This window comes from Harpia harpyja, chromosome 4 (genome assembly GCF_026419915.1).
Source record: "Harpia harpyja isolate bHarHar1 chromosome 4, bHarHar1 primary haplotype, whole genome shotgun sequence".
NCBI lineage: Eukaryota > Metazoa > Chordata > Aves > Accipitriformes > Accipitridae > Harpia > Harpia harpyja.
In genome coordinates, this window is record NC_068943.1 from 9,202,775 (window position 1) to 9,274,863 (window position 72,089).

Sequence of the window (72,089 nt, forward strand, 5' to 3'; positions counted from 1 at the left end):
GTATCCTTATATATAAGGCTGTTTATTTAGAAAGAGTCAGCTTAGTATTTAGGATTTTTAAGTAACTCCTCCCCTCCTCCAGTTTCCTCAGTGTTTGCTTAGCACTCATAAGCAATTCTGGGTGTTCAAAAACATATAGACAGAAATGGAAGGGGAAAGAAAGAGGAACATGCATTCAAAAGCATTCTTTCCTGGAGCTTCCATTACATCCCAATATTCTTCCAAAAGTTCTCATCCCAGACTGTTAGCCTCATGTTCATATCAAGGACGTTCTTAATCTCATATCTCTTTTTAGGCATGTAACTCTCCTTATTGGATCTGGACATCTTTTTTTTTAATTTGTTCTTTATAAAAATAAACAATTTTAACTAGAATGAAATCCAGATGTAACCATCAAATACGTGTGTTCTGAAGATGTTTGGAACTGGGGTTTAGTTCTAAAGTGTTCCTAACATTTTTCAGAAAGCACTTGTCTGACAGAAGAATGAGAACTGAAAACTGTACATAGAATAACTACTTAAATGACACCCTTATAAGGATTAGGACATAATAAAAGCTGGTGATTCTGTAAGATATTTATTGTTCTTGCAGGCACTGGGAAAGGTTACGTTTTAGGATAGAAGTATACCACTACTCAGAGCAAGCAATATCATTTGTTAGCAGAATGTTCTGTCCTTTTGTCCTGTACCTGACTGAATAATAATGCAGAGGGTATAAGGCTGAAATGTTTTGGATTATTAAAATCTCCTTTCCACTGAACAAAAATGTGATTGGCTGTCTAGTGAATTGGACTGTGAAGTAGTACATAATGATGGTTAGAGATTAAAAATCACCTGTGCAGACTCTGTTCAAGTGTTCTCATAATTATTTAAATATGAAGTATGAAGTAGAACGAAACACAAGGCAGTTCTAATTGACATGGATTTTAATAGGAACTTTGTGTTAGCAGGTGGATGAAATTTCATCCATAACCAACAGTGCAATTTGATAGGCATAAAATGGAGTCAGAACACACTGTACCTAGAGTTCAAAATTATATATTCTAGTCCTGTAATAAGAAAACCAAAGGAACTTTTTTTTTTTTTTTAATAGGAAAACTTCTGGCATTAAACAGTATTGCATTAACAATTCTAATTCTGTATTGCTCTTGAATACATGTTGCTACTGTATTGTGACTTGAAGAAGCTTCAGGCAATATTTTGTGAAGCAAATGGAATGGAACAGCACACATGGATGTTCATTTGCACATGCACCCAGAATAGTATATCTACTCACTAAAAACCATAATATGATTGCAGAACAATGCCCACGGTATAGTTACTTCTCTCCTTCGCACACAGCATTTTAGTTTATAGATTGATAGTATTTGTTTATATGATAGAATGTCATTAAAGTAAAAAAACAAAACAAAAAACCAAACCAAATCATATTCAAATTTTTTCATAAAAGGTACTAGGTTATCTGCAGAAGACAGTGACATGCTATGGCTTTTCTGCAATGATACAATATCATTATACATTATTCTTTTGCAATAGGCATCACTATAACTGCACAAATGATTTTTCTCTTGTAGTACCATTCACAAATATATACCCCTGTATGCTTCTGATTTGCTCAGGACTGTGAACAGATGGATTTCCAGTCCTGGCTGACAAAAGTCTGCTCCTTCCACTGGAGAAAGCTCTAAATATTTTGCATACCACTTTCACAGCATGAGAAGGTAAAGATTGCCATACTGATGCATTTGCTACATATTAAATACCCTGCTGACAAGTCTGGGATGACAGTGCTGGTTTTGAACCTCTCGTCATGTCTCTCTCCCATCTGGAAAACAATCTCTACATTATTCTATCTATCTTAACATTATTTTCTTTTTCTGCTCCATTTTGACAGCAGCAGGACATGCGCTAACTGAAAAGTTCCACTAAACATGTATGCATACAGAGGCATGAGGGAGATGATAAAATGTTGATGGATCATTACTTTTGTCATCTATCAGTTGCTCATGCAAAAAAAGCCTTCATATGCAGAGGATTGCTTTAAACTCTCTTGGCCAAATGCAAACTGATTTTCACAGGTCACCAAATGTCCCTGCCAAATTTCAGTTTTCTAGCAGTTACCACACAGCTCAGATGCTACAACACTTAGAAAGTAGGATGCAAGCATTGTGTTAAAATGCCAGTAATATATTTTCTTTACATTCTACAGATTTATAAATAGTTGAGTGATTTTTATTCAAACTTTCCAAGGATGTCAGTTGTGCCTGGTTAGATGACAAATTCAACACAAGTTGCTCTGAAAAAAACTTCAAATTTCTCAGCTCTTAAAGTAACCATTTAAACAAAAAGCTATTTGCATTGTTAAATGCGAGTAGAATTCTAGACTGCATATGCCAAAGGGTTTTTATTATTATTTCTGACTTGTGCAAATAGCAGCTGCCTGTTAGCGTAGCACAGAGCAGCCAGGCAGCAAACGTGGCTTGTATCAGCTGTAAGAAGCAGCTAATTACCTATATCAGCACTGCAGCGTTCAGTACTATTCCATGCACAATTACATTCCTCTATGATTACCAAAATGTCTGGAGGAACCCCCCCCAAAAAAACCCCCAACACACAAAACAATTATTTTCTTGAAATTGTCTGAATAAGTACCAAACATTGCTGTTTCTGCAGTAGAAACAAAATCAAAGGCCACATAATATTCAAGAGCACATAGTAGCAAGCCACTTCCAGAAATTGCAATTATTTCTAAGTAATGATGCATTTTTTCAGGAAATACATCTTAAATAGATACATCTTATGTGCATTTATTTAAGAGCATCCACCTTTGCCAAAACTGCCTCAGATACTTTTTGTTTTCCACTTTTAAAGTCCACATTGGGATTCCAGTACCTTTTCTCTTCTTATTTCGTACTGTACATATTAAAATAAAGATTAAGGTCAGAAATACTCAGTTACTGAGAAGTCCTTCTCCTTTCATAACTTTCAACCCTTAAAGATTTATTCTAATTGAAAGTTTCCAGTTTATGTAAAGAGGTGGAATTTGTTTGATATGTTCCAAATCATGTTTTGAAGTTTTCCAGCTCTTCACTCACATGCTCTCCGAGGGCTACCTGAAACATATGTGCACTCATAGCAATGAAGAACTTGATGCAGCATGAACAGGAAATTCCCTGGACATCTTGCCTGATCTGTAAGTTGGAGTACTAAAGAATCATTTGCATTGACCTTGCTGGCACTATTTGAGAGTTATGGTAAAACCGCATTAAATGTTAAAATGTTATACAAAGCAACCACAGGCTAGACAATTAAGCAAAGATACATGGTGATGGCAGGCTATCCACCCTTGGAAGAGAGACCCATAGACATTCTGCTTTATTATTTTTTTCAAAGATAAATAAGATTAATACTGGATGTGTAGCATACATCAGAGGATGAACCTGTTTTACTTCTGTCTGGTTTCTTTCCCAAATGGTAAGCACAATAAGAAAGAGGTATTTGTTTGCTAAATCATTTCAGCTGTGCTGAAGACATTTAATCTGAATATTGGCAGCAAAAGAAGAATGTCAAATTCACGTAGAAATGGGACATATTATTTTATTCAGTGATCACTGAAAAGAATATATCAGGTACCTCGCATCTTTTCTTAAAAACAATATTGTGCTTCACATTTTATTTGGTTTGTGACTCCAGTTAAGTGGTGACTAGAGAACTATTCAGTTAATTCTGAAGTAAATACTTAGTTTTGGTCTACTGAGCAATTCTCTAACCTCCAATGACTACATCCACCCATTGACTAGTTCTCTATTATCTTCAATGGAAATTCAAACAACTGGCTCAGCAAGACACCTAGACTGCAGAATTCTAAGTGTGTGGAGCTGACTCCTATTTCTGAATTACACTTGCAAAAGTCTTAATGTACAGCTGGCTCAGCATCTCTGGTCCAGAAGCAGTGATATTTTCTGTGATTTACCTTTATATTGGTAAAGCTGATTTCTTAGTCTTTATATAGGTGAATAATCCTTATGCTTCAGTATCCACTGCTGTTGAAGCTGATGGATAACACACAAAATGAAGATTATTGGCATGCATGAGAGTTTCAGCATCAGGCTTTATTTGCAAATTTCGATGAATCTGAGCCGTGGCAGAAATAAATTAATTCCTTATGATCCTGAATATTCCCCTTTATATATCTTAGCTTGCCTTCAGAAAGTCCATTAATCTTTCTTCCTGGATTATGATAGACTCATGATTTTCCCATGTAAACCCAAAGAGGTCACAATACTGGAAACTCTGATAGAAACAGGATGAGGACATACAAGATAGTGTAAGGATAAAAATAAAACAAGTTTTCCCATTGTAATGCTCAGAATGTTTACGTACTATTAAGTTTGATATTTATGAAAAAGGTAGAGCAATACTTGGTTGGAATAGACTGTCTTCAGATTTATGATGCTAAACATAAGCAACAGATGAAACTACAATGTCATGCAGTACAAACAGACATTGCAATTACTGTAAACAGCTCTTCTATACTTTTTTAAAAAAGTAGGTTGATTTTGACACATCTTTTTATATAGTGGCAACAACCATCAATGGCATCATAATGATGTCTCAAAAGAGATACTGTAATCTTTCTCCAGTCTTCTGTACACTAGACTATTAACAAAACTAATTGCTTAATTTTATTGTTCATACATTAACAATTAACCATTATTTAAACCTGAAAGCAAGACTTTGTGATATGAACAGCTTTGTCTGATGTGAACTATTGTTTTATTGTTTGTCTATGATTTCATTTTGCCTGCTTACCTTTCTAGGAGATATTTGAAATGGCTTTGTGGAACAAGCTTATTAAATATTATGAATTTCATTACACGTAGTGCTCCTGGTTGAACAGCAATTTTGCTCCTTCTTTCCAAAATCTGTGAACTTCTGCTAAAGTGAGAACACCTGCCGGTTTCACAGACGACTATTGTTAGCTTAGTTTTGCCCCGCCACTTAGTCAAATTGGTAATTGTTTTACTTTTCTAATGTGAAGCTACAGTAGTGTCAGGCTGAGTAATTTATCACTGTGTAACATTTTCTTCTTCACTTTCTCATGAAACACAGGGTAAGACAGGACTGTACAAAGCCCAGTGAATACACCATTAATTTTCAAGATCCATACATGAAGGTTAGAAACAAATGTTATGATAGCCTTTTGTTAATTGTTTTATCAGGAGCTTAGAATCTACCTATCACGAAAAAAATTCCACAGTCAAACAAAACCACCATTACTACATATTTTTATTGCATGTAAATTATTATTATCATTATTATACATAAATTATTATTATAATTATCGTGATCTATGACTGAAAAAAAGTATTCTATAGAATAGTTGAAATACATGCAATATAAATGCAGACATCCCAGTTCTACTAGCTTCATTTATGCTGCTGAATACACATCCAGGGAGCATCCTCTTGCTCCCAAGCTTAGTGCTGTAGAATGGCTCATGCCTGTATTTTTCCAGAGAGAAACCCAATGGCAGAGTAGCTGCATCTGCACTGCATAGAACTTGGCTTTAGGTCTCCTCTTGCCTCCATGTAGTGTCTTCGTAGCCCTATGACCTAATAACTGTTTTGCTTACATGAGCATAATGAGACTTTTTCCTAGTAAAACATTTCTCAAACAATGTGAAGAATATGCTTTAGTTAAGTGAAACAGTGTTTTTACAGCATTAAATTCAAGGTATATGTAGTGTGTCCTGTGGTATGACGTGAGAGCGTTATGGGGATGTTGCAGGGTGCACAATTTGCTAAGAGTGTAGGATTACCTACAGCAGGCAGAAGTCAGTATGATGTAGTCTTCCAGTTTTCCTTTCAGGAGTAGCCTCTGGTGTGAACTATCCAGCAGAATTGCATCCAGGTTTGTCTTAGAGGGAACTAGAAGTTTCTCTGAGAAGAAAGCTTGTGAGTAAATTAAAAATTAAGCAGTGTGGATAATCAAGAGACAAAGACCCAGGCGCCCTAATTTTCTTCACAGTCTATGCTGCAGTGTTGTCTCTCTTTAGGCTGAAAGGTTTGTACCACAATTCTTAACATAGCTGAGAGTTGGATAGAGCTGTGGCAATACATTTAGGGACAATGCAACCAAAGTAAAAAAGTTGTTAACAATTTTCATATACATTGTAAGTTTTCAGCCAAAGAAGATAATAATAAACTGCTCGCAATAAATACCAGGTTTAGATTAAAAAAAAAAAGTATTTGATTGAATAATTAAGTATTGAATTAGATTGGTTACATGTATAGTGTTCCAATAACATGCTTTAGGGAGTGGTCCCTGTTTCCCTTCTAGCAGACCCACAGAGGCCCATGTATTTATTTCTCTTATCTAGCATTCAGTAGTAGTCTAGATTTGTCCACATGACAGATGCACTGCTTTAGAGTACAATCTGTCTCAGTACTGCTAAGTTGTTTGTACCTATTCATCCACAGATCCATCAGGTGCACTACACACATTATAATTGTACCTGCTCACTGCATGACTATGGAATATTTCACCAAGGGCCTTAATGTTTTGTGGGAGGGAGAGGTTAATTTTATGTAGCAATTAAGGAGGCATTGAAATCCCTCAGTGGAAAGCTGTCCTGCAATGTCCTTTTAGGTGGATAGGAAGAATCAGGTAGTATTTACTTCATCCCTTCTCCCTAGGCTCAGTTTGGAGTAGCTCAAAGCACGTTACAACAGATGCTTTGCTCTCTTAGACCTCTGGAACCTTCTTTGAGCTGAAACATTTTGCACTACTTAAAGTTGTTTTTGGTTTTTTAAGTGACATTCTTCCTAATGTGGCCAAAGTAATCTTATTATTTTGGTTGTCTCACATACAACAATGTTTATGTTTGTAAGGCAAGATACAAATGTGCCAGCACACAAGCAAAAAAAGAGGCATATCCTGCAAGTATTTTTGCTGTTGGAGGGCCAGCTTGGCCTGAAAGAGGAAGACACTGGTTGTTGGAGAGGTTTCTGTAGGGAACGAACTTGTGAACCATAGTCATACAGGCTTGTTGTCTCTCTTCCCAAGAGAACTGCATTCCAGAAGGGGTCTCAGAAATGCCTGGAGATTGCAGAGAAGATGAATTGAGGACCGGTACACTGGAGCAAAACTGGGACTATTTCCAAGTGACACATTGCCTACATAGCTGCTGAATTTACATAATGGAGGTTTTTAAATACATCTTCAGTAAATACCTGTCAAGAGTGGTTTTATTAGAGTTGATCTTGACATAAAATTGTTGACCTCCTGTAATCCTATCCTGCCCTGTTTTTATGATCCTATGATTAAAAGTAGAAAGAACCTCAGGAGCAAGAAGCTTAAATTTTGATGGCAGCAGGTTTTTTTATACCCAACTAACCTCAAACATAAGGTAGCAGACCACTTTCAAAGCTTACCCAACATGCCAGTATATGTAGCCTTGAGCAAAATCAAGCTTTATGTGCATGATTTAATGTTTCTGAGTAAAACTTAGGTTTCTCAACTACTTCAGCATTTACAGGAGGCAGAACATTGACACTACTTTGGACATCAACTTTTAAATTCTGCTTAATTTGCACTTCAAACATAAAAGCTTGTTAACAACGTTGCCCCAGCTGTATAGCAATTGAAGGTTTTTGGGGAATATCCAGAGGAAGAACTTTAGGTACTCCAGCCTAATTTGTTTTAAGAAGGATTATGAGATGTGTTAATCAAGCTGGAAATGTACTCTCATTGCATTAAACATTTCTCTTTTATCAGAGGAACACTTGTACAAAGCTTTTGAAGGTAATATATAACAAGTGGACTTAAGTTACTAAATTAAATAGCTTTCTGAGTGTTCAGTCTGTTACAAATTTGTTTCAACTTGAAATATGAGGTCGTAATATAGAACTTTAAAGTCACAAGCAAGTGCTTTTAGGTTTAAGTTGGACCATCTTTAACAATAAATTTACCTCAATTCAAATATTTTCCATTACGTATAGTGCTCTGAGTAAACAATATCTAACATTTATAAATCTGAAAAACAACAGGTAGTATACTTGAACTTGCAAAGAATTTTGTTATGTCCGAACATATTCCTATGAAGTAAAAACTTAAAGATGTTCATGCTAAGAAAGGCTGAAAAAAAACTTCCACGGAAAATATCAGAAAGATAGGTTGATAGGAATCTTCTTCCTTTCTCCTAAACTGAGGAAGTATGAAAACACTGACTATGTGGCATATGGATATTAACTGAGAAATATCAACCTAAATCTTGACATGGCTTCAACACCTGCAGTTCTCTGATCTGTTTGAGACAAATGACATGCCTGTTGGAAGAATTTAAAATACTAGATTGTTAGAGGACTTTTGTAATTGCAGGGTTTGTGTTTTTACAAAGTGCTTCCCTTTTATTGAAAGAACACATTTGTGGAGTCTTCTGCTATGTTATGAGACAATTTTTAATCAAGCTACCAAATCAACTAATTTGCTCAGCATTCATGGTCTGGTAAAGTCATAGCAGCATATAGTATACAATCAACATCACTGTTACCTTGGACTGTCTGAGGAGTCTCAGCTCTCATGTCGATTCACTCAATGCCTTATACTTTCAGTGTATGATTGCCTTGCACAGAAGTTCCTTCTCCTCCTTTTAGATTGTGACATGCTATCAGTATGTTTAAATTTCAAACTAGAAAGAAAAGCAATCTTGAGCACTGAAAATCAGTTCACCCTTATCCTAGACTATAGATTCTGTTCTATCTTCTTCTGACCCTACTAATACTGAATGTTTTCTTTCTGCAGGAGTATAATTTCAAAGATAGAGTGAATTTATTTGCAAACATCCTTGCAAGTAGGGTGATTTTCCAGCAGGTGATACCCGAGGGCTAGCATTCAGGGATACCACAATATGAGCTTGCTCCCACTTAGGAAGCCCATCTCCAATGCTGCATATTGCTTTAGTCCCTTAAGTTGAGGGGCCCTGAAACATTAGTTACTGATATTCTTTCAGCTATTTCATGCTTCAATTGTTATTATTATTTATTTTCAGGACTGTTTATTCCAACAGAGCTGCTACAAAAAACAGGCTAAATACACTTCGATGATAAATGCAATGACTGGCATATAGCCAGGATAAATGGCAGCTTTTGAATTTCAATATAATTTCATATGCATCTTCACTGCCAAGGCTAAACTACTAATTAAGCAATAATCCCACAGCACTGTCAGGTGTACAAGGGAGTAGGAACTTCCTGGGCTCAACTTTCTTTAAGTAGATATCCTTATTCCTAAATTATGCAATGTCTCTATTGAGGTTATCACAAATCCGTTACAGGTTTTAATAAAGAATGTAATGAACTAGACAGCAGAGGTTCCTTTATTGCCTTGTCCTAAAAATCTTACTCACACTGAACTACAATTTGAAACCAAAAGTCCAGAACTTCTTGCTGAATGGCACTTTCCATTATTAGTGTCTATGCATTTTGCTATTCTTTCTCCTATATTCTTACAGAAATCAGACTTATTGTGGGACAAAAAGGCAAGTGAGAAGATTTTTAAAGGATCTTTTAATTCCTTCCAGTTGGGAAAGTTTTCTTGTCATCTCGGGGTTTTGTGTTTACTTGTTTTGATGATTCACTTGTAAAGGAGACGAGACTTAATCCTTGTGTGCTTTCATGGCTAGTCATAGAGTTCAGGTTCTTAGGGGAAAACACAAGAATGCACAGGCTAACATACTGAAGAATGTTCTACATGGAACTAAAAGTAGGTATGAAACTTTATGGTATGTTTGCCAGTAAAATATACATACAGTATAGTGAAGGCCAGAATTCTGCAGGTTTGGACCCAGAATTAGTCATTTAATCACAAGGGATTTCAGTTAGTATAAAATCAGGAGGTTTACAACTCCCCATAAATGTTTGAGCTATGTATCTTTAATACTTACGAAGAAAAAGTAAAAGGAATTCATATACTGAGTGCAAATACTGAGTGCTTTCTGTCCAAATGAATTTTTTCCTTTGGGCCCTATTCTATTCCTATTTGGGCCTGTGCAAATCTCCTGAAGTTCAACAAGGCCAAGTGCAAGGTCCTGCACATGGGTTGGGGCAATCCCAAGCACAAATACAGGCTGAGTGATGAGTGGATTGAGAGCAGCCCTGCGGAGAAGGACTTGGGGGTATTAGAGGACAAAAAAATGAATATGAGCCAGCGATGTGCACTTGCAGCCCAGAAAGCCAACTGTATCCTGGGCTGCATCAAAAGAAGTGTGGCCAGCAGGTCAAAGGAGGTGATTCTCCCCCTCTTCTCTGCCCTCGTGAGACCCCACCTGGAGTACTGTGTTCAGCTCTGGGGCCCCCAACAGAAGAAGGACATGGACCTGTTGGAGTGAGTCCAGAGGAGGGCCATGAAGATGATCAGGGAACTGGAGCACCTTTCCAATGAGGGCAGGCTGAGAGAGTTGGGGTTGTTCAGCCTGGAGAAGAGAAGGCTCCGGGGAGACCTTATAGCAGCCTTCCAGTACCTAAAGGGAGTCAACAAGAAAGCCGGAGATGGACTTTTTTACAAGGGCACATAGCAATAGAACAAGGGGTAATGGCTTTAAAGTGAAAGAAGGTAGATTTAGATTAGATGAAAGAAGAATTTCTTCACTGTGAGGGTGGTGAGACACTGGAACAGGTTGCCCAGAGAGGTTGTGGCTGCCCCATCCCTGGCAGTGTTCAAGGCCAGGTTGGATGGGGCTTTGAGCAACCTGGTCTAGTGGAAGGTGTCCCTGCCCGTGGCAGGGGGGTTGGAACTAGATGATCTTTAAGGTCTCTTCCAACCCAAACCATTCTGTGATTCTATGATTTAAGTCAATTCACCTCTTCACTGAAATTTGATGTGCCAAAGAGTGGTTTTATCAGACACATCTGAGCCACTGTTATATATGAAAGCAGCATGCATGTGAATATAGAAAGCAGAATGGACTCAAGACTTCTCATGAACATAGACAAAATAGAATTTTGCCATTCCATTATGTTATTGTGTTTGGGATAACAAACTAAAATTTATCATCAATACTTTTTAGACTGTAAGGGAAGGAGAAGGAGAAAGACTGAGATACTAAAAGGGGTTTGGGTGATATGCCTGGGGGGATGATCTTTCACTTATGCTTACAAGAGTTTTCTTCCCTCCAAGAGTCTACTCTGTCCCGTAGCTTTCCATCTCCTCTTAAGCTGTTGTCTATCTTGTTCCCTATCTTGTCTTTTTGTTACAACCCTTTTCATCTTCAGATGTTTCATTTGAGTACTACTAACATTTGAGTAGGAGGGAGAATACATTAAATGTTTCTAAAGAGCAGGATTATTGGGACTGGTGTCCCAGTAAGGGTGAAGAAAAGCTGAAGCACTGAATTTTTGTTTCTGTATTGAATTAGTTACTGTGAAAAATTCAGATTTTTTTTTCTAAATCTGAAAAAGAACAGTTACACATTTTTCACAGGATTTCTTTTCTAGTGAAAATGAAAAATAATTGCTTTCATCATAATCACTGGAACCAAAAATCATTGTTTCTTGATCTAGAAAATTTCCAGGATCAAAGAATTCATTTAATCTGAGATTCAGAATAAAAATATGTATTTATGACAAGTGCATTAGGCATTTCCATGGCTGACACACAGCCAACAGAAGAGTCAGCTGTAATTGCCATTTGGAGCAGTAAGGATAATTTTGAGATCTGCAGTTTATTTGAAAATTTTACTTGTTTCAGAGTAAGAAGAATAAACATGGGTTTAATATATTCTAAGCACAATTATACTTGTTCTTAGGACATCTAAAGAAGCTGATTATGATATATATTTAATTAGGACAAGGACATTTTACTTTCACTCTCTTTAAATTATATTTTTATTATTATTATAATAAAATAATGTAAAGAAAATAATTACATATTACTGTCATTACATAGAGAGAGAAGAGTACAGGCATAGTTACTGTAGAGTAGCTAGCATATTCCTTTGTAACTTTTTTTTTTTTGCTATACAGAATGGATTATTGTGCATTAGGTTAAGACACCCTCAGACTTAAATGTCATTATTGTGATCCTCAAAACTCTGTTCAGTTTCCATTTAAAGTTGAGTCAGCTTTCAACATAAAACTTCCACATCTGGGGAATCACAGATAGTTATGAGAGTTGACAGGTCCAAACTCAGCATTTATCTATCAGGTAAGACAAATCAAGGTCTTTGGGCTTGACTTTCTTTTATTTTTTTGGCTTTCTTTCATTTTCTTGGCTTGCTTTCTCCCCTTGCAGACACAATTACTGCTGAAGTGATCTGTTTGTAGAGAAAGTATTAGCAGACCTGTATGAAACTGGTTCTTGGTTTTTTTACAGACTTTATTAGAATTAATTTTTATCTCTTAAGTTAATGCTCAAGATTCTAGGTTCACAAACCAAGTGTCGTTTTTAGTTAAAGATTTAGAGACATAGAAAACTCCAAGAAAACTCAGTTCAAACTAGCATGTTTTGCCTGCTATTATAGGGAAGCCTTTAATCCCTACCCTGAAATTACTGTTTGGGAGGAATTTAAAGTTACTATATACCCAACCTTGAGAGCTTTGTCCACATCAGAATTTTTTCAGTGAGACCTGTCTCAAGTTTTAGATTTTTCAATTAAAAGGTACACCAATAGGAGTTTTCTTACAATTCTAGTAGTGATAAGCACAAAAATTTGGATTCAGCTGTGATGCAGTTCTTTTTTTATTTTTTATTTTGCATCTTTTTTATTTTGCATAAAGCTAGTCATTATATCACAAGTGGTTTTAAACCTGAAGTTTTACAGTCAACTGAATATCTGTAGTCTCTATGTCAAAACAATGTCAGAAGAAAAAATTAGTCACTCTATAGAGGCATTACATTTCTTCTTAGTTGTTAGAATTCCCAAAGCACAGGGAAATAAATTTTCTTTATCAGTTTTCAGTAATTTGGCATTGAGGAAGTTTAAAGTGTATGTTTTAGAAATATGCAATAGATTCACATGAAATGTGGTAGAAGATGACTGTAGTATAATATGGCACTGTTGACACATAGGGACTTGTCATGAAAAATCTGTTTTGGTTTGATAGCAGTCACAGCTCTAGCACTTATTAGTTGGTGGGGGTCCCCTCATACTACATAGTACTATATTTCCTGTTCTGGTGTATTGGGGTTGTAGTACTGGTGCTGGCATGTGTACCACCGCTTTCATTTGTGTTTAGCTCAAGAGGAAAATAATTCAGATGTTACTGAAATGACCCTTGGTAAAACCCATGTAGGGTAGGATCCCATGGTCAGCAGTGTAAAAGCTACTCTTGGTCAACAGCAAATACTGTTACAAATAAAATTTTGCCCTAATTTAACAATAGCAATGACTTTAGGTCATATTGTGTCATCCTTTTCTGTTTTCTTGCAGCCTTTCTTATGTACATTTTTATTTTAATCTATGCATTCCACCTCACAGTTTGAACAACCAATTTACAACTGTTTTCTGATGATTTATCTATAAAGAAGAGAAGCCAAATACAACTGGCATTTGAAGTTAACAGCCCTGTAGCTAGTGAACAACTTGTACCTCTAACAGTCTCTGGTCGATAAGTCCTCCATAAGTTGAAAGAATAAATTAAGTTACAAAAAGCTCTTTAAAAGTTTATTTTTGCCATCGACTGACAGATGCACAGAACCTCTAATCTTGTAAATTTATCTTATATGTCTACAAAATGCTGTAGCGTGTCTGATAGTTGCAAAGAGGATACAGGTCAAAGAATTCAAGGAGAAAATTGATCAAAACAGAATCTTAAAATCATCATTGAAAATAGTTAATAAACTGCCAGGGAAACCTGAAGGGAAACAAACCTACCAAACCAGAACAAAACAAAACACAGAGGCAGGGAGTAAAACTCAGAAGTACTTTTCTGCTTCGCAAATATATCTGTGGAAGCAGGTCACATAATATCAAGCTAGAAACAAATACTGATTGCTTCAGCTGTGGTTCTGTTTTTTTAATATAGATTTGTAAAAATGCTAAAAATTAGCGTAGCCACCTCCAGAAATAGCAGAAATAGTGTGAAAAAAACTGGGGGGGGGGAGACGGGAGACAAAGCAATGAAATCTAATCAGATCTTGCACTGGAGCTAGATTAAGCCCATATTTTGGTGTTGTGATGGTGCCAAATTCTGAAAATGACCAGTTAAACATGATTTCCTGCTGGATTTGGTGTTGCTTTATTTCTAGGGAATACCAGGCAATTACATCCTTTTAAGAAACTCTCCTAGCAAACGTCCATTTTGGAAAATTCATACTCTGCTATTATTCTGCTGTTATGTCAGAGTTGTAACCCTGCATTTAATAAAGAAAGAGACAAACATGGGGCAGAAACAGCTGCAACAGCTTCTGTGACTACTGAAACAAAAATAGCCTTAGAAGAAGAATGAGGGCTCTGAGGAGTTAGAATCACTACTTCATGTTAAGAATTGTTAAAGTAGGACCAGGGAAGAAGTCATAGGTATGACTGTCTCTTCATGATCCTGTGTCTGTTGAAAAGATACTAAACTCTTCTTTAATTTTTGTTTTTCCTCCTTGGAAGAGATAATACTTTATTCAGCTTGCTTTTACACTCTGACAGGGGAGGGTAAATAGGCTGAGATATTTGTTTAATCTAAAATTTTGACTTCAGGTTATTGTATAGCTCGTCCCAATCACACTATTGGGCAGAATTAATTTGAAACAATGTCATATCATCAAAGTTGAGCATCAGGCATCTCCTTACAACTGCATGGAACATTTCTTTGCTTCATGGAAAATAAGGATATACAATCTTTCTCTAGCCATAATCAGACCCTAAATGTTAGACATAAAAGAAAGAAAAAAATCATTACACAACAAATATAAACATAGTTTTAGCTACAGATGATGACTCCAAATATGCTTAATTGCTACAACTGTAATACCAATGAAGAAAGCAAGAGATTTATCTTTAAGCAGTACACAATACCACTGATTAGAATGAGAAAAAGAATATCAAGTGTCTTCTGAACAGAAGCTGGTGGGTTTTCTCAGAATAAGAAAATGAAGAAACAGTGACTGTACATTTTTAACAAATCCTTTTTCTAATCAAGAGAAAACAAACTCTAGGCTCAGGATAGCAATTTGACCCATAATCCATGGTTCCTTATTGTTAAAATACTGGCCTAAATTCACTGGTAAAGAGTGTGATCACAAATCTAATAACTTTGTCTTTACACTTGCTTATGAGAATTTCACGTTTGTTAAATTTGCACATCTTACAGTGACCTCTAGCTAGGAACAGTTATGCTATACCTTCAGATGGTAGGTAATACAGATTAATCTAGATGCTGGAGACTCTTTAGCACTTTCAACTACTGAAAAAGATGAAAATACAGAAAACAAAACAAAACAAACCCCACCAAAAAGCACCAAATTGACTTGAGTCTGCTCCTACATTAATGGAAATGTGTAGTATTATTGAAGTTCCTGGAATCTCACTTTTATAATGCTTTATTAACTGTGTGGGTAGTGTGATTGAGAGAAGAGTAGTCCACTAGCTAAGTCACAAACTTAAAATAATTACTGTTTCATGTTAAGATATTTTTAGGAAAGTATTGAAAAAAGATAGCCCTTATTCAGAGATATGTGCATTATCAGTTCTACACTGTTTGCTTGCTGACCCCAAGAAAACACAGCTGTCCCAAAAAGACAGGATGTCAACAGGCAAAATTAGTAAAAGTCAGTCCAGAATACCCAATCTCGTTTCTTCTCTGGCATGTATTCTAAAAACTGTAGTAAAAGCTCTGAGTTCAGTACATTGATTTTAACAGATGTTTCCTGATCAGTCTCAGGGACTCTTAATTTCTACCACAGACAGTTTAATTCACTTTTCTTTTGATACTGGTAGCCCAGAAATCTACTGTAAGACTATCCTAGGGCTTAGTGACTGAAAGGTACAAAACATAAAACCTCTTTTGTCTCTAGAATGGAATCCTTAAATTTACTAATAGTTCAGAGAATTTAGCTATTTACAACAACTGTTTTAGCATTCTGAAGGTTTTCAATATTCTTTGTTTTGATGATATTGACATTCTGTGAAATTACTATTTTCCTGATGTGTGGAGGTGTTTTGGTTTGGCTGGAGTTGCATAAAAGGCTCAGTTGTCTGAGCTTTGGCCTATGAATTTATTACCTGCCTTGTTCCTTTTGACACCTCTGGGTTTCATAGCCCAGTGGTAGAGGAAAATACTGCTGCAATACAAAAATATCACTTTCAACTGTATTTAAAGCTCATAGTCAAACTTTATGTGAGAAAAAGAATGATAATTGTGGAAATCTAGGCATGCTATATGAGGGTTTTTTTCTTTGTCTTTTGGCCATGTCTTTTATTTACTGTTACACAGCAGCCCAGTTTCACTAGAACTGAACACCTGCAACACTTCATTTAGCTTCTGACCTGACCTAGTGGCTGGCTCATGTGCTTGAGCACTGAAAGCACGTTTGAATCATGGCAGGCTGAGGTATGCCTGAACCTACTCAAGCTGTCTGCTTCGTAGGATATTATATAAAAAGAAAGCATCTCTATGCTTGCATGTTTAAGTGAAAGAGGCCTAGACTCCTGTCTGTTTTCTTGGTTTGCTTTTGGCATCTCAGTGGAGTCTGTATATGCAGCGTGTTTTTAGAGCATTGCTTGTCAACTGTGTCCCTCAGGACATTAAGATCTTGTCAGCCTATTTTCTAATTCCAGTGGGTCTTGTTTGGAGAGAAAATAACCTGACTGCTCAGGTCAGGGAAGTTATATCTATTGCTACAAAAGCTCTGGAGGAAAATTTCAGACCAAAAAAAGGAAGAACCTACTGATTTTAGGTAGCCACTTAACAGGTGTCTTCCCAATCACAAAAGTTGAACTGAAGTGGTTAAATACAACCAAGTTTTTTCTTTCAGTCTGGCCTAAATAATTTTAGTTAAAGACACTGTGGGGTTCCATTTTGGTCCCTCTCCAATCCCTTCTGCCGCAAACAGAAATGAACAGTGTCAAACATCATCAACAACCTGTTAAGACTGGATTATCATAACATCTGAGCGTTATACTTACTTTAATTAATGTACCACCCATTTTCAGCACTGCTGGGACTTTTCTGAAGGTATGGTCAGGGCTTCTATGTGTAACAATATATTAAGAGCTTAGTACACAATACCCTTATACTACTTTTAATGATAAATTTAAGAGGGAGCTGAATGACATCTCAGATGTCAAACACAGTTATAGCAAATAAACAATTAAAAAAATTAATGCATAATTGTCACAAACAGTTGTCATTGAACTGAACTCCATGGAGTTGCCTATATCGCCTGAAGTTCTACACTTTGAATGCTGTTTTTTAGCTGCTGTTGTGAAGTTGCATAACTGGAAAAATAATTATATTCATTTGCGTTATCGTTCATTTCTTTAAAGGTGCCCTATAATTAAATAATTGCCACTCTAAATGTTTCCATGGCTATTTTTGAAGTTACTTATTTTTAGCTTTGGCAGTAGAGTTCATTATCATAATATGAGCACTTCCCCAGCTTTAATTAATTCATCATTATGACATGTCTATGAGGTAATGTCCTTGCTTGACACACCATGAGGATGAGGCCAAATTTACAGTGCTTACTTATTGTGACAAATATACAAGTAGAAAACATGTTAGGATTGATAAAATCAATAATTTTGAACAACTGGAAATTGAAATCTGACAGGTATCTCAATTTACTGACATTAATAGTATGTGTAATTAAAATATCTTAGGTAATTTTTTTTTTAATTGTTCTGTAAGCCTCACTCTTTTCAGAAGTCAACCAGTGTAATCTTTTTACACATACAGGGTTGAGAAACATTTTCTCATATTTAAGATAGATTTTTTACTAATTTATTAATGCTATAACCCACATTACTTAAAGTTAAAGGTATAAAAATGGTATAAGGTAAATCATGTTATTTTCTATGCATCCTATATATCACATTATGATTTTAACTTTGGATAAAGTTATGTTTCTAGTATGGAACAGTTTTCCATGAAAATATAGTTAAACACCTCAAAAAATAGCAGGGTGGTTGTTTTCCTGCATGGTAATTTTGATTTATAACCAGTAGCATTGTTAATTTTCATTAATACCAATTACAACTGAAAAGTAAATATACTCAGCAAATTTTATATAGTGTTAATCATTAATTCAACCCACACACTAAGACTTAACTAATTACAACACATCTTTCCAAAGGCATTGTATGAATTTGATCATGAAAATAATTTTATAGACCTTCAAGACCTAGCACTTAAAAAGTGAAGCCTGACAAATCTTGCAGTTTGGATCTGTTAGTGAAATCTGCCTCTGGTCAAAGCTAGAGAAGAGTAGTTGTCAGTACTATGATATCTGACAAATGAAAGCAGAATAATATCTCTTAGCTACCAATCACCAACAGCAAACCGACACAAACAAGTTACTATATGGCCTATTTTCTCTCTTGGCTGCTTTCAGAGAATATGTATCTGAAATTGCAGTACAGCACCAGTCCTAAAAGTTAAGTTGTCTTAGAATTCATGAAAAACTATGGAATGGTATAATGTTTTTGTCAGACAATCATTAAATGCTATATTAGCTGAAATTATAAGTATTTTAGAGGCTTTGAACAACAACATTTTTCTTTCAAATTTGCTCTCCTTAGAAGAAATCTAGTTTGTATTTAGGTAGAGAGGTCAAGACAGAATAACTAGCAGAAGGTCCCTCTTGAGAGAAAACTCTCTAGTTCATTTTTTGTGTGTACTAAGCAATATATATATATTTATTATATATAGATGAAATTTCATCATGATGAAATGCAGGTTTATACAAGTAATTTTGTTCTTATAAAGTTAGAAATATTTAAGTGCTTGGGAATTAGGCAGAAAAGTTGATTAGGTTCTTAATTTTGAGTTCTGTCAACTACTTTAAAAATATTTTGTCTGAGTGGTTTTTTTGTTTTGTTTTTAAGATTAATTTATTATCCAAAACAGTTCTCTGAAGAATCTAACAAGATGTGAAATAAGCTACATAACTGTGTCCCTGTCTACTGGCACTGTTATGTTAGGTTAGGCTGAAATAATCAGCTGCAGATGCAAATGGCTTAAAAACTCATTTAGCCAGAAAGGCAGGGCAAGAATGTGTCTGTGCTTATGAGACTTCATGTGCATTCACAATTTTGTATTAAACAAGCATCAGATAAAATACATAAAGAGCACAAGATGCTCAGGTCTCAGCTGTTCTGGGTGAGCCCCCTAAGTACTAGTTTGCCAAGATGATACTCTTGTTGAGTGAATCTTGAATTCTATTATGCATAGTAACAAAGGCAGAGGAAGTGTGGAGAAGATTGCTATTTGGAGTAGCCTGCATCTCTCTTTTCTCTCACTGTTGTGGTTTAACCCTAGCCAGCAGCTAAACACCACACAGCTGCTCAATCACTCCCCCCAGGTGGGATGAGGGAGAAAATTGGAAGAGTAAAAGTGAGAAAACTCGTGGGTTGAGATAAAGACAGTTTAATAGGTAAAGCAAAAGCCGCGCACACAAGCAAAGCAAACCAAGGAATTCATTCACTGCTTCCCATGGGCAGGCAGATGTTCAGCCATCTCCAGGAAAGCAGGGCTCCATCACATGTAACAGTTACTTGGGAAGACAGACGCCATCACTCAGAACGTCCCCCCTTCCTTCTTCTTCCCCCAGTTTTATATGCTGAGCATGATGTCATATGGTCTGGAATATCCCTTGGGTCAGTTGGGGTCAGCTGTCCCAGCTGTGTCCCCTCCCAACTCCTTGTGCCCCCCCAGCCTGCTCGCTGGTGGGGTGAGAAGCCCTTGACTCTGTGTAAGCCCTGCTCAGCAATAACTAAAACATCTCTGTATTATCAACAATGTTTTCAGCACAAATCCAAACCATAGCCCCATACTAGCTACTATGAAAAAAATTAACTCTACCCCAGCCAAAACCAGCACACTCACGTGTTCATAGTTGGTGCTAGATTCTTTCTTTCCAAAAGGCAAAATATGTCCAGAGCCATTTTCCTCAAAATACAGTTATCAGCAGAAATTGAGTAATCCTTCTTGTTAGAGTTTTCCAATGAGATATAGGTCCTCCAAACTGGCGAGCTTGACAAACTAAAGAAAGAATGTCCCAGCTTCTACAGGAGAATGGAAAACTTGCTATCCAAATACCTTCTCTGCTTATATTCTTGGAGTGTGGCAGATGCTGGTTCAAGCCCCTTGAGCCTGAGATGGACCTTGAATACAAGTCTTCTGCTTCCTGACAGAAAAGCTATTATGCAAAAAAATGGACTTCACTTTGAGTTAAAGTTAGACTGTTAAGCGCCCAGAAGCATAGCTGTTAGACATCCCAGATATCTCAGACAGGAGGTTAAGTGGGGATTTTTAAAACTCATTTGCTAGCATTCTGCTGAAATGTCACAGTGCATGCATAAATCCTTTCTTGGGTGGCTACAGCCTTTTTCCATAGAAAAATACCAAAAAGTCTAATAGTCATCCTCATTTTGTTTGGGAAACTAAAGGTTATCAGTTCAGTTCATGACACGACATGACACGACACGACATGACATGACATGACATGACATAGTATAGTATAAAGATATTTGCACTTCTAAGACATGAGTCTATCCTTTCTTGGCTAGATGATTGGTCATCTGCTATGTACCTAGTGTTTATAAGCATGTTGATCTTACACTATTAAAGGTCTTACAGAAGTTAATATCATTTTAGTCCAAGGTTACATCAGCATTTCAGCAGTGTATCACTTGATCTGATGCACCATCTGGGAAGAAACGTACTAATCTTTTTTGTCTGTATGCTGGTTATTGTGTCCTAGATCATCTAACACATTTATGTCTTGTCTCTGAACATAGGATTTCAAAGGCACTTTTGATCTTTGTTTGACGCTAGTTAGCCCACAGGGGCAAAATGCCTGAAAACCCAGTTTGTAGATCAATTATTCCTTGATACAGTATCAGTCAGCATCAAATGCAATATTTAAAGTTATGAGATTGACATTCTGTTTTTCATATTTTTAGCCTCTTAAAAGTTTTCCTTCTTTGCATCAGACAAGAATAACAATGCATAGGTAAATATATAGTGCTCCACAGGCTTTTATTACCCATTGCTGCTCTACTTCTGTACTTCTAGCATGAATCTTCCTTTAATAAACAGACAGCTGTAATGCAGTTTAAGCTTATGAGGAACAGATAAACAAAAAACCAGGAATAATGAGCTAAAGCTGTCTATTTTGGTTGTCTGTTCCAGAAGGACATTATTGTCTAAAAACTTTGCTTTGCACACTGACTCCCAGGAAAGTGTTTAAGAACATGGCATACATCTGACCAGTCTTTATTAGACATGGTATTAGACTTCATTCATCTCACTACACTACTAGGTTTGAGTCTAAGTTGTTCACACTGCCTATACAGCTGGGTTTGAGTCTTAAGTCAGTCCTGTCCTGTTCATCCATCTTTTCCTTTTGTTTTTAAAGGAGTCAATTTCAAAGTTTCAGGTTAGTGTATGAGTAAGTGCTTTAGTATACAAGTAACACAAAGAAGACTCAGACTGCAAGTTCCAAAGTCCCCAGGCCTTCCCAAAGACTCCATGCTGCAACTCTTTCATGTGGCTGCCATAACTTTGAAAGACAAACCTTTTTTTACTGAATTATTTTTTCCCCAGAAACCCCAGAAGTAAAAATTACATCTTGTTAAAACTCAGTTTGCAAATTACAACAGCATTAATGGGAGAGTCATGCCACGTTTATTCGTTGCAGCAACATCAGCTCAGTAAGAACATGTGTTAATGACTGCTTTAGCTAACATTTGAAACTGGTAAAAAGTAGTAAAAAAAGGGCCAGAAAATTGCAAAAGACCAAAGTTTTAGAATTTATGCTGTTGATACTGAGACATCAAGCAGTTCATACTGAGATAAGCAGCTTTTAGGTCTATTACTAGACTTTTCCAACCAGGCCAGGAGACTTTTCTCTGAAAGTGTATTATAAATAGGGTGATAATTGAATGAAGGGACCTGCAATGAGTTAATACAATTTTCCGCACTAAACATGTTAGATAAAAATATAAAACCTCAGGGTAATCTCTGGCTTGTGTTTCTTAATTAATCATTTAAAATATACTTGATTGTTTACCCTCATTCTTTCTCTTTGATTTTGTTTTCAGGTTTTGCATTTTAACAAGTTCTCTTTTATGAATATTTTTAGAAACAGGTGAAATTGTAAGCTGCAAATTACAGGCAGTTTCCTAACAAAATCCCTCAGTTTCGTGATAGATATTTATCCCTGCACCAATATTGCTAAAAGAAGCAAGAAAAAAAAAAAGAATAAAACCTTTAATTGCACATATGGCAAGGCAGAAATTGTTCCATGATCAGAGAAACAGATACAGCTGTTTCTGACGGATTTCTCTTTTGGGTCTCATATATGTGAGGTCTGAGCTTTCAGCATTTTTAATAGGTTTCATATATCGATAGCACTGGGATTAGGTTGATTGATCAGTTTCAATTGTTGATTGAATTGCTCACTACTTATTGTATTTCTATGCAGAAAAATCACTAATTTTCACTTCAACTTAATCAAATGTATTTCCTCTCACCACAGGTATGAAAAAGCCAAATATAACCCTGCTTTAGTTAGTAGTCATCTTTCCAGCTCACACATCTCAGTTCCTGAAATATCATGGCATTCAAATTATTTACTAAGTCCCCGTCCATGGCAAAATACACAGTTTGTTGTCTTCTTAAAGAAAACAGTAAAAGGTAAACTGATTTCAGTGTACACACTGTACATTGAACTGCGAGTTTTACAAGCAAATTACTTAAGTGCATTACCAATAAGGTCAAAATTTAAAGATGAATTAATTTTGATGTCTAGGCTTCCAGAACTACCTTTTGCCTCATCACATAACTTTGTCGTATTGTATTTCCCTATATAAAAGGGTAAATATGTTTGAAAAATAAAACTTTGAGGATCTTCTCAGATAAACTAATGTTAACTTCACTGCTTTGATAGCATTATCCCTGATTTACAGTAGTGACTGCAAAGAGAATCAGGTCTCACACTTTTATACTGCTTTAATGTCAAAGACATTTTCTTTCTGTCCCTCATGTTATATTTTTACACTTTCTCATGCTGCTGTCTTTTTCAGTATCTTATTCCATAAGCTGCCTCTCACAGCATGTTGCTGAGCTGGACAAAGATATTTTCATCACCATGTCTACACCTAATGTCCTAAAGTGATAAGAGATTGAAAGGAAAGTTGTGAGATAATTGCTCTGACCTATTTACTGCAGCCTCCTGTCACTGCTATACTCCTGCAACAGTGTTGCCAGTAGCCTGAAATAAGGAAATAGAAGTGGAGTCATTACATTAAGAAGACTCAAAAACATAGAAAAAAATTTTGCATTCACTGAAATCTGGGAATTAGTAATGATACAACAGGTGAAGTAGTGAAGCCTGTATATTCATACAGAAACAGGCATTTATAATTTAACTATAGCTTGTTAAGTTTCTGCCATCTCATTAGATAAATTACTCTTTTCTTTAACATGCACATGTCACAATGGGGATATAATGAAGCTTAGAATCCTGAATAGTGATTCTCTTGTTGGTTAAACAATGCTAATTACGAAGGGTCTAATGTAATGAGTGCGTGACGAAAACTTACAAGTGATCAGTGCCTTTGAGCAGACATTCTCCAAAAGAATTTTTTTTAATAGTGTTATATATTATAGTAGTTTGAATACAACATATGATGGTGCTTTCATGTTCATTCCCTTTTAACTAGAGCTAACTGTTGCTATCACTTAACAATGTAGTGTGGTAATGCCTCCAATAGCTTAGTGCCATATAAACAAAGAGTAAATGATTGTCCTTACTGTAAGAGCTTATAATCAAGAAAGAAACAACAATACCTCTTATTTTCTAGGATGCAATGTAATGTCAGTTATTCTTTATTCCATAGTAATGTATGCCTTCAGTTACATTTGAGTGGAGAGTTAAGAAAAGGCCACAAACTTTATAGAGGACTTAGCAATGAGCAGGGCTTGCTGTGAGTGAAAATCAATATAAATACAGTATGAAACAAGGCACACATTGATACATCGGCAGAGGTCGGCTGTAGACTGGCAAATCAGGCAAGCGACAGGATGAGCAGTTTCTCTAACATTTATCTATAACAAGGGATGAAATTGTTTTCTGAGAAGTGGAAATAGTGCATAAACAGTCAAGAGGGATTACAGCCATGTAATTACCTGTGGGCTTTTATGCAAAGTTTTGTTTTAGTCTCAGAGGACTCTTAAAGGCAGGATACATTTAAGAATGCACTTACAGGTCCATTTCTAGAGGGTTTCTCAAAAAATGAGAAGCAAGAGAGGACTGCAGAAACTTTCAATAAATGTAAAGAACAGGTGAGCCTTAGTAGTTCCCTGTCTTATGATCTTCAGGTACTTCAGTCTTGTACCTAATATTAGATAGAAAATTTACTTTAAGCTGGTCTGTGTTGTTACCTGCTGTAAGGCAGTTTTTCCCTCCTGTGAATGAGGCAGAAGGGCAGAACAGAATGGAAACAGAAGAGCAGAAATTTCAGAAAAGCCTGATTACATGATACATACAATACTATGCAGGTGAAGCTTTCGCATGGAGTACATTAGTGCATGAATGTGCTTTTATATTTCTTGATACATTTTAATGACAAACATAGATGTTTTGTCTGGGTATACTAGTGGTTCTTCAATTTGAAACAAACAAACAAACAAAACCTTCTTCCAAAGTTACAACTAAAAATAGCTCTTCACAGCTCAGACATTACTTACACAGTTCACTGTTTTATTGTTTTCATCAACTACAGCATCTCTGTAATATTTTCAGTTAATTTCTTTGCTGGATATTGAAGTAGAAAAATGCAACAGTAAATGTTGCATACCATAAAAAAGCATAAGCCATAAAAGCACCAGCTATAAAACATGACATTAAGCATCTTTTACATCGCTGTGTGCTCAGCAAAAGTCAGTCTGTAGCAAATGTTTCTAGAGTTATTATCTTACAGCGTGAAAAATTTGGCTCATTGAGTTTAAGACCAAAGAAACAGAACACTATTCTGAATGACAACAGGATAGAAACTGCTAGATACATTGGTTGTCAAGAGATCAAAAAGAGTGTTCCAAAGGAAAAGCAGTACGCAGACTTCTAAAATGAACTACTACCCTTTAAAGGGGCAATTTTCCAAACAAGGTTTCATCAAACAAGAGGCAGCAACAGCTTGATTACTATCTGTGCTCGTTTGGATGGAAGATAATTTTAATGGTCATGAAGGTTTATTGGACTCTACTGATTTAAACAGCCTCACAGTAAAGAAAGATTTGCGGAATATAGCTGAGATGCAGACTTACAATGCAGTGGATGCTCAAGGTCCTGAAGGAAATGAAAGGTAAGCAGCTGAGGGAATTTGGATGATCTACACACCTGAATGATGTTGGTAGTGGCTACAGTAAAACTGAAAATTTATGAACAATTTATTCATCAGTTAAACACCTTCCCTAAAGTCATAAAATATGCTGTAGCCATGTTACAGCCTCACTGCTGCCATGTTACACCATCACTGCTAGGCACAAATCTATTCTGCAGCTGTTTGTCAGGCAAGAGGCAAAAGTAATATGGCCTTCAATGAGGTGTAATAGCAGTTTGGTGGTATTAAGGTGCTTCTCATCAAGCTGTTTCTGAATATATTGCTTTAAATGAAAACCAAAGGTTCTACCCTTCTTGCAGAAGAGTCTCCATACATATGCTTATAATGTGACAAGGATGACAGTATGCAGTGCAAAAGGGACTATGCTGGACAATGCACAATTATCAGCTATCAGATAACAAGTCTATAGTATGCAAAAGCACTGTCATCTTAAAGAAAGGATCATGTGCCCATTCCTGAACTTAACTCCTGTATTATTGCCTGTGGAATCACAGTCCTGAGTAAGGGCAAGGTTTCGTGTGAATACCCCACTTAGGAGCAGGATGGAAAGAGCCCCCTAAGAGGCAGAGAAGGAGTGATAGTCTTTGTATATTGGTCTTTGCTTAAAAATTGGCATTCCTAGAGATCACAGAGGCATGGAGTGGTGGAAGTTGGAAGGAACCTCTGTAGGTCATCTTGTCCAACCTCCCTGCTCAAGCAGGGCCACCTACAGCAGGTTGCCCAGGACTGTCTCTAGATGATTCTTCTGTATTTCTAAGGAGGGAGACTCCAAAACCTCCCTGGTCAGCCTGTGCCAGTGCTCAGTCACCTTCACAGTAAAAAAGTGTTTCCTAATGTTCAGAGGGAACCTCCTGTGTTTCAGTTTCTGCCTATTGCCTCTGGTCCTGTCATTGGACATCACTGAAAAGAGCCTGTCTCTGTCGTCTTTGCACCCTCCCTTTAGGTGTTTATAGGCATCGATGAGATCGCCCTGAGCTTTTTGTCCTCTAGGCTAAACAGCCCCAGCTGTCTAACCCTTTTCTCATAGGAGACATGCTCTGGTTCCTTCACCACTTTAGTGGTCCTTTGCTGGACTCTGTCCAGTATGTCCATGTCTGTCTTGTACTGAGGAGCCCAGAAGTGGACACAGCACTCCAGGTATGGTCCCACCAGTCCTGAATAAAGGGAAAACATCACCTCCCTTGACCTGCTGGCAATACTTTGCCTAATGCAGTTGAAGATACCATTTGCCTTCTTTGCAGCAAGGACACATTGCTGGCTCATGTTCAACTTGGTGTCCATCAGGACCCCCAGGTCCTTTTCAGCCAAGCTGCTTTCCATTAATATTCTTGTTCAGACATCTCCATTCGTAACTGCCTCACCCTGATAAGTGATGGCTCTAACATCTGGAACTTAGCAAACCATCTGATTTGGGAATAGGAAGATCTACTTCTGGATGCGTTATAAGTCCCTTTCAAGAATCACTGAAGAAAAGTACTGGAAAGACTGATTTATATTGTGACGCTTTGTTTGTAATAAAGGAAGAGCTATTTTCCTAGACACTTTATTCAGATGAGTATTCAGATTTTTCAGTGGTTTGGTTTTGTTTTTTTTTCCTGTGTACACATATTATTTCTTCTACTGCCATTTTTATTAACAAGTTTTAACACTATCATTTTGTAGGTGATTTCTCAGATAGACCTGACAGAGGCACCAGCCATTACCTCTCCAAACATACTTAAGTTTAATTCTTTGTCTGTCTCTCCCACTTTTCATCTGGTCCTAAAAGGACTGGAGAAAACTGGCCTTTCACAACAGTGCCTCATACTCTTATGGGAAATGAGTAAGTGACTCAAGAAACTAAAGATTACAATACACCTTTTAATTTCCAGTTTTAAGGGTAAGGCACATTTCTTTGGCTTTCCTCATCATAATATATAGTAACATTTGCTTGTTGTGAAAACAAACCCAAAAAATTCAAAATCAAAACCCCAAAGTCTTCCAGATTTATTTTTCTGAGGATACTATAGAAAAAACCCCACCATGACAAATGTCAAACACATTACTTAGTAGAATATTTTAAAATTTAGTTATCATAGTGATGAGTGCAGCACCTACATATAAAATAAAAGATTCTGCGCTGCATTGTCTGTGGAAGATTAAAAGAAGGAAAGAAGTTAAAATAAAGGAAGAAGGAGATAGGCTCATAATGTGGAATTTATCTATAACATTTTTCAGATGTGGCTTGTTTAACAAATATTCTTGTTATGATGTGGCATGCATTTTAATGAAGTAATATGCTTAGCTATGTTACACTCAAAATCTTGCAATGGGCAAAAAAGGAACACCATATATATGGAGCCATTGTTAGTCCAATTCACTTTTAACAGCCTAATAGTTCAAATCATCTAATTCATAGAGAAAAGCCTCACTAATAAGACAATTGAAAATATTCTACGTAATATTCCTACAATCTACTTCTATTCTCTGGTGTTGTGCTTGCCTTTTGTTTCAGTCTAAGGTTGATGGTGCTTTTCTTCCTCAGAGACATGACAGGGTGTAAGAGTGAGTCACTAGAGTCCCAGACTCACTGGGAGGAGTAGAATGTTCAAGGTAGTGCTGCCTTCTTCCTTATTCTTGGGTCATCTTAGGGCTATTTTTGTGTTTTATCCCTGTCTGCTCTCTCCTCCTTGGTTCCCAGCTGGAGTATGACAGTTGCTCCCCAGATTTACTGGACTACATATGCACATACAAGATACATATTTATGCAGATCTTTTCTATAATCTATTCACATTTATAGTTTGATTCAATGGATTGTGTTCTAAGAACAAAAAGTGACTCTGACTACTTTGAAATCAATATTTATAAGAGTGGTGATCCATGTATCTTCACAGATCTGGTCTAAGTGAATTTCTTCATCTTACCTGGAAATGAATTATATTTAAAAAAAAAAAAAAAAGAATTAACTTCTTGAACTGGAACTTCAGCCACAGAGCCATCCCTGCTTTTCTGACAATATTTAATCAGTTTTAATACTGACCCATATGCAGTATCAGTGGAAGTAGCACTGGACCTGCATATCATTTTTACACAACTTTGCTGCCATATTCTGTCATGGGAAAATTCACAACCAGAAGTTAGTTCAGAAAATAGTCTTTTTAAAAATAAAACTTACCTATTGCATGACAGTCTCTCTCTATAACTTTTAGCCTTTCCCCACTATACAGGTCAGGAAAAAAATAGTTCAGACATCAAAATCTTAGGTAAATTTTCAAATTTGTGATGAATATGAACACATGTATGGTGATTAAGTCTCAGATCTGTTGGCATTCTAATGCATTTCTTGATTAACAGACATTTTTAGACCTAAAGGTCAGCTTCTTTGTTTTCAAACTGGTAAAGTAATAAAAAAGATTTTGTTTGAAAAACACACAGAGGCATTGACTGTTCTCTGTAATCAATAAACCATGATTTGTAGTCACAGACTTCTGGGTTTTTTGCATATCGCCTTAAAATGCCCCCATGCAGAAAAAGTAAGAATTGGCACTTTCTACTGATAACCAATAGAGCAGAAGGAACACCTCACGGTGTTTGCTAAAACTCTGTATTGTATATATCTGTCGAAGTAATAAAGGTCTCTCATTCCTTATTCATAGTCTGATTTACCCCTATTATTTTCTTTTTGTATTTATGGGCTACAAATAGCAGCGTTTTGTAGGATAGTCAGTGAATGTGTAATACGAAGAAAGCCTTGTGGCTGAAGAAGGCCATTGTACCAAAGAAGCTATTTTTTATTTAAAATACTAATAACCAATTTGTACTTTTTCACTCCAGAGTCTGTAAAGAAAAATTGAGTATTTCAAGAATAAGAGTAGAAGTAAAGCAGTTTTAAAACGTTCTTCCAAGCTTTTCAAGATGGTTTCTTTGTACTCTGGAAAACACAAACTCTGACATTTGTATTTGTAGTGGAAGTTCAGCTTAGCATGATTCCTAATAGAATCTTCCCTCCTGTTAAAACTTATCTGTAGGTTAGAGATTTCTGGCTCTTCTTTTAAGTGAATACTAATTTAAAAGCAATTGGCCTCACTTTTTTCTTCTCCATGAAGAATGAAGAATGCAGTGTCTTTTTATGACTATGTAACTTTAAATGGTTTTAGAGATGATAGATATAAGTGTATATCTGATCTTACCTCCCTCCCCTTACTCTTCCTTCACACTCATCTCAAAGACCCCACTTAGCCCTAAAGATACTCCATATGCTACAGAGCTGCCAGGTAATAGCGAGTTGTTCAGCCTGGAGAAGGCTCCAGGGAGACCTTATTGTGGCCCTTCAACACTTAAAGGTGCTTATAAGAAAGAGGGGGACAGACTTTTTAATAGGGCCTTGTAGTGATAGGACAAGCGATCATGTTTTTAAACTAAAAGACAGTAGATTCAGACTAGATATAAGGAAGAAATTTTTTACAATGAGGGTGGTGAAACACAAACAGGTTGCCCAGAGAGGTGGTAGATGCCCCATGCTTGGAAACATTCAAGGTCAGCTTGGACGGGGCTCTGAGCAACCTGATCTAGTTGAAGATGTCCCTGCTCATTGCAGGGGGGTTGGACTAGACGACCTTTAAGGGCTCCTTCCAACCCAAGCTGTGCTATGATTCTGTGATTCTACAAGTTAGCATAATGTCCGTTTTATATCCTCTTTCTGATCCTGCCATGAAAGAATACCCTGGATGCTGTTTTTCATAATATATATTGAGTTCAGAGTTAGAGAAGTGCACAGGTAACCTAAAGCTCACTTAAAACTCACAGCCCCTTTCTCTCAATGCTGTCTAACATGTAACACAGGGGAAAGTCTAGAGGCCTTGCCTTAGTGCTTATGCGTTTCTAATAATTTCTAATTATCTGGAAGGAGTAATGTATGTGTGGGGACTTGTTTGCTTGTTTGCTTGCTTGCTTGCTTGCTTTCTAAGAATGGTGAGTTTCTAAAAGACAATGTTTATGATGTGAAAGTCAAATGCTTGCATTTTCTTGCAAAAGTCTGAACTTGACTTTTCAGAAGGAATGAACAGCCAGTTCCAGATGGTGTCCCTGGAAGCTGTGAGTGTGCAGTCCTGGCAGCTCATTTTTTAAATGTAACAATAATGCTGATTTTAATGACTTACTATTACAACAGTTTGATTTTTGAAGAGGTGGAAGTCACTTGCTCTCTGTTCATGTGTAGACATACTACTTTAAAATCATAGACATTGGTTAAAAAGAACATGAATGGAATGAAGGAGGTTGAGCATCTTTTTTACAGGAGGCAGGATAATGCTGATATTCAACTGCATTTTACTTTGACACTAATCATTTCAAGTGCACTCCCATTGATACTCCATACATGTTTAAGTGAAAACCAACTGAAAACTGGGAATTTTCTAACCATTTTAAGATTTAAAATGCTGGATTTTTTTTTTTTTTTGTCACAGAAAAAGAAAAGATTAACTAAACCTCTCTATTTTTTTCCTATATTTTATTTTATATTATATAGTATACAATGAAATCTCTCTAAATGGAATTATAATTAGAAAAAACCCCATGACTCCAAAACAAAACTCAAATAATTCACTGAGAATGACAGACTTTAATATGCCCAACAACACTGAAGTGGCTGTTTGAAAATTGGTTTTGACCATATTTCTGTTACCATTCTTCCCTATCAAAAAATACTACATACTCTACTGATATTATGCCTGTTAACTTTGCAAATTTCGGAGGAACATAGATATTCCCATCAATTTAAGTACTACTTCAGGCACTTGGGAATCTTTTGATATTCACCAAAAATATAAGACCATAGGATAATTTAGGTTAGAATGGACTTCAGGAGGTCTCTAGTTCAACTTCCTGTTACAAGCAGGATGAGCTCTGAAGTCAGACCAAGATGCTCAGGGCTGTATCCAGTCAGGTCTTGAAAACCTCTTCTTCCTGCGGCGCTGGAGACTGTAGAACCTCTGAGGTCAGCATGCTCCACTACCTGATTGTCTTCATGGGGAGGAAAGTTTTTTTGTCATATCCAGTCTGAAATATTTTTGTTTCCGTTGTCTCTTGTCTTCCAACCATGCACCATTGTGAAGAGCCTGACTCCATCTCCTCAATGACCTTCCCACAAGCACTGGGAGCTGCTGATAAGTGCCCCTTCAGCCATTTCTTCTCCAGGCTGACAACCTCTCATATGGCAAGCGTGTCAGCCCTGATCATCCTGGTGACCCTTCCTGAACCTGCACTCCAGGCAACGGATGGCAGGCAGCAAAATGGATGCAGTATTCTGTATGTGGTCTAGTAAGTGCTGAGTAGAGGGGCTAATCACTTTCCTCTCTCTGCTGGCTGTGCTGCTTTTAAAACAGCCCAGGACACTGTTGGCCTTGTTTGCTGCACAGGTACAGTGCTGGTTCATGTTCACCTTACTGTCTACCAAGTCCCGTGCATGCACATAAAACTATTACAATCTTGATATGCTGTATAATCTTTCAATTAAATATTTTTGTAATTAAGGCTATACAGGAAAAATATACAATATAAATTTATTATTAGAAACAACCAAGCCAACAGAAAAGATTGTGCTGGAAAGTCTCTATCAATAAAACTATCCAGACTCAGAATTAAGCTTCAAGTGTATGAAATTTACTGGAGAGACCAGTTATGTCTCTGTCCTGGTTTCAGTTGGGATAGAGTTAATTGTCTTCCTAGTAACTGGTACACTGCTATATTTTTGAGTTCAGTATGAGAAGAATGTTGATAACACACTGATGGTTTCAGTTGTTGCTCAGTAGTGTTTAGACTAATGTCAAGGATTTTTCAGCTTCTGATGCCCAGCCAGCAAGAAGGCTGGAGGGGCACAAGAAGTTGGGAGGGGACACAGCCAGGACAGCTGACCCAATCTGGCCAACGGGGTATTCCATACCGTGTGATGTCACATCTAGTATATAAACTGGGGGGAGTGGGGGTGGGGGAATCACCACTCGGGGACTAACTGGGCATCAGTTGGCGGGTGGTGAGCAATTGCATTGTGCATTGTTTCTATATTCCAATTCTTTTATTATTACTATTGTCATTTTATTAGTGTTATCATTATCATTATTAGTTTCTTCTTTTCTGCTCTATTAAACTGTTCTTATCTCAACCCACGGGTTTTTCTTTTTTTTCCCAATTTTCTCCCCCATCCCACTGGGTGGGGGGCAAGTGAGCGAGTGACTGCGTGGTGCTTAGTTGCTGGCTGGGATTAAACCACAACAGTCCTATTGGGTGATCACTTTTATTTCTCACATAATTTTATAGAGTCTTTCATATTACTATAGAGATGGTTATTGTTGTTCTTTATGCTCTTTATCTTAAACTCTGTCATTCTGAATGGTCTTGTTTTCCTTGCAAGTACAGATATGTATGTTTTCAAACAGAAAAGGTACCTTTAATGCAATGGAAATTGAATGACTAAACTGCAACAGAAAATAAACATTTTACATAAAGTCTATTTCCTGTACAAGGAATTGAAAAGTTGGATATATTTTAATTTTATAAAGGCATGCTAAACTTCTGTTAACCTAGCTAGAAATCTTCCTTGCACATGAGAAAAAACTTGGCTTTACTCTCCATCTTAATGTAAGTTATATCAACAGTATTTCTGAACTTCAGGGTTTACATTCAAAGGAATTTATATAACATTTAGCTTCCTGAGCAGATAGTTCCTGCAGTCCACAGTGACTTACACATGCTCATGGCAGTCAATTATCTTTCTGTAAATTTTGTAAACTCTCTGTTGTTTTATGGAGAACAAATAAGTTAAAAAAATTATGACTTAGTTGTCTTTCAGATCCTCATGAGTATTTTACATAATATGGCCTGTGAAGTCATCAGTTTTAAATAATTGTTACTTGCATTACTTTTAGTTAAAATATTAAGTTATGTCGATGTTGCTACTAAGAATATTCTACTCCAGGTACTGTGTGCCAAGGGTTGGAAAAATATGTTTATCACTGTGAAAGCTTTGCTGTCCACACACTGAATACACTGTCCGTCATCACATTGCTTGTTCAAAAGGAAACATACATACTACTTTTAATCTGTGTTTTGTCTCCTATTAATTGAAGTCACACTGAAATCTGTTGCAAATCAAAGGTTCTTTTCTCTCTATAATATTTTAATGATACCAATGCATATTGGTAATAGAAGAAATAAAACATATTAAGCTACTTTTTCATGTAAGATACAAATTGATCTTCCTCTCCCCGTTATTCTTTCTATTCGTGCTTTTATTAGACTTCTTTCCTACTCAGTGATCTAGACAGTTTTAATAGAAAGCCTAAGAAACAAAACAAACAAAAAAAAAAAAAGAAGAAAGTTTCTATTGACCTTGGAGAATGCTCATAGACTCAAACAATGGGTCAGAGAAAAAACCACCAGGAGCCAGACAGCTGGTAGGAGATCTTTTTCTTCGGTTTTTCTGCATCTTTTCTGTATAAATGCCTGGATTATTGGCTAGTTCCCATACAAAGTTTTGCCCAACTGCTATGGGCCAAAACTTGTCACAAGTACATAGAAACCACTCTGGTCAAGCACATAGTGAAACAGAAAACTTTGGCTGAAGCCAGTAGAATAGTTTGGCAGGAATACATTATCTCTCTTGGTCCTTGAAAAACATGACATTTTCATTTTTCATTTTAATGTAGTATAATTCAATAGAGTCCACGTGCCTAGCAAAATATCACATTGGACTAACAACTTTGTTCTGTATTATTATTAAAGAATAGTCGCCTTCAGTAGGGAGCATGTAAAGTTCAGATGTCTCATTTAGAGAAGATCTTACAGCTGTTGAATACAATACTGAGTATTAAAAAAGAGAGTATTAAAACCTAGGTAACTCATGGAGCAAAAAGTTAGCTGAAGACTGTTTCTCAGTCTTTTCTGAACTAAGGCTCCAGCTTACATTCAGCAGGAATTTAAGGCTCTGTTCCTGTGCAATCCTGCATGAAGACAGTGTTTATGAACTCTGTAAGTGTAGATGACTTCTGTTTTCTACCACCCTGAAGCATGAACTGTCTGATTTGTATGAAAGTATTAGTGTGAGGGTCCCATAGTATACACAAAATATAAATTATGAATTGATAATCTATTTTATACACAGCAATTGCAATCCACTGAAGCAATGCTGCATATAGGAGAAACGTACCCTTGTCACTGACTCTGATAAAGCTTTCATCAGTGTTAACCAGAAGAAACTTCACTTAACATGCTCAGTACATACTGGTTTGGAAAGTGGCATAAATCTGTAATCATTTCTGTAAGGAAATCAATACACAGAAAAGTATGAAAGAAGAACTGAAAATCTTAATGTATTTACAGATACACATACATGCATCTTATATTGTCTTTTCTTCCATATTTCGTGGTAGTAGGCAAGCAGTTTATGAGAAAAGGTTTTTTTCTTTTCAATGCCTCAATAATGAGATTTGTTACTACTTTTGACATTTTTATTTAATCTCTTGGATCTAATTTTTTGTTGTTACAGTTTTACCTTATGCTGGCGTTGATAGTCATGAATGATTTGTATTAGTAGGTTTTCTGCATGCGTGACCTCTTTTGTACATGTCTGGGTAGTTTTATCCTCCCCTCTATGTATCTAGTCATTGGTTTCAATGTCACCTATCCTTTTAGCTTTTATAGATTACTGAAACAATGAAGTTGCCTTTTCAGGAAAGCTAACTGCAGCTTGGTAATAAAGTTGCTCCATTAGCACTGCTAAGGTGTCACTGATTCTCACATACATAGCATTGTCATACAGATACTTGCTCAAATTTTAATGTGTCTATTTGTATAAATAAATTCAAGTATATACTACAGCTTCTTGTAGAATGAGATGACAGTGGAGGCAAAAGGCTTTTCTGGATAGGTAGAATTTGTTTTAAGAAAGTTTAAGCTTTCACCCTTGGTTTACAAACAGCTTTGCAAAGCTAGTGGATCCACTGTCCAGTGCCCAAAGACAGGCTCATGCTACAAGATAACTGTCCGTCCATTTCAAGGTGTAGAAAAAAGATCTGGATGGGGGTCTAACACATCTCAGAAGTTCTCTAAATTAATCTTTGTGTAAGTAAAGGCTGGGGTTTTTTTGGTTTTCTTTTTTTTTTTTTGGTCTCAGTTAATATCTATCCAGATAACACACAATATTTCCAACAGAAAATAATTGAAACAGTGACTGGTACTTTAGACTCGTGACTTCCCCACTCATCTGGAGAGTAAGTTTTCAAGATTCAAATCCCATGTTTAATCAATGTAGACCTGACATTCTTATTACCTTCATTTAACTACAACATTTTCAACAGGATGCCAACCACACTGGATGAATGTACTTTGCATGTACAGTGAACCTGATACAAAATCTCTATAGTTTATTATTTACACTAAATGAAATAATTGCAAAATACTAAATCTCCTTTCAGCCAAATCATAATGTGACAGTTAGTGAATATAATGTGTCATAATCACTGTCATATTTTGTAAAAAATGCTTGAAAGGTCTTTGGGTACCCATTCATTGTGAAGAAAAAAATAGTAGGTGATGCTGCACCACTACTACACTTTCATAGGCATTCTCACAGATAAAAGGTGATACAGAATGTATTAATAATCTTTGGTTATAGGAACTTCAACATTTTAATTGAAGGGTAGAATACTCTTGGAGAAGCATCTAGGAACTGTTAAGAGAAGTGCATTTTGAAAGAAAAGTGGATCAAAGCAAAAGGAGTATTTTTTGCTGTAATAGAAACACAGAATCTGACAGATCTACAACCAATTATTCTTTGTTAAATGGAATTTCTGTAGTTAAAAATGCAAGATTAGGCCTTTTTCACAAGAAATATAGGGTGTACTACTGCTGACTACAATACCTTTATATAGAGCTTAGGAATTTATGAATTCAAGGGTAATTTTGTTTGTGAGTATTATGATGTTAGCATTAATTTACTATGATTTTGGTGACTTGTATACCATTGTCCTTTGTTGCTTTTCACCTGAAGGCATTGCTGTCCAAAGTTGTATAGCTTTCCAGTTATAAATCCTGATTTGCCTTCTGTTTTTCACTGTGCTGTTCATGTTTCATTGGATTATCATTCCTCATGTCAATACTTTTATGTGAAAATGCCATTTTTGTGGTGAATGGTAGCTTTTATATATATATATATACACACATACACACACACACACACTCTGAGTCTAATATACACATAAAAGATGCTCTGAAGATATAATTATCACACTTAGAAAACTACCTGAAGATTTTATTCAAATAATCAAACTTTGTTTTGGTTTTAGCCCTAGCTACTTCGTTTCCCTAGAGTCACTACAGAGCAAATTTTTCATTTATTATTGTTGTGAACAGTCTTGACCCATGCAAGTTAATAATCTAAGTGTAAAACAAAAAACAACAGGTGGGTATTGTAAAGGAGAAGCACACAGAAAAATGTCAATATTGATTCTATGATAAACAGTGATCACCGCATGTCAGATGCCCAACTATGCAAGAATGAATGCTTTATAATCTGACTTTAAAATTAACTCTTTTTCCCTGCCAACGGTATTAGATATAGAATAATAGTTCAACTTCCTTATTTTTAATGTAATCAATCTAAAGTACATTGTTCCAAACTGGGGGAAAAAAACCCAAACCCAAAACCAAAACCAATGAGTTCAGACATAACAGGAAAAAATTGAAACCTAAAGATAGGTTAACCTAAAGAACCTAAAGATAGTAAAATTAAGTAAACGAAGGTACTTTTAACTACACTTTACATTTCATTAATTCCATTATGCTCAATTTATCACCAAATATGTATTTGTAACTACCATCCTATTTTGAAGTCATAAAGATGTGAATAAACTACTCAAGAGGAATGTCACAGTTTGTAACAGGGAAAAATAAATCAGGTTATTAATTTGGCTGTATATTTTGTATTTGATTCGTGACCTTTTTCCCTTTAATGAAATTTTTAAATAATCAGGAGATTTTGGAGGAAATTATTTGATTTCTTTTGCATTTAAAGAAAAACAAAATGTTAATGCAACATACTCTTTTTCATACACTCTTAATACATTACTTTGGGATTCAGGTTGTAAACTTATTTCTTAAGAGAATTTTAAGATACTGTAAAGCCTCTCAGAGACTTTGTGAAAGATTTGTGCAAAGATTTTGTGGTTGCATGCTTCCATCAGATGTGTTTCCCATGGGTCTCTGAACAGAACAGGATTCCATTATAAGGCATATGAGAAGGCTAGTGTCTTTGCTGAACCCAGTGCCCTCCTGAACAGTATGACTGGACATGCAACCATTGTATGGATTAGGGAGTTTTGCATCCTCTTCATCTCTCGTCATATGACTTAGTATGTATTTGTGCCTCTTTTCTGGGGATGTGACTTGTACCAGGACAACTCAGAGGTATATACGAAAGTAAGATCAGAAATTCATATTACAGTGCACTGACTTGTCAAGAAAGAGTCACAGTTTTAACCAGCTTACAGCATGCCTAGGTAAAACAGGTAATTTTGAGAGGAATGGGAACAGAAAATATAGTAACATGCCAGACATGAAGTGTAAAACCTGACTACTGTACTCCTACATCTTACATAGCTGTTTGCTAGAAGATTGATGCCAACCTTGTATTATCATGTCCAGCCTATGTTCTGCCTCCATCTGTGATATACCTATCAGTTACACATGCAGTATGAGATTTATGTAACTTTACTGATCTTAGACACAAACATCCAGAACAAGTCATCTAGGTTCCCTATAAGTCAAAGGAATGAGTCAGGTAACTCCAAAAGGTAAGCTTTTCTATCCTATTGCAAGTGTCTGAGAAAAATAAGATTAATTGCTTCTAGGAGGTGCTTATCTATCTCTATTCGTTAGTTTAGATAAGAAGACTGACATTTAGATGACCTAGAGTAGAAAATATGAATCCCATCATTAATTTTATAGCACCCCAGATGCACTTTTTTTGCCCTTGCACAAATTCCCACTTCTGTTTGAGATGCACTAAACCTTCTGCTACAGTTGCCCTCAAGATCCCATGTGATACTTTCCAGGTCTGTGTAGATACCTTGACTACTGTAGGCCATCACACACAGTGCTGCATGACTTCTTGCGGGCAACTGAAAGGATCCTTTAAGGTTCAGTGAGATACATTTAGGGAACAACATAGAAGTTCCACAGTTCAAATATTTAATTCCCAGCTTTCACCACTATGTCATTAGACAGCAAGGGCCCAAGCTCTGTGTAGGTATGTTTTCATAGTTTTCACTGACTTCACAGAGACATGTTTGCAAGGATCTGAGAGCACAGTTTGTGGTGTGGCTTCCTTCTTTTTCTTCTTCTTCCTTTTTTTTTTTTTCTGTAAGAATTGAGGACATTGAATCTACAGCTACTGTCCCAGTCTAGTCATTTTTTAAAAGGAAAAGCCTTATTCCTCTTCCCTGCTGGCTGCATCTCCCTTCTGCTGCTAAAGTAGTCTGTTTTTTTTATTGTAGACATAGACATCTCTACTTATATAAAAGAAAGCTTAGCCCATCCAGCAAGTTTTCCTGAAGTCTGTGTATCTGCAATAATCATCCAGTCACTTCGCAGTGTTACACATGCAGGGATCTGAGCCGCGGTTGACCTGTCGTCCCTGCCAGGAGGAGCGAGGTGCCCGCGGCGGGTGCGGGCCCTTCAGCCTGGGGTTCTGGGGGTGCATTTCTGCCCCCACACGATCCCCTGGCTCCTGGGGCTTCCACGGGGGAGGGCAGCGGGTGCCTGTGACACAAAGAGGCCATTGCTCCAGCAGGATGATGACAGACCCATGAGCATAGCGGGGAGGGGGTTGACCAGTTCCAACCGGCTCCGACCAGCGAAGGCCTCCCTGTTCTCCTGAAAGTGACCTTCCCTGCCCCTGCCAGGGACACAATGCCTAGGGCTCTACTAGTGATCGCAAAAAATCAAACTTACTGGGCTGAAATATCTACTACGCACTTTGTATTTCATGAAGTAAACAGGTACTACAGAAACAGAGGAAAGGGCTGTACAGTAATGCAAAAAGGAGACTTCAGAAATGTGTATGAGAGGTACACTGAGCATTAGAAATTATGCATCAGTGTCAGCACACTTAACTGCCCCACTAAAATACACAGGCATGTATGATGGAAAGAAACATCAAACCTGAACAGTGACAACCAAATAACAAATTTAAGAAGCAAGTATTCATACAACTTCACATGTAATTCAGATACAAAATCTTGAAACAGAAGAATTGCTGCTGAATGTAACAAAACAAGAATAAGGGACATGCAAACCTTCATATGCACTAACTGTGAAATGACATTGGAGGTAATCCCAGAAATGTTCGCTAGATACCTGACTGACTGTGAGATGGGGGCACTCAGAGTAGATATGTATTTTCACTTTCTTTATTCAGCTTTATATCCTTTTAGTGATTTCCTTGATTTACTAAAAAATTCATGCTCTGATAGTAGTGAGTTGATGGGGACTGAAAAATAATGAGAAACTTTTATCAAAATTATTAATGAACTAGGAACAACTCATCAGACTATTGGGCCTTTTGCTCCTACAGATTTCAGCTGAATATGAAAAGGAAGAAATTCTTCAAAGGCTGGGGTGAGCTGAAACAGCTGCTATACTTAGTTATACTAGAAGATAGCAAAATGCCCCAAACTTTCCTCCTTTCCCATACAAAACTTCTTACTGCACAATATAGGGGTATACCTTTACACTTTCCCCTCTTCCCCACCAAATCACATGTGGTGATTCTTGGAGATCAGCTTTGAGCAACTCAGTTGTTAGGACGCACCTTTGGGTCTTCTTCAAAACATCCATTTAAACTAAATGACCCTGCCATATTTATTAACCATCTACACTACACAGACAAAAAGGAATTAATTTTTCATTTGAAGTCCTCCAGTAAGCTATCTGAATGGAAGGTATTCTGTCTTGTACAAAGACATGATGATCAGCTACAGTACCTGGGGCATAGATGTTTCTCCTCTAGCACAAGGTATCATAGAATCATAGAATGGTTTGGGTTGGAACGGACCTTTAAAGGTCATCTCGTTCAACCCCACTGTAATGAGCAGTGACATCTTCAACTAGATGAGGTTGCTCAGAGCCCCGTCCAACCTGACCTTGAATGTTTCCAAGGATGGGGCATGTACCACGTCTCTGGGCAACCTGTTCCATTGTTTCACCACCCTCATCATTGTAAAAAATTTCTTCCTTATATGTAGTCTGAAGGTAGTGTTGCTGTAGGTGGAGATTCCAAGAAGTTTTAAGGACACATGGAAAATCACAGATGCACTGTAGAGTCAGTGGGAGATGTTATCATTCAGATGACAAAAGAGGCATCAGGAATGATCTGGCCAAAATATATGGCAAGCAAGGAACTGTGGAAAAGCTGAGTGTGCATCAAAGTGTGCCTTCACTTGCATTAAATCTATTTTAAGAAGGTAAACTAGACTTCTGTAAGCCTCAGCATGCTCGGGGAAGTGCGATATGCGATATCCAATGCTTGACTGAGTTGGATATGCTCAAGATGAGTAGAAGAAATCAGTGTTGTATAGCACAAAGAAGCTTATAAGCAGTGACTGATGGTTTGGGAGAGTGGAGAAAAAGAAACAACAGAACAAACAAACAGAAAATAATTTCTTGGCCTAATGTCACCAAAGAATAGCACCAGGACTTGAGAAATAGCACTAAAACTTCCCTGAGGGTTTGTGTGAGATCTGATTAAACCTTTCTTAACCATAGATTTGCTTATTTGTAGCAGACATGGAGCCGATCTGCCCTATCCTGTATAGTTTGTAAGTCCTATCTTGGCTAATATGGTGAACTTCATTTGTACTTTGAAGTGATATAGTAGACTACAATAGTGTCTCACCCTGCCTACACAAATTAGTTTTCTTACTACCTTTAAGGATCAGCTGGTGAGTGAGCTGAAAGTACTTTTAGTCAGCCAGCCCCGTTGGTCACTGGCCATGGTCTTCATTCAGTGTGTGGTCATGCTGTTCCTGCACAGAAGGTGTGCTCAGCTGGTGGTGGCTGGAAATGCTTGAAGCAGTTGGAAGAGCTATGAGGAGCAGGCTAAAAGGCAAAAGCAAATGAAGTCACTGCCAGTAAGTCTTAGTAATACATTGGGGTGAGGAAAATCAATACTTTGGGCTTTGATGGCTTTCATTATTCTCCTGCCTGCACAGTGCCAGCATGAACAGCTCTAGTAAGAGTTAGGTTCTCCATCCTGAAGTGGTTGCAGGGATGGATGCTTCTCATGTATCCCTTACCGTAGCTCCAATCTCATGTGACATTCCTCATCCATCAAGTCTATGACATGGTACTGAAAAAACAGTACATCAGAAATACACAAAAGAAAATCAAGATACAGCTAAAAATAGCAAAGTTAATTTAAAAAGGATTGTTCCTCACTGCTGAATTACCATTGATAATATTTAAACAAGCAAATACATAACAAAAGATAAGTCAAATAGTGAAAAACAGTATAACTAGGACTCTTTGAAAAGGGCATAATTTATAGATTTATGTATATCTGTCATGGCTTAACCCCAGCCAGCAACTAAGCACCACGCAGCTGCTCACTCACTTCCCCCCCACCCAGTGGGATGGGGGAGAAAATCGGGAAAAGAAGTAAAACTCATGGGTTGAGATAAGAACAGTTTAATAGAGCAGAAAAGAAGAAATGAATAATGATAGTGATAACACTAATAAAATGACAATAGTAATAATAAAAGGATTGGAATACACAAGTGATGCACAATACAATTGCTCACCACCCACCAACTGATGCCCAGTTAGTCCCCAAGCTGCGGTCCCCCCACCCCCACTCTCCCCAGTTTATATACTAGATGTGGTGTCACACGGTATGGAATACCCCGTTGGCCAGTTTGGGTCAGCTGTCCTGGCTGTGTCCCCTCCCAACTTCTTGTGCCCCTCCAGCCTTCTTGCTGGCTGGGCATCAGAAGCTGAAAAATCCTTGACTTAGTCTAAACACTGCTTAGCAACAACTGAAACCATCAGTGTGTTATCAACATTCTTCTCATACTGAACCGAAAACATAGCACTGTACCAGCTACTAGGAAGACAATTAACTTTATCCCAGCTGAAACCAGGACAATATCCAAGTAGCTCTTAAAATATATTAGAACACCTAGGAAAAAGTTTTAAATTAAAAAACCCCCAAACAACAAGGAACAATGAAAGAAAGTGCAAGAAAGGAAAAGAAACAATGGTTTTTCAAAATATATCTAAAAATCTGAATGCTGATATATGCTAAAGGTAGAAGTCACTGTAAACCTTATGCTTTTTTTACTTTGTTGAAAATGAGTAAAAGATAAAATTATCACTTTCTATACATACGAAGTTTCAGAAAAAATAAGCCAAAAAGTGAAATGTTTTCTGCAAGACCTTAGAAATACAAGTTTTGAAACTTGAGAATTTTAAATACGTTTGAATAATAATTTTGCATTGACACAATTCTTTCTTTTTACAGGTCTTTCTAAAGTAAAGAGAACTTTTCACATTAAGAACAGTACTTAGCTACATAATTCATAAAGAAGATGTTTGGGACAACAGTAGTAACATCTAAATATGGCATTTTAAAAGAATATGAAACAGAGTCAATATGAAGTGTTCAAAATACATTGAAGAAAAAGAAATTTTCCCCCAACATTCTCTTTTAAACACTGTAGTTTCTTTTCATACCTCACTGACTGCATAACATGATACCATTCTCATTATTGTTTAGTTACCAAGAAACACTTAAAGGATGGACTTCATGTATACTTGGAAATATTAAGGAATAGATGTGTTCATAATAGACGTTAAAGCAGTTACATTCAAATCTCTTTGGCTTTATGTGCATGGTTCCTATGGTAAAAGTCTTTATACTTAGGATGTGGACTAATGGTGAAAATCACTCAAATGCATAGAAGTAGTTCATGGGTGCAGAAGAAAATAAGTGTTCCTCTTTGCAGGTTAAGCTTTGGCCAGAAACCTTTGTTGCTAGACATTTGAAATGAGAGAATTCATTCTACTTTCTAGAGACTGTTCAAGAGAGTGATGTATTCTTGTGCCTTGCATATTGTCCTTTTCCAATGCAGAGATCCAAGTGATGAAAAATAATACCCTTAAGGCATTTCTGCCAACTCAGATGTCCTCACTGAGATATTCCTAAGAATTTATGAAGTTGAGAAGAAAAAACAGACCAGCTTTAGGTGTGTTAAGTAACTAAGCTGTGTCAAAAATCTGCAGTGTTGCTCCCTAGACATTGATGTTGAGGGAGCACATCACAGCTTCTGTCTTGGTTATTTGCCAGAGCTTCTTTCTGAAGAAAAAGAAAGCAAAATATTACTTGCACTTCATAATATTTACATGCATGGAACAGTATCTCATTTCAACATACAATAGAGCTAGAGTCAGTGTACATAGAAAAAGCAGGAAAATGAGAAGTGCTCCTAGGTCCCTCATTTAGAAATTTGTATCTGGAGAGCAATGAATAGGAATGTCCTTACAGACGGTGAGCTTGAGGGTATACAAGTGCAAAGTGCTCAGCTATTAAATGGCTGTCCTGTTCTTCAAAGGGGTGGACAATGAAGACAATATGACATCAGAACCTTTGAGTATCAGGCACCTGTACATAAATGAAGATGTATAATTGAATTGAACTGAATTACAACTGCATTCATAATGTTCACTGAGAATGTGAATTACATTAAAAGAATGAAGATCTGTAAAAAAAAAAAAATCTTTGAAGTTTTTTCTTCTTTTCCAACTGTAGTTAAAGTCAGTGGCCAGGAACTAGGTTGTGCAGTGAGAGTAAGGTGTCTCTCAGATAATTAAAAGAAGTAGAAGCAGATCTAGTATGTGTAGACAACTGTTATCAGAAGGCTGCCAGAATACTGGCAAAATAACAGGACTTACTCAGAACAGGCAAAAAAAAAAGATGCAGAAAATGGAATATAAAATTTATGATAAGAGTGTTAAGAAGCAATCAATTTAGTTTATTGAACAGAAGACCTAGAAGTGACTGAGTACTGGTGTAAAAGAGATTGGTAATGCAGTGTTTTTCAATAGTCTTCAAGTAGACAGAGAAAGATGCACAGACTACAACCTTAAGTTAGGTAGATTCAATTTTGAATTAAAATGCAAATTTATAAATGTGAAGGTAATTTATTTTCAGAGAAGCTGTTTAAGAAAGTGAAAACTAAATTTTTTTTTCTTTAATTAAATGAGATTTAGAAATAGAAGAAATTAACTAGGAAATCTTTTTAAAACATAATGTCTATTTCTGCATCTGGAAGTTCTTAGAGTTTTGGTGGTCACTTTATAGCCTTGAATTTTATAAAATCTATGATGCATAGATTAAAGAGCCAATATAGATAATGCATAGATAATGCATGTTTGGCCTAATTCTATTAAACTGTTTCACTTTGAAGAATATTCCTTATGTAAAAGAGTATCTGGAAGTGTCACTTATCAGGAGATCTGTTGTCTTCATTTTATTAGAAGGAAAAAAAAATGTGTTATGACTGAACGGCTGCAGAAGAAATATACCCTGCAGGCAGCAGGGACAGGGAAGTTAATTGTTCACGAACAACAGAATTCTTAACTAAATTCTAATGGAAAAGGAATACTTGTTCTACCCCATTGTCTACAGTTTCTGCCCTTGTGTTGCACTGTGTATCCCACCAGAGATAAAAGGATTGCAGAGTTATTTCTCAGAGTGTAATCATAGAATCACAGAATACCAGGTTGGAAGGGACCTCAAGGATCATCTGGTCCAACCTTTCTTGGCAAAAGCACAGTCTAGACACGATGGCCCAGCACCCTGTCCAGCTGAATCTTGAAGTGTCCAATGTTGGAGAATCCACCACTTCCCTGGGGAGATTATTCCAATGGCTGATTGTTCCCATTGTGAAAAATTTTCCTCTTGTGTCCAGTTGGAATCTCCCCAGGAGTAACTTGTACCCATTACCCCTCATCTTTTCCATGTGACTCCTTGTAAAAAGGGAGTCTCCATCTTCTCTGTATCCACCCTTTAAATACGGGAACATAGTGATTAAGTGTCCCCTAAGCCTTCTTTTCTCAAGACTGAACAAACCCAGTTCTCTCAGCCTTTCCTCATAAGGCAGGTTTCCTAGCTGTAATGACAGCCCATAAGAGAGAACTTGATCTGAAGGATCTTCGACAAAAGTGATGAAGCAAAACATCAACATCTTGGACCTTAGGCTTAATCTGTAGAAATGTTTGTTAGGAAAAAAAAAATCTTCATAAACTGAGCAGTACATTGTGGAATAACTTAGGGAGAAAAATGTGTACTGACTCACCAATAGACTGATTTTTAACTAGTCACCTTCCAAAATCCTTCTTAATTTGGATGTCATGAATACCAGACAACCTTAGTTGGTCTCATTTCTGTTATTTATGCATCTTATCCGGTGCTGTATTCATCCAGTGTTGGCTTCAGGCATGGGAAATATTAGGCAGTTAGTTAGGGCAGCAGACCTCCAGGGTAACAAAGTGAACACAGATCAGTTGTGTATTTCACCTGTATGAAAGCAAAAGAAGTTGCAGTTGCTGCTCATGAAAGTGTGGGATTGAACAATGGTTGCTACTGCTGAAAGGAAAAAAAACCAAGCCCAAACACAAAACGGGAGAAAAGAAGGAAGGAGAGTAAAGAGCCTTCTGATGTTTTTCCCTACTGATAGCCCTTACACAATCCCGCTCTTCAGGGGTCCAGAGGTCTATCTCAACTCTTCAACATATTTTTCTTTTGTTTTCTTTTCCCTTTTCATCTTAATGGTCTTCAGAAACAACCTGACTTCTCCCTTTGGTGCAGTAAAATTCAATTCTGTTTACACAGCTAAGAAACTTTGAGTCAGGTCTTCCCTTAGCTGTTCGTTCATATGTAGAAATCAGCTTTGTATGAGTGACTTGATCTGTCCTAACTTTTAAATTTCCTGCTACTTTATTTATATATCTTATAAAGTAACTAATGGGTTGTAATCTGACCACTGTAACTGGAGAGAAAGATCTTGAATTTATAACAGATAGTTTTGTGAAAGTATTAGCTTATTGCTTAATGGAAATCAAATAAGAAACCGGAAGCTGGGAACTGCTAGTAAGAACATCATTATGCCATTTTATACAGAAGGTACACCCAGACCTCAATTGCTCTTCTCTCTTTGGGTCCCATTATTTCAAAAGATACAGAAATGAGAAAGTACAAAAAAAGGTTGTCAAAGTGCCAGCATTTCTCCTGTAAATGTACAGACCTATGGCCTGCCAATATCAACAGTGGGATAGATACCTCGTTTAGAAAGCAGTTGTCATGGGCAGGCTGTGTACCTGTATAGCCTCTGTGCATTAAATAATTGGACTGCAGCCATTGATAGCTTGCTAAAATACAGAAGATGGTACTAAATGCACCTCTGGTAAGTGTATCTGTAAAATGGGAATGATTTTTTTAGTTCCCGTATATATTGCTTAGAACCACAGCTAATTTCCTTTTCAAATTCTTGGCATACTATCACAAAACCATTACCCAGGTTTATGGATTTGTTTTGGGTTTGTGTGGTGGGGTTTTGGTAGTGGGTGAGGGGCCGCAGGGCCGACTCCTGCTGGAAGCTGCTGGAAGTTTCCCCGGCTGGGAGCCGGACCCGCCTCTGGGAGAACAGATTCCAGAGGGGAAACCTGCCGGGAGTCGGGGGATCGGGATGGGAGAGGAACCCCTGTGCAGATCCCGAGGGCAGGGAGGAAGGAGGGGATGCCCCTGCAGCCCGTGGGGAGACCAGGCGGCAGGCTGTCCCCCCCCAGCCCACGGAGGGGAGCGGGGGAGCAGATGCCCACCTGCAGCCCGGGGAGAGAGGAGCCCACGCCGGAGCAGGGGGTGGAGGCCCCCCAAGATGGCCGCCGCTCCCTGGGGAAGCCCGCGCTGGGGCAGCCTGGGACTGAAGGACTGCGGCCTGCGGGAGGGACCCGCGCCGGGGCAGTTTGTGAGGAACTGCAGCCCGCGGGAAGGACTCACGCTGGAGAAGTTCGTGGAGGACTGTCTCCCGTGGGAAGGACTCACGCTGGAGAAGTCCGTGGAGGACTGTCTCCCGCGGGAGGGACCCCCCGGCGGAGCAGGGGAAGAGTGCGGAGTCCTCCTCCCCCTGAGGAGGAAGGAGCGGCAGAGACAAGGTATGACGGACTGACCCCAACCCCCATTCCCCGTCCCCCTGCGCCGCCGGGGGGAGGAGGGAGAGAGAACCGGGAGTGGGGCTGAGCCGGGACGGAGGGAGGGCTGGGGGGAAGGTGTGCTAAGGTTGGGTTTTACTTCTCAGTGTCCTTGTTTTGGTTTGAGTGGTAGTAAATGAAATTGATTTTGTTCTTTCCCCAAGTTGAGTCTGGCTTTGCCCGTGACCATAAGTGGTGAGTGATCCCTCCCTGTCCTTGTCTCGACCCACGAGCGTTTCTTTGTATTTTCTCCTCCTCATCCCACCGGGGCCGGTGTGGAGGAGTGAGCGAGTGGCTTCGGGGTGCTTTGTTGCTGGCTGGGCTTAAACCACGACAGTGATACAAACTGTGTAGACTGGCTGTATACACTACCCTTCCCGTTTTGCCCTCAAGTATGTATTCACCTATATTCTTACTCTGGATTCCTAGTTTTTCCTACTCTCCAGCACAAAGTCATATATGTCAAAAATGTGTATGTATAATCTTGGCATGAGCCAAGACAATCTGAGCTCTGCATCTTTAAGCCATAAGTGAATTAAATTTAATATATATTTTTATTCTGTCTTGCTTATTCTTCATCTTCTCCTAAAGCAAATATTACCGAGAATGACCTTGTATCTTACTTGGCTTATATTTTCCCAGGATAAAACTGCATTCAGTAGGAACTTTTAACTTATTTTCCTAATGAACAAACAGCAAAAGCTTACTAAACCAGCCACTAATTAATCTAAACTGCTGTTATAATCAGGGACAATCCAGCCAATACAGTTGTTGATTCTGAAGACTGTTCTCCTGTCCAGAGGTAAATGCCTCCTGCCAGATGAGCTGGATTGCTCTAGTCTCCACTGTCAGTACTGAGAAGGAGCTTGATCCACTTGCCTACATGCAGACTTCTAGTGTTCTTTGTGATGTCTTGGGGTGCCTGGGACATCTGCAGAGGGCCAGCAGGTATGATCCAAGGAGATCTGGAACCTACAAACCAGCAGCCAGAGGCCAGACAGGATACCCTGAGGCTCCTTTTCATGGAGCTATTTACATTTATGTAACTGATTCTTCCCTTAACTCTCCACTGAATTTTAATAAAAGCTTAGACATCTTTGCACACAAGTATCTTAAACCTTAAACAAAGATTTTTAGTGTGATTTGGGAGGCTGTAAGGTATTTTATATGCCCTCCACCTGGTGCTCCAGATGGCTGTGGTTCTCCTGTAGGTTCTGTGTCAAGTCTGCCAACCTCGTGCAGGTAATACGGATTTCTTACAGTGTCTCATATTGCACTAGATGCCTAGCTTTAACTACAAAATGAATTAGTTTAGGAAATTAATATTCCATACACCTTAAAGGATTTAGTGCTGCACCTGTTTTTTACTGGACTATCACAGAAGCTTTGAATGGAAGATTAAGAAAAAATAAATAATGCATAGGTATGAAGAAATTGTTTTGCTTCTACTGCAGTCTCAAATTTTTCACTTGTAGTGATTGTTTCATAAACTGATGAGTGAGATTAATATATCTTCTAAACCATAACGTAAAATGAGACAACCTTCTTTTTTTTCTTCTTCTTCTTTTCTCCCAGTAATTAATTCTTTCTTGTATGCATTGCACCCTGCTTGCACTCACCTTCACTTATATTTGATGCTGGCCTGCTTTATTCAAATCCAACTTCTCTTGATATTTTTCTTGTTATTGTAGAATCATAGAATGGTTTGGGTTGGAATGGACCTTAAAGGTCACCTAGTTCCAACCCCCCTGCCACGGGCAGGGACACCTTCCACCAGACCAGCTTGCTCAAAGCCCCATCCAACCTGGCCTTGAACACTGCCAGGGATGGGGCAGCCACAGCCTCTCTGGGCAACCTGTGCCAGTGCCTCACCACCCTCACAGGGAAGATGTCTTCCTTACAGCTAATCTAAATCTACCCTCATTCCATTTAAAGCCATTACACCTTATCCTATCAAGGACAGAGGAACTAATTAAGCACTTGTAAAATCTGCTGGAACAGCTGCCAACCCCAATGTCACCCACACATGACAGAAAGGTCCTGCAAAAAGCTACAGTTTAGATGCTGTAGTGAAAGAAAATAGATATTTTTTATATACCTTGCTGCCGATATAAGCAGCAAAGGATTCCCTTTTCAGCCTTCTGTCTTTTTATCTGGGTGCATAATTTTTGCTTCTCTTTTCTAAAACTTCCTGGAGCTTCAATACAGAGTGATTAGCAACTTAAAATTTCACACTTTTACACTCAAATTTTTAGAGCACCCAAGAGCGGGGAGCAAGGGGGCTTGCCTGTGTTCTCCTGGTAAAATATTTCATAGACCATTTACTCTGTTGAGGAGGATGTTACATCATAGCACTACTACCATGGGCAAGGGGATAATGAAGCATAGATGCTGTATGAATATATTTTTTGATTTCTCAATGAACCTTTTTAAGTGGAGAAGGATATGAAGATGAAAATATTCCAGGATGTGTGTTTCACTCCTATTTATTATAAAGCAAGTTATTAGACTACTAAAATAGTGATTGTATTTATTAAGCTCTGCCAGTAGGGTGCTCTCTTGCATTATATTTGAATTCAATCAGGACATTTTCATTTTGTGTGTATAGTCTCCTTTTCTAGGCAATTTTAACCCTGAAATGATAAATCACTACTCCTATATATGGAACGTACTAGCCAAAGAATTAGAATGCCTTTGTATTCAGAGTCCTGATAGGAAGATATTTCCTTTTTAAGTAATTTGATTCTTGTTTAGTGAAGATGTGCATATGCAGTTAATGCCCAACACTTTTAGCTGCAATGTCTCTGAGGAAATTTAAATAGTCAAACATGTAAAATTTGGCTACCTGCCACTGAAGTCTCAAAATCTTAAGGTATACTTCCAAGAGGTGGAGAGAATCATGATGGTGGTTTCCCTCGGTAATTTCCCATTTTATGTCCAGCAGCTCTGTATAGCCTTTATTACCCAAATCCTTGACACCTTCAGAAACATCACTGTGATGCAACTGTAAAACACTCATGTGAGGTAAAAGAGTCATAGTAGACACAATGACAGTGTCCCAAGAGTATCTGACTCACTTCAGAATAGGTACATTGCTTGGCAAGAGCTAAGACTTTGGCATAAATTCATTTTCAGGACTGGTGTAGTTTTAAGAGTTGCTGTGATAGAGTGGGTTTTTCTGCAGGCCAGCTTGCCCCATCTGTTACTCTTCTGTTGTTTTTTTTGTAAATTATTTCCCTGGAGTTTGGTAGTGATGCAAACATTCAGAATTCTCAAAGACTGTCCTTCTTAGGCTTTTTTTTTTTTAAGGCATCTGTTTTCTCTTTATGGGCTATGTGCACCCCAATTAGCAAGCAACACCTTTTAGCTGTTGCACTTATTCAAACATCATAGAAAGAGCTTTCAGGCCAGAATTTTAGATCAGAGATTTCCAGATCTGGTTACCTGTTCATGTTCTAGTTTACAGTTGTATTCAGACCCCAGAAAACCATAGGAAGGATTCCAGAAACTTAAACATCCAAGCAATGCTTTTGAAATCAGGTGCCTAAGTAGGACTGTAAGCAATTAGTTTCCAAAGTCTGGGATTGTAGACTTACATATAACTAAATATGTTAACTGTATATCACAGCAACCAATGATTGAAGATTCAGCTTACTTAATTTAGATCAAATATGAAATAGATTAGAAAGTGATTCAGAGCACAGAATAAGATCAATATCTTCTTGGTAGTTTCTAGCTTTTTCCATTGACTGAATACAGAACATAGATGGCTGCCTCTGAGGCAACTCAACAGAGCTTAATCCTTTCCTAAGAAGTGACCATATTGTGAGTACATTTAAAAATTGAAAGTATGCGCCCAAGTTTCTTTTAAATACTGGATATAATATAATGCCACAGGGTAAATGAAGATTCAACCAAGACTTAAGTTAATTCTGAATTGACGGGCAGTCTGGAGATTCTTAATTCTTTGCCTTTTCTTTTAATTTCCTGTTAAGGTTTGTATCTGCAACCAGGATCCAAAAAGTGATAAAATACTGATAAAGACACTATTATTGCAGAATTTCTAGCTGTGAATGGGACCAGAGCAGAAATACTAGTATACAAGTCTATTATAATTATTATAATTAATTGTATAATTATAATTATAATTATTATTGTTGTTATTGTTATTATTATTAAGTGAAATGAAAAACAATATAGTCTTCTCAGGGTTTTTCTAATGGGAAGAAATCTATGTCCTGATAAACCATGGACCTTTATTCAAGCAAACCAAAGTTGAGTACATCTTGCCTCATGGCCTTCTGCCATGGAATACTGAACATGGGCTGAATGGCACTGATCAAAATGAGATTCCATGCAAGTCACAAAACTTTATAACATCTCAGGCAGCTCTAGCAGAAACTAAAGAAGTGAGAGTTAATACTTTTTATTTAAATTTTCCCCCTTTCCACATCAGTGCTGCACAATGCCAAGATTCATTTATGATTCTTTTGTTCATATCCCAGTTTCTTCATTTCTACCAAGGTCAATATGCTGTACTAAAGACAGCAACAACAAAACCCAACAGAAATCCCACAGTAAATTTCATTTTACAGATCAGCCTTCATTGTAAAATAACAAGATCATATATAAAGTCTATCTTCGTAAAAGTAATGTGATCGGTTTTTTAGGGATTACATGGATAGCTAAAGGTGTACATAGTGAAATTGTGGAAGAAACATAAAATATGTAAATTGTCCTTCTGTTCTTATTTATTAACATTAGTTATTCCTAGCATTTTGTGGCTGCATTTTTTGTTAGTAGAACCTTATATAAAAATTGGTATATGTTTACTTGAGTAACAGTTTACACTTGCAAAACTACATGTTTAGAGAATTGCAGGGTTGCTGGAAATGACAGAGGAGGAAGGAGGATGACAGTAAGGCAGAGAATGTCATTGCCCATTTATCACCCTTTTGCTTTTTCCAGTATGAGAAAAAAAAAGCGCCTTTGGGCGGAGGAGGGGAATCTGGCACAGGTTCACAAATTTCATATGTTAATTCATGACGATTTGCACTTCTGCCATAAATGTGCGCAGAATCATGAGTGATATTCATGTTAAAAATATTTTTGTAGAAATTAGTCACATGAGCAATTAGCATGATTAACCATTCCACTCTAGCTGGCCATCTGCTCGCACCTTAGTAATATGCTTTCTACCACCAGGGATCCATATATTGATAGACTGGGTTTTTTTTAAGTACTTGTTCTCTGAGAGGTATGTAATTGGAGTCGAAAGACAAAAAAAACACTAACTAGAAAATATTCAGCATCAGGAAACTCTGTTTAGTTGCTCACTGATAAGTGATATATAGATGGCATTTAAATAAGACTTAATAGTTGGAAATGTAAAAATTGTGGCTAAATTTGCATTTTTTCTGCAGAATGGTAAGGTCACTACTGTATACTATTGACTCTCCAGGTGACCTTACAACTTCTCGGATGGATTTAACTTCACACATATTTGCTTCCAGGCCTATTTCTGTAGCAAATAGTTTCAGTTTTATCAAGATTTTACAAATCCTTTTTTAGAGATTTAATTGTTTTCAACTCTGTCCATGGCCTTGCTCTGCCTTGTGTCTAGCACTTCAAAGCTCAAAGCTGATACCAACTTAAGACAGACCATCCCTCTCTCATAGTGAAAATCAGCTACAATTTGCTGCTAATTGTCTCTTATTTTATCACCATAAGTTGCATTTAATGTGATGAATTTAAAGAGTCAAAATGTACTGTGAGTTCCCCAGCTGCTGCTCCACAGGGCTTGGGTCTCCTTTAGGTTCTGCCTCACATTCCGTCTCATGCCCTGGCTTCTTTAGTTCCTCTCTGCTGCACCAGCCATGTGTGGCTGTTTCAGATAGCTTAAGGCAACTTAGAACGGGTTCTGGAACTAATACTGAAGAAGCTGAGTCTTGTCCATGTCACTCACCTACTCTTGTAGATGTCCTTTGGAATTCTACATAGAATTCATTCTTCAAAAACAAGATCTCCTTAAGGTTGTGACTTTTGTTGGGTGAAGCTCGTGAGGAACTCCATTCCATGCTGCTATGGTGTCTACAAAAGTGCAACAAACACCTCCAACCTTTCATTTAAACTGTTTGTTAGACTGTTCTCAGTTGCTCATTTACAGTTTACAATAGACCATTTAATTTCTTACTAGTTTCATTAAATATTTACCTTGTTGGTCTGTTGACATATGCTTGACAAATTTGCTAAATTTTTTTTTTAAATCTTAATAGTTATTATTGTCATTATTCTGTTTTTGAAGTCAGGGAGTAGAAGTTATTTTCAACAGAACAGATTTACAATGCTGTGGTAAAAAAACCAAACCAAACCAAAACACACTAAAGCAACTCGAGTAATTAGATATTGCAGAAAACTGGTTTGATGAGGAATTAATGCAATGTCAGGAAGATAGAATATATGGTTGTAAAAGTCTCCATTTGAAGAAGAGAATCATTCAGGTGACAGGAAAAAACAACCAACAGACACCAAAACCCAAACAAGCAAAGAAACAAAGAAACAACAACCCCCCTCCTGAAATCCAAGGAGTGGTATACATAAAGAACATAGAGACTAAATCGAATTGAGAAATAATCAGGCAATGAGATTATCAATAAAAAGATAAATTAGGAGAAAATTGGTTTATTGTGCTATCAACCCTTAAATCAAAGATGTTTAAAAGAGATTCATTTATTATTCTTCAACTAAAATATGAAACTTTTATCAAAACCCACCTCTCTGTAGTAGAAGAATATTTAGATCTTTCCTAAAGAAAAGCTATGATGAATGAATTCTTTGAATAACTGTGGTGGGTTAACCTTGGCTGACTGCCAGACCCCCACCTCGACGCTTTCTTACCCCCTCTCCTCACAGGACAATGAGAGAAAATAAAATGGAAAAGCCCAAGGGTCAAGGTACAGACAGGGAGAGCACTTACTAATTACTGTCATAGGCAAAACAGTTGACTTAGGGAAAATAAATCTAATTTATTGCCAAATAAAATAGAGTTGGATGGTGAGAAACAAAGACAAAAAATAAAATACCTTCCCCTGACCCATCCCTTTTTCCCAGGCTCAACTTCATTCCTTCACTCCTAACTCCTCCACCTACCCTTAGCCTGAGTGGCACAAGGTGATGAGGAATGGGGTGTTGTGGTCAGTCCACAGCACTTCAACTCTGCCACTGCTTCCTCCTAACACTTTACCCTTGCTCCAGCATGAGTCCTCTCCATGAGCCTCTGTTCCTTTAGGAAGTATTCACCTGCTCTGGTGTGGGAACCTCCATGGGCTGCAGTGTGGGTATCCCTGTTGACATGGTCCTCTCCACAGGCTGCACGCTGCAGAAGCACCTCCTCCCTCTCCTTCATCTCTCACCTTGGTGTCTGCAGGACTGTTTCTTACACTTTAGTTTTCCCTTCACTCCTCCCTCCTGGGCAGGATTTTGCCCTTTCTTGAGTACATTTTCCCAGAGGCACCACCATCTTGGCTGAGGGGCTCAGCTGTGTCCTGTGGTGGGTCCACTGGAGCCAGCTAGAACCACGTGTGTCCAGCATGGGACAGCCCATGTTCTCTCCTCACAGAGGCCACCCCTAAAGCCCCCCACTACCAAAACCCTGACAACTACACCCAATACAGTGACCTTCTCTGTAGTTTCACACTTTCCTTCTTTTTGTTGCATCTGTAGTATATAAATTGCTTTGTCAAATATGTGCACGTTTTCTGACAGTAAATAGTTTGGGCTGTATGGACTTCCTAATCCATGCATGAAAATATTTCACAGTGTATACAATGTGTATTAAATGATAATGAGACAACAATTTGGCTTCATTCTTTTTCTTCTCTTCATTGCATGAGATGTTCTGTTTAGGATATAAGCAATATACCAAGTGATACTTGTGTTTGAAGACTACTTCTGTCACCACAGAGCTACACAATACACTGTCTTTTCACTTTCACACACTGTTTTTTCAGTCTCATGATAGATATTTCTTTTCTAATAAAAGGTTGTTGAAATCTTAGAAAGGCCCCAAATAGGATATAATATCAGCAAAATCCTCAGGGAAAGTAACAAACTTCTTTCCTTAGATTTCTCTTTTCTTGATGATATATTTAGAAAATCAGAATGATTCAGATTTTTATAATATACATCAGGTGGTTTTGATTTTCTTTTCCTTTTGGTCATTTACTGGTGGGAAAAAGGAGATATTTCAATTTGTCCAGGAAAGCCATTTTCTTCTATTATGAGATTTCAAAGGTCTGAAAGAGACTTCAAACTAGTTAAATGCCTTATCAGTATTAGTCAGATGGAGAAACTGAAAATCAAAATCATCATGGGCTAGCTCATCCTTTTGAATTTTAATATAAAGAGTTGTTCAGTACGTTACACTATCACCTCTTAAATTTGCAAAGCAAAACACCCAGTGATTGACTTAGATGTTTAATTGTACCACCACCTTTGAAACACCAAGCGTTTGTGGTTTTTTTTTGCCTTTTGAGTGTTACAAGATATACCAGAAGTCTATCATTGGCTGATCTTCCTTGTATGTGCCTACCTTTAAGAAGTGGTTCCAGATTTTAGACTGAGTAGACAGAGGTACCATGTGCAGTCAAAATTCAGCCACCACAGCTCTGAAGAATAAAAAGATTTCAAACACATGCTTACTGTTGCCTATGATAGGATTCTTCTCATCTAATTTTGGCCATCTAAAAGTCAGGTGTCTAGTTTAAGTTATTGACGGAAGCTTCTTCCACTGGTAGTGGAGAGAGAGAGGCATCTCCATCAAGTTGTTCGTCCTTGTAACACATGTAGGTGGAAGAAGGCATTCCCTGAAAGGTTATTATGTTTCTCTATTAACTGGAGAAGAAATTGAATAACTAGAAGAGAGATTTCTGGAGACCTGAAGTTAAGTAAGATAAATCCCATTCTTTTTAAATTTTGTCTAGACAGCATTTTTAGTCTATGTGCTTTTGGCTTTCTCTAGATAAAATAGGAATCAGAGGCAGCACTATGCAAGCAAACTGATTAATGGAAAGAAGAAAAAAAGAACCTTCAAAGAATATTAATCAGCAATATGCAGTTAGTGGCTAGTTTCTAAAAGCTGGGTCTGTTATTGGGATGCAAAAAGCAGCTAAGACATGTTCAAATTCACTGGTGATGTCTTCCCTGCTCCCTTGAGAGCAGGATTGAGAGTGGCTCTGCTAAAGGATAAGAAACCCATAATTACATTTTTTTTCTCAGTCCATTATATCATACAAACAATCTTCTGTCTTATACAGAAGCTTCTTTTCTTTCGAAGACCAAAAGTGATTATTAATCTCATTTATAGCCTCTTTTTCAAGTGAATCTGAAATTAATCAGAAACTTTCAGTTTAACCAAAGGGAAGCAAGTTTTTTGTTGCTTTTGTTTTTGTTTTTTTTTTTTTTCATGTGAACAGAAAGGTCATCATAACCTTTATAAAAACCTACACGAAATTATGTGAGCAAGGTATAAGTAAGGGGTAGTAAGGAAAACTGTATTTCTTTTCTGTTTCTCTGAAGGATGCAGTGCTTTGAATGAAATTCTTCACATTTGTGAGCAGCAAAGTAGTGAATGAATTACCTGTATGACAAGTGCACTACATTTCTGTCATCTGTCTGCAACTGGCGCTTGTAGGAGACAGAAAGACAAAATGTACATAGAAAATCAGGTCTGGGTCAATTTTCCATTGATTTGAATCACATTTAACTTTCCTGTATATCTAAGTCCTCTATGTATTTTGTGTGAGTTCTGCTGCTGAATCTAATCCATGAATCAACATTTTCAAAACAGTATTTGAACAGAATAGTATTTCAGTATAATGATACTGAAAACTCTTTAACATACCCACATACAAAGCTTTAATGAAAAATTGTACAGACTTTCATAGAAGCCAAGAGGATTTATTGAAGTTTATGACAGTTCTGAAGAAATTACTCTAGAAAAACTGTCAAATTTAATAGAGTGCTATTGTTTTTCTATAGGCTTTATAAATCATCCCCCCAAAACCCATCCTAGGAAATACAATTCTCTATTATATTCACAAGATGATCACATATATATATAAAAATCTCTTTTTTATGTTCTATAGTTTTTCCTTAAATTATTTTTTGAAAATAATAGATACCCCAGTTCTTAATGAATGTTGATTCTGTTTCAGTTTCCTATAATAGTTCTTAGAATTGTTTCTCTTTCTTTTTTTTGGGGGGGGGGAGGATATTTTTTTTCTCAATATCTGTATATTTCCATGGAAACATCATTCCTTGCCTGTTACATCTGCTGTGTTGTTTTTCTGGTTTTTTTTGTTGTTGTTTTTTTTTTTTTTTCCCAGTCCTTTAGTAATTATCTTTGCAATGGAATTTTCTCAAAGTACATCTCATTGATTCATACAGGAATAGCATCTTTCACTGTCACTGTCCCATCCTTTTCAGATGGAGATAACTGGTTCCACTGCAATGTGCCTCAATAAGTTTTCCATTACCTACAAGGTTACAGGAGGTCTTTATTTACTTCTTGTCATTTCTTTAAAAACCATTCAAACCCCGGAAGAATTCAAATCCTTTTTACGTGTACAGAGTAGTCAGCAAAAAAAAAGAGGTGGACATTTTTCCAGTACTGGTTCTTATGGCAAATTCAAAAAACATTTCTTTGCAATATTTTACTATTTAAATGTTTTGCTTTATTAGCAGGATGCTAAAGCCTTAATATCATCACGGTGTAATGCAACAATAATCTGATGAGATTGAACAATACTAACAATACTTAATGATATGATGTGATGGACAGTCATAGTTGTTCACATGTTATTTTGAAGGGCCAGTCTAAATAGCTAGTGTTTCAAAGGACATCATATCAGAACACATAGGCTGCATAGCGTCTCCTGAAACCCTAAGACGTGATTATAATAATCAGCTTACTGCTTTGCACTTGCTGGAAGCTGTTTGCTATTTCTATGGGTTCAAACTAGTGCTGCTCTGTCATCTCAAAGAATTTCAGACGAGATTGCATCAGAATGAGAACATTTATGTGTAGAATTTTTATACATTTATGCATCAACATAGAATGTACAAAAAGGTAGCTTCTGAAAATACATATTGCTTTGGAATTATAAGGAAAGAATTCTTATGAGAAGGAAGTATTTTGGAACTTCTCAGTGCATAGCCTATCACCTAAATACATTTTTTTGTCCTAAACTGTCAGTACTTTTTATGTCAGCTTTTGGGTACTTTTTTATTTACTAAGCTTGAAGAATTATTTCATAATTCCAAGGAAAGATTCCCCCCAAATTAATTAATAATAGCATTTGATAGGAATTTAGATTAATCTTATTAAAGATAGAGAACAAGTCATTTTTGAAAAAGCCATATAAAAGTGGAGGAAATAAACACATCACTACCTTCATAATACCATATGTAGCGGTAGTAAATGGAATATCAAATCTTATCACATTATGTTACAGATTTACTGCTACTATGTCTGGGTCTTCTTCCAATGCCTGAATATCTTATGCTGTAATTATGTTAAAAAATTTCTAGCTTCTATGGGAATCTTCTGCTAATAATGTTTTTCTAAGACCTCCCAAACTTACATTTTTAGTATCAGTCCATATTGCAGGATGCTAGGTGGCATTCCTTAGCTCAAAATACTCAATGCCCTCAACGTAACCTTTACAGATTTATAAATTTATAGATTTTCAAGGCCTGGTGGAATGATCATGTCTTCTTAGCCTGATCCTCCATATGACACAGGAACAGTATTTCCCTCTATTGATCTTTTTTGGACCAGAACATATCTTTGAGGAAAACAAAATTTCTGTATTAGCATAACTGTTCTTTTGTGTTAGAGGGATTAATGTCTGTCTGCCTATGATGAGCTAAACTGTATGCTCTTTACGCAAGCCTGTACTGGTTTTGGCTGGAATAGAGTTACTTTTCTTCATAGTAGCTAGTATGGGGCTATGGTTTGGATTTGTGCTGAAAACAGTGTTGATAATACAGGGATGTTTTTGTTACTGCTGAGCAGGGCTTACCCAGAGCCAAGGCCTTTTCTGCTTCTCCCCCCACCCCACCAGCGAGCAGCCTGGGGGGGCACAAGGAGTTGGGAGGGGACACAGCTGGGACAGCTGACCCCAACTGACCCAAGGGATATCCCACACCATATGACGTCATGGTCAGCATATAAAGCTGGGGGAAGAAGAAGGAAGGGGGGATGTTTGGAGTTACGGTGTTTGTCTTCCCAAGTCACCATTACGCATGCTGGAGCCCTGATTTCCTGGAGATGGCTGAACACCTGCCTGTGAATGGGAAGTGGTGAATGAATTCCTTGGTTTGCTTTGCTTGCATGCACGGCCTTTGCTTTACCTGTTAAACTGTCTTCGTTGCAACCCACAAATTTTCTCACTTTTACCCTTCCGATTCTCTCATCCATCCCACTGCGGGGGCACTGATCGAGCGGCTGTGTGGTGCTTAGTTGCTGCCTGGAATTAAAACACAACAAAGCTCTATAATTATATTTTCCTGATATGTTGTGAATATATCTGACATATTCTGAATACATTGTATTTCCTGATATATTCTGAAATAAGTTTGCTTTGCCTTAGCTCTCCATACATGTGAATTTGCTTTGCTTAAGTTCTGAGATGACCAAAGACTGTGGGACTGTTAACACAGAAAAAAACCCGAAACAAAACAAAGCAAACCCCCTTGATTTAATTAACCATTTCCCCCAGTAAGGTTTATGAAATTGAACTCTGCATCTCATTAAGACTGTGACTGAGCTTTTGGTATGTGCAGAGCTCGGGCACAGCAAGCCATGTCTGCCCAGCACATATCCTGTAAGCAGTATAACTTCAATACATAAAAAGGACCTTGTGTCTGTTAGGAGGTGAAATATGACTTTTCTTTGTCTCCCAAACAGCTATGTCGTTCATCACGGTATATTAGAAGTCCTCCAAAGGGACCAAACACATTTCTGCATCTTCAAGGCCAGAGAAGAAGTTTTTCTCTTTTCATCATGCTCATCTGAAGAATGCATTTATATTTTCAAAGTGCATCCCTTCTGGCTTTCATTTTGATAGGTTAAGAAAGCAAAACTTTTAATTTTTTCCTGTAAAACTGTCCATTTCCTCAATTTTTATAGTAGTTCTCCTCAGTCCAGTTTCAGTTCATTTTTCATAAGCATGCATGAGCTCTTTCAAGTGCCTTGTATACTGTAAATACAGCTCTCCTTTTACTGGAATTATCTTTACTGATGTATGCTGAGAATGCTTTTACAAGCTTAAGACCCTGTATGAATCTGGAAAGACACCTGGATGCCAAGGTATGTAAAATGACACAAACACAAACACACAATGACACACCTAACTTGTATGTAGACACCTTCATGTAGAGCTTTACATTTAGGTGTCTTAATTTTTAATGCATTAACACCCTTATTTGGGGGGGAAAAAAAAAAAGGCTACTAAGTTTGCTGCAGAACACTATTGTTACTGTTAAGCAATGATGCAAGCAGCTAAATAAAAAGGGAAACCATAGGCAGTGACCAATATGGCAACTTTCCCAGGTTCTAGAAGACCTACAAATCAGACTGCATATTTATGACACAATCTGCTATTTACACCTGTACATTGTTCGTAAAGTCTTCTGTAAGTGTTCCATACTATTTATTTTCCATCATTGTTTACTATTGCTATTATTGTTATTACTATACCATATTTGATTAAATAGTGTCAGCATTGAGAGATAAACTGATAAACCAGTTATCTTCAAAAGCATCCATTTGCCATTTCTTGCTTGCTTTTTTGAATACTCATATAAGGAAAACGAAGATGAGAAGCCTAATCGGTTATATGCAATTCCATATTAAATCATTCTATTATTCAGTTAAATCTAGTTCATCAAATTCAATGGTAAAAAAAGACATGAAAAACAAAAGTAACACATTGAAACTGGTGGTTGCAGATACAAAAGCCTGTATGAATTCAATTCTATTTTTATCCAGAAAAATGAAAAATACAACTCTTAATTTTCTAGAATTACTGTAATATTCACGATGAAAGAAAGAGATATTCTGTTCTTTTTTTGGCTTTATTCTAGTAAGATAAGGGAACTCATGCTGCTGGAGCATATTTCTGTACATTTTATCCACATTTTAACACATATAAATGCATGCTGACTTGTCAGAAAAGGCTGTAATCTTTATAAAAACTTTCTTCAGTCCTATAACTCAAGTCAGATTTATAGGACAGTTTGCCAGTTGTGCTCTTTTAATCTTCTGAAGAGTTATAGATCATACCTCAATTTTTGTAATATTAGTGAAACACCCTTCTTAACTTTAGTCTTGTATTTTCTTTATAAAGCAAACTATCTGAAGATGGGCATTCAGATTTTTCACTATTTCTCCCTCTTAATTTTTCAGATGTTCCTTCTTCCACAGAAAATACCTCTTCATTTTTTAAAACCCCTACTAAATTGCAGCTCCTGCTTGTTTTATTATGTTGAAAGAAGATAATTTCCTTTTCTTGCACATAATTTCCATATTTTTAGTTTTTCCTCCAAATTCCTTCAAATTTAAATGTTTTACTTTTTAAATTATTATTATTGCTATCAAAAAATGAATCCTTAAATTAACAACAGAAAAAGAAATAAGGATGCAGTCTTCTAGTAGCCCATTAACCGGCCTGTTAATAAGCCCATTAACAAATAAAAAATCAGACTCCCAAATCAGTGAAACAGATGGATCATTATTCTGAGTATCCATTGTTAATCAATCTATAGAACCTCTAAATATAAAAAAATGTATCTTTAGAAAACACCGAGCTTATGCTATGTCTAAAAGAACTTACAGAAGCTATGTGAAGTGCCTGACTGAAACATACTGAAAGTCCATGGGCCAAAAATCTTCTTACAGTAACAGCAGTGTAAATCCAGAGTAGCAGCAGAGTTCTAAATTTTTCCCTGATGTCAAGTTTAACTCAGTGCAACGTAATGAATAGAATGAGTGTCACCTTAAACATTTAATAGAATTCTGGCTAAATTTAAAGGGGGCTCCCCTGGTGGTATAAAATACATGCGTATATCATTTTTATGTTGAGAAAGTGGAAAATGCAGGGTTTTAGCTGAGACTAAAACAAGCAATCATGAATGTATCTCCTGTATTTTTTCCATCACTGATGTACTTCCTTCATCCCCTGTCTCTTCCTCATTTTTTACTTCTCCATCCATATAACACTTCATTCCTGCCATTCAGTCCATTATTAAATTTAGACAGAAGAGGTGGTTTAATCTTTAATATTTGTAAGAGGAATATAGCTAGAGATATTTCATTAATTGAAACTGAGCATTTTTTTGGTGCTAAATGAAAGTTCCATATGGCAGTTCTACAGAATGGAAAAAAATAACAGATTCAAAAAACTTTTTGAGTGTACTAATTTTTATGAGATTTTCAGCTCTGTTTAGGTCAAAGAATTTCAGCTATGCATTTCTATTTGCTTAAAAAGACCCATTTTCACTTGTACAAGTTAATTCTATCTGAATGTCTTCCTATATAGATCAAGATGAAAATAGATTAACTTTAAATAAGTAGCCCTAATAAGAAATTGAGGTGTTCTGTTTTTGCCTTGTTCTTACCATAGATAAGAAACTACCTATAAAATACATGTTTTAATTTCTAGGCTCTAAAATAGTGAAGAGCCATGGGAGTTCAGAAATTTGGAAATACTTTTATTTTGTATTTTAATATTTATCGAAATATTATCAAAAGATTTAGAGGCGACATATAATACTGTATTTCCTTTACAAGTAAAATTTTTATCTTTTTAAAAAGTGTTATTAAATTATTTTGTTGGACCTTTTTTCTTTCTTCCTTTTTTTCCTCAGGGTATTCATTCCAGTAGGGTGGATGTCATAACATATCTCTACTTTGATATTTCTTCTGCTTTATCTGTTGCACTCAGCAACCAAGAGATCAACAAAATGGTCCAGAAGCTGGCTAAAATTATGGAACACATTTGTCATCTATTAATTTAGTGCTACAGTTGCAAAAATTGCATAAAGTTAATTATCTGAACTAGCAATGCAAAAAAAGGCTGCTTTTAAAAAAAAAAAAAAGAAAAAAATCTGTATATTCTTTGATTAAATGACCATGCAGGCTTCTGTTATAATATAGCTGTTAACACCTTATTGGAAAAAATAGAAGACTGAAACATAGAACAGTCTTCATGAAGATGTATTTAAGTCAAGAATTTTGATCCAAGAAGCTAAAGAAGCAAGAGCCTAACACAATGTAAAGATAAGAATATTTGACTGGTAAACTCTGAAGCTGGGGCTAGTGTATATTTCTGCATTTTAGTCAATGGCTATTTAATACAAAATAAAGAAGCCCGCTGAGAAGTAGGACTAAGAACCAGATAAGCTGCTTCCTTCTGGATGCCCAGGAGGATGTATTCATTCTCTCCTACATAGCCTTCTCTTTGGCTTTCTCTTTGGAGTATTCAGTAAGTACAGTCCCCTCCTCATTTCCCTGTGATGTCAGGGAAAATTCCTGAAAAGTAGGAGCTGTGGTTAGGTATTTCTCCAGACTTGCAGGGAAATGGACACACTATTTTCTATGGTTTACATTGCTTTAACTATGAAGGTATTTTGCAAAGGCTGAAAAGAACCTCTTATTTTCCAGAAGTCCATCTTTATGATATTTCCTATTGGGTTACTTAGGCCTTAATACATTCAAAAGCTAGGGTTTAAAATACTATTCTTACATCTCTGACTTTCCTTACTTTATACAGAATTAATTCACTGGTGTGGTCTGAGGAAATGTTATGCAGTTTGAAGCTCACACTGTAAAAGGATGTTTAGATATTGTTCATAATACCTAAAGTACTATATTCTGGACATAGCTTTGGTGGAGTAAGAAGGCCTATAGATGTACAGGTTTTCGTGTTAGTAAAGAAGCAAACAAAAGAAGTAGGGGAAGGAGAAGAAATAAGTATAAGGGCATGGGTTTTTGCTTTCGTATAGTCTTTTTTATTTGTTGAATGTCAGATTAGTTTTTTATGCGCATATCTAAATCTTTAGTTTCAGGTTTTTCCCTAGATCAAAAGATTCCCACACCTGCTTTTTATGTCCTATCTCTTCCTGAAGCACTTTCAAGAAAGCAAAAAAAAGAGAGAGAGAGAGAGAAATGGAAACTCTATCCAGTGTGGAAAATGACAGGAACTCATCTGATAAGCTTAAAGGGCAGAGGGCTGTAATGTTAAAAAATACCTATATGGTGGAGCCTCTTAGAGCCTTAAGAAAACTGAAATAGATGGTTAAAGCTCTGCCAATAGCGTGATCACTAGCGAAGATCAAGCTAGACTACCCGGCGAGTAGGTGAAGTGGCCTGGGAGCTGGAGAGATGTGTCTCTAAGAGCAAGGCCACCGGAGGAGCTGGCTCTCAGAGGGACCCAAGGCCGGCTGCTGGAGGCAACGTGGGCTCAGTGTGTGTTTGTGTCTCAGGGTGAGGCACCTGGGGAGAACAAGGATCCAGAACCACCTGCTGGATGGACCACGTGTCCAAGGCCAGCTCCTGGGGAATCTGTGGTGTGTCAGTGGGGGTTTTGGGTGTGTGTAGGTGCGCACGCCTGTGTTAGCAAGGGGGGGTCTAGAGTGGGGCTGTGGTCTCAGGGGCTCATATGTCCAGGTGACAGCAACTGTGGAGACAGGGATCCAGGGGCAGCGAGAGACTGAGTGTCAGAGCCCAGCTGCTGGGGGCAATCCGTACTACATATACAGATAGATTTTGCACTAGTGCACCTGCCTGAGAGGAGAGAGGCGCAGGATGAAGCCATTGGTACTGTGTTCATGTGAATGCTCTGTGTGTCTGTCTGTGATCTGTGTGGCTGGATATGTTTATATGTGTGCGTGTATTGTATATGTGTGCGTGTATTGTATATGTGAGTTTGTGTGCCTACTGGGAATACATGCTCAGGGTTGACTACTGGTCGGTCCTGGGGACATGGAGCTGTGTCAGCCTTGCCTCTGTTGGGCAGCTGGATTTGGCTCTCCTCTAACAGATACTCCAAGGTAAAATATGTCTTTTTCCTTGTGTTACTTGGTAGTTTGGCATAGCTCTCTGAACAGCATGGTTTCCTGAAACACTTTGTAAAGTTACTTTTCCCTCTGGCCCATCTGTGGCCCATGTTGGGAGTATGGTTTCAGCTCAGCTGGTTTGGATAACTAGGCTAGAACAAGCCTGTGGATGTTGTACTGCCTTGCCCAAGGAACTTGATCTTAAAGAAGAACTACTGAAACATAGGCAATGACACGGCCATATGCACACAGAGATAGCTTAATAAACTGAAGCAGAAACAGGGAAGAAAACTACCGACATGTATATTTTAGAATTGCCTCAGGAATAAAATTATCTCTAATTACAAAATCAGAGAACATGAACAAAGAAAAAAGGAAACCAGAATGAAAATGATATTATATAAAGGGAGTGAGAAGTGTTCACAACATAGGTAAATTGAAAACCAGATTCAAAACCGTCAAAGAATATGGAAAAGGAAGAATATTTATAGAGATTAGACAAAGCCAGATTTTCAAATATCTATGTGAGAAAAGAAACAATGAGGCAATGACAGGCTTATATGCATTTGTTTTTTTAATTGGAAACACACATTAAATAAATGGAATCAGAGAATTGTGGATAGGTAGGGATAAGTAGGTGACGGAAGTTGGAGTGGAGGGAATGCTAAAGGAAGAATCTAGGACAGGAAGAAGAAAAAAAAACAGAAAAAAACCTTGGAGAGTTTTAGACAAAAAGTTTTTTGTAAAAAATTACAGAACCGTTACACTGAAAGTGGAGAAGAATAATTTAATAGGAAATGTTTTGAAATATACAGTGAGGTGTCAGTTTATCATTGAATTTAGTCCCTTGCAACCAAATACAGCCAAGCACTCAAAATTTTATTTGAAGTGTCTGTAAAGTAGCCACTGTAAATTCTACCACAGCTCACTCACAAAGCACTTTGCAGTTCTACAAACTAAGGAAATCTAAATATGTAAAGAAAGACTAAAAGTCACAGCTGTGAAGTTCTGTGAAAAGGGAGCAAGAAACATCAAAGGTGCTGCAAGTATTCTACTTTCAGCACTATGAAATTTGAGGATCTCCATGCCAAAGGGGAAAGGAGAATAATCCTAAAGAGTTTCTCAAAAATTAATATGTTGAGAATTTCTTCCTGTGCCAAAATCTGGTGAACAGCTAAACACTGAGTACTTGAGCAGGATTTCAACAAGGAAAATTCAAGATTTTAACAGCAGTGAAAAACCCTGTACATTCTGCTATACATGTACATTCTGCTATACACACTATCTTTTTCTGTAATCAGTATCTAATGTTTGATATGAAGGGGAAAAAACCTTAAACATTGTATATGAAGGGCAGAGAAAAAATCTTCCCAGGCTGCTGTAAGCGATAAGCAGAGCCATGAAATATGCATTTAGTATAATAAAATATTTTAAAAGCTGAAACGAGTGCTAGGGCTGTTTGAAATGGGAATGAAAGTGGAACTACAACTGGAAAAAAGCTCTTAAAGATAGACGCTGCGTTTTCGAGATGGAAAAATGTCATGAAATTCAAAGTTTCAATGTTTGTTTGACATTTTTTATCTACCCTTTTCACTTAAGAGGCTGGAACAAGTATTTTCTGAAAAAATGAATGTTTTCAAATATTAGTGTAAATCTCCACTTAGTCCTTGGCGGTTACAATTTACTGTTGTACCTGCAATGGATAATAGCCTAGAGTAGGCTAACCCTAGTAGCTGGTGGCCTGAATTACTGTTCTCTCGACATGAGAAACCATGCTAGTGAACTGTTACAGCTGTAACTGTAAAATTTTGTGAACTCTCCGTTCAGACACAGTAAAAACAATTGAAATACTCAGCTTATTGGTCTTTCTCCCTGCCAAAGCAGTATGCTCTACAGTAATATTTTTGTCATTTGTTATTTGCAGTGTCCAAAGCACTGAAATTTCCACTAATTCCCTCACAAAGCCATTTCGTATCTCACTATGGGAACTCTTACATAAGAACTTTTTAAAAAAAATTATCTATTTATTTCTTTCTAATTTCTTTGCACCTGGTTAAGATACCTTCTCATTCTTCAGTACCAATACTGTAATTTTTCTTTTTAATCTTCCAGCCAAGCATTCTGTACTTAATTTATTTAAGACTCACTCATGTGTCAATTCTTCAGGCACCTTCTTCTGAAGTCTTTCTAAGTATTGATTATCTTTCTTGTAAAGAGATACCTATAAGGAAAAGGAATATACTGACTACAAGGGGCTGGTCTCCAGGCAGATGTATATAATATAATTATACGTCCCTGGTCTATAGCATTGATTTCTGTTCAGATTTTGAGAGGATTTTTATCTACTAATAGGCAGTAAACTAATTTCTAGTGTTCTGCTTAATGTTCCCTTTAGCTATGTTTTATTGTCACAGCTTAGTGGTTCCTCAGAATCATTATATTTCTCTGAGAGATGAGGGGTGACATGAAGATTTCTATAGAAAGCGTGACTGAGGTGGAAGTGCTCTCTCTTGTTCTTAACAGAGATGATATAATGGCATTTAAACATTTCAGATATACTGAGGCTGATAAGTGGAAATGTGTAGCAGGTGCAGAATTCCACAAGAAGAACAGAAGTAAACTGAGGAAATGATTCTTTAATGAGCTATTAAGCAGATTATTGCACAATAAACATATCCCTTAACAAAAAACAAGCAGCACAGTAGGTGCATTTCTTCATTCAATCTTAAAAAATTCTGGTTTACTTTTTATTGCTCTTGTTTTTCTGGCTTCTCATAAGTGCAGTTCTGGGTCATTTAGCACTTGTCTTTCCTCCAAAACAGACGCTTGATCATGTGGGTTTGACATTTTACTTTCTGCTGGTTTTAGTAAAGATAGACCAATTTGATGGATGGTAATATTGAAATAAACAACCTGCTGAGAATATCTTACATGGTTTAGAAATGTAATATAGTTGTGTGAGAGTTTATCAGCATATCTAGAACACATTAGCAAGATGTTCCACATACTCCTAGTAATTACTCTGAGGTCTTAAAAAATCATTACAATTTTTCTCTGTGGGATACTGAAAAGAATGAATCTGTGTCATCTGTTCTTTAAAGGGTACATGCTGTCACCTAAAGCAGAAAGCATAACATTTGGATAAGAAATTATGTTATCACCCATGACATAATTATTATCTGGTTACTAATAAATGATAACTCTGATTATCACTACAGTTTTATTGTTTGTCCACATTCAGATGCCTAACCTCAGAAGTTTGTACTGAAATCTAAAGATCAGAAAATACTGTTCCTACCTCCCTTTTCAAAGCTCTTTTTTTTTTTAAATGGACACATCAAAATTATTTATATCCTTCCAGTCTCCATAAATGATTTTGAAAAATTACTTGTGGTGAGGGAATAGTCATCGATTGTCAAAAAAAATTCAAACCCACTCTTCAGCATTTACTACTGAATAACAGTAAACCACTCACTTAATCTACATCCTGGCTTCTGAAGTTAAAAACTCATCCTGGCAGCTTGTTCAGTTGCTTGTTCTTGGTATCCTGGTTGGCATCCAGCTTACACCGCAGAAAGGTTTGGGTTTCCTGGAAGTCATTTACCATGTCTACTGGCTGTGTGGGGGTGCCTTGGATAACTTGAAAGTTCTCATATCCCACTAGAAAACTATGTTTATCATAAAATCTTTGTTTTGAAAAGACCTCGGGAGACCTAGATCAACTAGTCCAACTTCCCACTCAGAGCAGGTCTAGTTAGAGGAGGTTGCTCAGGGCCTTCTCCAGTTGAGTTCAGAACATATCCAAGGATCAAGACATCTCAACCTCTCTAGGAAATCTGCTCCAGTGCTTGATGACCCTAAAGGTGATTTCACCCCACCCCCTTTGTTCTAATCAGAATTTGCCATGTTCCAACTTGTGTCTGCTGCCTCTTGTCCTATCACTGTGTGCCTGTGAGAACAAGCTTCCATAAAGGCTCTAATTAGGTGTTTGTAGACAGCAGTATGGTCTTCCCTGAGCTTTTTCTTTAGTCTTCTTTCTTTAAGGGTAAACAAGCCCTGTTCTCAGCCTTTCCTCGTTTGTCATGTGCTCCCTAATGATCTTGGTGGCTCTCTGCTTGATTTCCTCCAGTTAAGTCAGTACCTTTCCTGTACTAGGAGCCCCAAATTGGCCACAGTACTCCGGGTATTTTCTCACAAGTTCTGAACAGAGGGAAGTAATCACTTCTCCCAACCTGCTGTTTTCACTTTTGCATATACATCCCAGTAGGCAGTTGATCTTTGCTGCAAGAAAATTCTTGTTTTCTACGAGGATACTCATCCTTTTCTGCAAAGCTGTTTTCTAGACAGTCAGACCCTAGTCTGTGCTGTTGCATCAAGTTATTCTGTCTCAGGTGGAGAACTTTTGTTTTGTCTTTGTTAAACTTCGCAAGGTTTCTCTTGGCCCATGTTTGCAGCCTGTTAAGGTTTCTCTGAATACCCACTCAAATTAAAAGCTCCTCGCAATTTGTCCAGGCCATTAAGAAGTTAAACAATATTGGCACTGGCCTTGACCTCTGCAGGATGCCGCTCCTAACCAGCTGCCAGTTGGACTTTGTGCCACTGATCATAATCCTTCAAGACAGAACATCCAGCCAATTTCCCACCCACCCTGTAGTCTACTTATTTAGTCCTTACCTCACTAATCTGGCTGTAGAGGAACCCACACTTAGAATGCCACTCCCAGAGATGGACACTTTTCCTCAAAATGCTGCAGTGCTGAATGTTGCAGTATCTAGATTAGAATTCTGGAGAAGTTTTTTTTAGATCGTGTTGCACTCATTCCTCTTTACTTAATAAAACTTGAGAGAAAAAGTGCATTACCGACCGATGAAACCTGAAACTCACCCCTCTTCATAAAAGATGCCTTATAATTGGTTTGAACTTACATGTCTGGCTTTAAAATTGAAAATTTCTTTTAGCTATTTATATTTCTAAGACTCAGTCTTGATTTTTCATTCTCTCTCACACATATTTTTTCCCTAGCTCTGTTCACCTACCACAGAAAATTTAATCAGCCTGTTTTAATCAGTCTATTTTCCTTGTAAGGCAAGTAAAACAAGAATTTTTTTTTCTTAGATGACAGTATAATGCTTTGTTGTGCAATATCTAGCCACACCAATAGCTTTCAAAATGTCAATTTCTGCCTGCCACTTCTGTGTTTTATCTCATAAGATAGCTTAAGATACAAGTGGACACACAATATGATTGCCATTTTTGTAGCTACCAAGTTATTTTCACTAGCTTTCTACCTGGCATGAATACCTTATCATCTTATTCTCAGAAATATCAATTTAATTATTGTCCACAAAATTTATGCATTCTGATACTGTGCACATGTATGAAGGTAAATAAGTGTCAGATAACTTCTGAAGAATACACAAGTTTTTAAATGACAAAGAAAATACTCTTCCAACAGTAAAGCTCATTACAGAAAACTTTACAGACACCAGTGAAGAAAAATCTTCACTAGTACTTCACTAATACTGGAGGAGAATTTCTGGATAACTGTTTGTGAAAGACAAAAAATAACAGAAGTGTATCCTGACAAAGAAAAGGACTATTTCCTCTTTCAGGATAAATGAAGCTGTGGTACTGATGAATTTCCATATACAGACTATTTATATTTATAAAAGACTGTAATTCTTTTTTTTTTTTTTTTTCCCCACTTTAACCTCCACATCACACTGATCAATAATTGACAGAACAGAAGTATTTTTGGGACATGAAGTAATACTGCAGTTTCTTGACTTAGATAATCTCTTAAAGAAATCTGTGCTTTTAATAACGTCAGTAAGGCTTCAGCCTACTAAGCATAAAATATTTTCCTGAGTATGCCAAACTTTTGATTATGCTTAAACTCATATTAACAATAGAAAACTCATATTACCAAAAAATCCATTTACAAAGAGAAAAAGATTAATCTTAGCTTTAGGAGTCCTAGCAGGGTGAGTTACAAAACCCAAGTTAGGACTTTAGCCAGCTTGTACTTGCAAAAATACAGTTTAGATATCTCTATAAGGCAGTTAAATAATCCTGAATAGGGGTATAATTGAAAAGAATACACTGGAGTTGTTGATTTCAATACAGAAGAATGAAC